Below are 72,089 nucleotides of genomic sequence, written 5' to 3' on the forward strand. Positions count from 1 at the left end.
ATTTCTTGGAGTCTCAGCCTTGACATATTCTCAAATAAAAAAAAGGAAACAACTTTACTTTCACCCACAGGGCTCACAAGTAGGGCCCAGATAGTCTATATGCCATCCATGTCAAACTCAACTGCCCCAAGTCCAAACCATGACTTTCTTAGTCACAGTAGACCAGGTTGTTATCAAAGAATTAAGAAGTATCATTACTTCTTAAATAGTGTCCATGAGCTGTGGAAGAGAATGAAGACTAATACCTCCACAGTATCTGAGCCATAAGGCATATATCACTGATAAGCCACCATGACCATATGACTATTGAGGCCAAGATTTGACTAAGACTAGGCTTCCTGTATTGAGAGACTAAGAAGACTGAATGCATAGAAGAAGAGGTTCTATAGTGGGAGGGATGAGTGAGCAGCTAAAGAGTCTGCCAATTCTTGGAATCAAGGAGAGCATACCAGGAAAAATAGCAACAAGGAACACCAGTCATGATTCTCGCAGAGCCAGGTTGTAAAACAGGGTATTGGTGATTGGAAGAGAGACAAAGAGAAGAGGCTGGGTTTGATAACAATCTTCTCCTTTTCCCATTTCTCCTTTCTTAAAATACTGGGTGTCTGCTCCCAAAACTTATTTGTTATTTTAAAAAATAGTCTTTATTTAATTTTCTTCTTTACCTTGTCTTTAATAGCAGTTTAAAAAAAAAATAAATCTAGTCAATCATTAGACAGAGAGACAGACAGAGGCAGGACAGAGATGGAGACACAGAGAGAGGCAGATAGACAGAGACAGACAGACACACAGAGAGTATGAAGGAGAGAATGAGAGAGACAGAGATTTTACTCCTTCAATATATCTTTTCCAGAGCAGTTTTTTCTGATTGAGGGCTTAGAGCTGTAGACAAGAAAATTATTTATCTATCTTCTCATAATAACAACAAAACTCCAACCAACTAAGCAAATAAACAAAACTAATCCAAACCAAGCTCCCCCCCAACCCCTGAAACTTAGATTTCTTTAACTCTGGGCAAATAAATGAATCAACAGCTTTAGTTGGTTAGTACTCATATAAGAAATGGACTATGGACACTTTCTCTTCCTATTCATGATCAATTTGAAAGAAAAGTCATTTTTTCCCCCAAAGGTACAAGGAAAAGGAAATGGTTAGAAAGGTCACCTCAGAAGTGAGGACTTCAAAGACTTCAAGGAAAGATGGGAAGGACAGCCTAACCCACACAATGGTAGGGATGAACAAAAGGAAATAAACCCCCTTATTTCCAGTCCAATATAACATCATATCACATCCAGCACTAATAGACTTATTTCTGGTATGTATTCTATTTGTTCAGAACACAAGCTTGTTGTTAATTGTGAGTGTTTAAATGAATTGCTTGGAAACATAAATATGAAATAAGAAACTATGTGTACTTGATGGAGTGCAATGAATAGAGTACTGGGTCAGGAGTCAGCCAATCCTGGGTTCAAATCAAGCTCTACACAATCAAATTATGCAAACCTGGACAAATCACTTAAGTCTTTGCATCAGTTTCCTCACATGTAGAATGAGGATCCTAATAATACCTACCTCCCAGGATTGTCAATATCAAATGAAAAAATTATAAATTGCTTAGCAACACTACATAAATATCATCATTATTGTTGTTTTTTAAAATATTGCATTAAATATAGAACTCTGTACTAGCTACTATAAGTCATTTTCCTTTTCTTTTGACTTGAGTTAGGAGCAGTATGTACAGTATTATAACATTTTGGACATAGTCCCAAATTGCTCTCCAGCATGGTTGGACAAATTCACAGCTCTACCAACCGTGCATGAAAATGCTTCTCCTTTCATAACCACTTTAGCATATCTTTAGCATTTGTCATTTTCCTTTTTTGTCAACTTGGTCAGTCTAACATGTGAGTGGTACCTTGAAGAAAGAAGATGAGGTAGGAAAGTTTTCCATCCAAGTATAGGAGACAGTCAGTGAAAAGCTATAAGGAGATGGAGTATTAGGAAAGCAGGTAGGTCAGTGTCATTGACTTATAAAAGGAGAGCAAATGACAGATGATGGGAAAGGTAGGAAGGGGCATGTTTAAAGCTTTCTTAATGCTAAATAGACAATAAGAGAAGCAAAAAAGGCTTAACCATGAGAAAACAATGTATTCATAATGGGAATTGATGAAAAGCTAACAAAAAATAATTTTAATAGCCCTTTAGAGGAACAATGCGCCAATAGGAAGGTTAGGTATTAACATAGAGTGTGGGACTCTGAAGTCAGAACAACTAAGACTGATTTCTGCCTTTGGCACTGGCTATTGACCCTGGGGAAATAATTTAACCTGTCTGTCTCATTTTCTTTTTTTCTTATCTTACTATATGGCATAGTAGTGGTGATAATGGAATTCTTTCTTTAGTCCTGATCCCCTTATCTTACTAGTAGAAAGACTTTAAAAATTTCTCCAGTACATATTATACATTTACACATATGAACAAATATATGTATATATGTACATCTGCTTTTCTGTTGATTCTTTTTATTTTGAGAAAAATTCATTTATTGCTTTGCTTTTTTAAAAAGCATTTTTGCAAACATAAATGGGTATTGTTTTACTTTTCTCCATTTATAGATGTGATTACTTTATTGTTAATAATAAAATTTATTTACATTTAAAGTTTTGCTTTCATTTCTCTTTTGATAATTTCTAGAACTCTTGTACACATTCTAAAAGTCTAATCAGATCCTTAAAGTCTTCCTTGTTTAATCTCTATTAGATATGTCTGTATCCGAAAGGAGAATATAGAGGTCCTTAATTATGATCACTTTGCTGCCAAATTTTCTGTCCAGGCAGCTAGTTAGTACATCTTAAAATGTTATTTTATATTTAAATGATTTTAAATACTTAAAAGTTTGTAGGGATAAATGATCATCATTGCCATCATTGTCAGCTTCATCATTAATAATAATAATAATAATAATAATAACATTCTCTAATATTGAATAATGCTTTAACACTTGCTAATCACTTTGGTCCTCACAAAAATCCCTGGAGGCTAGTGTTATAATTAAGCCCATTTTACAGATGAGACATATGAGACAGAAGTGAAGTATGTTGTCCAGGGTCATATAGCTATTGTGTACCTTAGACTAGAGTGGAGCTCAGATCTCCCTGACTTCAGTTCCAACAATGTAGCAGCTTTACGCACAATGTTTCTTTATAATGAACCATTTCTTTGTTTTCTATTTACTCATGCATTCTGTCCCAGATCTTGGTTTGAGACTGTTCTAGGACCAGGGTCTACCCTGTCGTGGATAGAATTGAAAAGCCCTACTTGATCCTGAACTTGATTTCTTGAGCTCCTGTTGCTGGTTTCCACATTCCCTAGCCTGTTTTTTTTTTTTTTTTGCAAGAGTTTTGGCAGGTTTCAAGTCCCTTTGAAAGGTTTGGAATCAGGATAATGCAGCCTTCAGATCTCTCTGTAGCATCTTAGGTCTTAGTGCTTTGTATTTCCAGACAGGCTCAGTCAGAAACTTGCTGCTTTTGATTCTGTAAGTATGGGCAGATTACTCAAATCACTGTTAATTTTTTCATCCTTATGAAGCTTCTCTACTGGCATGCTTTGTTTCCTATGTCCATCCATAGATCTGTTCATCATTTAAGCACCTCTAGATCCTTGGTACGATTACTGGCAGGCTTATGGCTCATTTTCCTTGTGTTCTCTAGCTTCCTGGTAGCTTATGCAGCATTTCCCTTTCTTAGCATCCATAGATTTCTGTCTGCTTTAAGAAAAAAAAAAACTACTTCTGTCAGGATAGAAGTACTTTTTGTTGATTCTCTTTGGTTTTTTAAAAAACCTCCTTGGTTTACTTCAGACTTATTTTGTGTATTTCAAATATAGATGGTTTTTGTTATTCATTGTAATCCTAGCCCTTTCATAGACTTCCTTCAAATATTTCTGATAGAATAATTGAAATACAATGGTCATTTAAATTTCATTATTGAGTACACCAGTGCATTCCATATTTTCAGTCTTCGCCATCACTTCTTTTTTAATATAAATATTTTGTTTTTGCAATTATATAGAATATAGTACTTTCTACTATCATTTTTGTAATCTTTTGAATTTTGCAATTATTCCCCAAACCTCCCTTCCATCCCTCCAGCCCTAAAGAAGGCAGTCTGATAATATGTACATTATTTCCATGCTATACATTGATCAAAATTGAATGTGTTAAGAGAAAAATCATATCCTTGAGGAAAAAAATAAAATATAAGAGACAGCAAAATTGTGTAGTTCATAAGACAAGTTTTAAAAAAATAATTGAACGTAATTGTATTTGGTCTTTGTTTAAACTCCACAGTTCTTTCTTTGGATATAGATGGTTATCACAGATACCCTAAAATTGTCCCTGATTTTTGCACTGATGAAATGAGCAAGTCCATTAAGGTTGATCATTAACCCCATGTTGCTGTTATGGTGTACAGTATTCTTCTGGTTCTGCTCATCTCGCTCAGCATCAGGTCATGCAAGTCTTTCCAAGCTTTCCTGAAACCCTCCTGGTTTCTAATGGAACAATAGTTTTCCATAACATACATATACCACAACTGGTTCAGCCATTCCCCTATTGATGGACATTCATTTGATTTCCAATTCTTTGCTACCACAAACAGGGCTGCTATGAGTATTTTTGTACAAGTGATGTTTTTATCCTTATTCATGATCTCTTCAGGATATAGACCCAGTAGCAGTATTACTGAATCAAAGGGTACACACATTTTTATTACCCTTTGAGCAAAATTCCAAATTGTTCTCCAGAAAGGTTTGGATGAGTTCACAGCTGCACTAGCAATGCGTTAGTGTCCCAGATTTCCCATATCCCTTCCAACATTGCTCATTGTCCTTTCTGGTCATATTGGGCAATCTGAGAGGTGTGAGGTAGTACCTCAGAGATTCTTTAATTTGCGTTTCTCTAATCAGTAATGATTTAGAGAAATTTTTCATATGACTATGGGTAGCTTCGATTTCCTCATTTGTAAATTTGCCTTTGAATACATTTTGACCATTTATCAATAAGGCAATGGCTTGTTTTTTTTTTATAAATTTGACTTAGTTTGTTGTATATTTTAGAAATGAGTCCTTTGTTAGAAATACTTTGTGTGAAAATTGTTTCCTAATTTACTACATTTCTTTTGAGTTTGGTTACAGTGGTTTTGTTTGTGCAAAAAGCTTTGCAATTTAATGTAATCCAAATTATCTAGTTTGTTTTTAATAATGTTCTCCATCTCATCCTTGGTCATAGGCTACTTCCCTTTCCATAGATCTGACAGGTAAACTATTCTTTGATCTCCTAGTTTGCTTATAATAATTGTCTTTATTTCTAAATCCTGTACCCATTTTGATCTTATTTTGGTATATGTTGGTCTAATCCAAGTTTCTGCCATACTAACTTCTAATTTTCCCAACAGTTTTTATTGAAGAGAGAGTTCTTATTCCAGAAGTTGGACACTTTCAGTTTATCAATAGCAGATGACTATAATTTGTTTCCTGCTATCTCTTTTGCACCTAGTCTATTCCACTGATCCACTACTGGAGTCAGGAGGACCTGAGTTCAAATACATCCTCAGACACTTAATAATTACCTAGTTGTGTGGCCTTGGGCAAGTCACTTAACCCTATTGCCTTGCAGAAAAACAAAAACAAAAAGAGTACATGTAGCTAAGGAAAGGAAACACTTGGAATCAGAAAGATGACCCAGCTCAATATTTAGTTTGTCTGAGTTACTGTTGCCAGGGAAATGATGATGAAACAAAGGTGGATCAACTCAGCTGAACAATTCAAACATCTGTTCAGCACATAAACTAAGTTCACCAACGTTTTAGAAGAGTTCCCAAGGCAGAAGAAAGAACATGAAACTTACAACTCCAGAGCTGAGTTAATCTGAGCACATGAATTTTCCTCAGTCTTATCTCTTTAACAAGATTCTCTAGGGGTATACATACTCTATCCCATCCATACTAAATTGATTGGTGGGAGAGTGAAAACCAAGTCATATGTAGATTGAAACATGTTCAATAATTTTTTTACTTTTGATTTCACATAGGACCACTGTATGTCTTATTATTTTTGTTTCATTATTAAGTAACTTGTTATGTTTAAGGTTTAAAAGCATCATTTTGAATGATTGTGCAAATTGAAACACATTGGGAAGAGATGAAATGATGAGTAGGGATATTATTTTCCTCTAAAACCTGCCAGTGTGAGGACTGACTGGATTGAGCAATGAGTTAGCTATATGTCCTATTTGAAAAGTGTGAGGTAAGTCTATATAAGGATTCTACAGTACATATATCAGTTGCTATAGTAGCTATAGACACCACATGGAATTATTATATATGTTTTGTTTCACAAAACTTATTTAGATTTTTGATCTCCGGTTCATTAAAATTATTAAGTTTAATTTAAGAAATCAATGATTCCATGTTAAATAAATTAGATCAAATATTCTTGAGCTCCTGACAAATCAAAATAGTGAAATAGATAAGCAAATAAGTGCTACTGTACTAATAATAATTGAGATGTTTACAAAACAATAAATTTTTCATTCTGAGATTCAGTGAGTCAATCATGAGAAAGCAATTCAATCAAGAGCAGCAAAAAAAAAGAGGAAGAAAAAAATACCAAAAAGCTAAAATGGGAAAAATCAATTTCATTTCAAAGTTTGAATCTGTAAAATATAAAAACCCCCTAAAATTCTGTTTAAAAATTCAGAATCATTAAAACAATCTATCCAGTTTGAATGTCTTTGATTGTGACTCCTGTGTCTTGCTAAGACAGATAATGCAAAAGAAATCAAACAAAAGTGAAAGAAGGAAGGGAAATAGAGAAAGAAAGGGAGATAGAGAAATTAAGAATCAAAATATTTGTGTAGCAATATTTTAATGTTATATAATTGAGTTTGCTTCTTTTTCAGTATCTCCACTATTCTTTAGTTCATATACTTTATGGCTAGAAGAGTCTTTAGAGGTCATCTACCTTATCAAAATTAGAGGGGGAAAAACAGGACAATTCCAATTAAGAATATTGAAATAAAATGTTTTTGAAGTTGCTATAATTATACATCACTAATTATTTAGCATGTTAGATACAGAAAAGGATCGTCTTTGCTGAGTAGAATTATTCTCCTTTTTCCAGGTATTTCCATTGCCAATGAAACCACATATATAATCTTTAATTTTATCAATGTAGCTCATCTTAGAAGGACATGGATTTAAAGAGAAAATTAAAAAGATTTAAAAATGATATAAAGTCTAGTCTCCAAAACCTCATGAATTCATTTAAATCCATTGATAGTCAAATATAACAACATTTGTACAAAATGCAAATTATCAATAATCATCTTGAGTATCCAAAATCACTAGTAATAGACAAATCTAAATTAAAATAGCCCCTACTTATTATTTCACACCTTCATGAAAAAGCTGGGGAAAGATATGAGCATCAATTTGCAACCAGTTAATCCCTGAGTAGCCTGCTGGAAAGCAATTTGGAGTTATATAAGAAAAGTCATGCACTGTTCATTCTCTTTGCTATTGAAATTCCACTAAAGAGACGATACCCCAAGGAATTTATTAGAATCAAGAAAAACTACACATACAAAAATTGTTCAGGTCAGCTTTATTTCTGATAACAAAAAGTTGGTAACACTTGTTCAGTTATGTATACCTGTTCACAACTCTATTAAGGATTTCCTTGGCAAAGATACTAGAGCAGTTGCTATTTTTTTCCTCTGTGTCATTCTACAGAGAGGAAGCAAATAGTTAAGTGACTTGAACAAGGTCACAAAGGTAGTAAGTTCTGATGATGAATTTGAAATTAGGTTTGGGAATTCAAGGGAAACAATTCAATGGTAGTTGAATGCAATAAAATATTATTGCACAATAAAGGAAGACACAAATGAATAATTCAAAGAAAGATTAATGTGAAGTGGTACAGAGTAAAGAAAAAATATACAAAGAACAAGCTACATGAAGCTTAGAATAGTGTAAATAAGACTGGCATGGGGAAGCATAAATCACACAGTTGTCAATGTCAATATTTAGCTTAAGAATGGTAAATTATATTCCAATTTGGATTATTAAGGCACTGTGAATCATGGATCTCTATGTTTTGTTTTTGTGAGGTACATGATAAAAAACTGGTTTTAAAGTAAAAAAGATCTGAATTTGATTTTCATTTCTGATACATACTATCTATGGTGCTAGATAAGTAAATAATTTCTCAGTTCTCTAGCTAAATCTCCAAGATTATAGAGAAGGTAGAGAGACTTTCTTCATTTTGAAGCTTCTTTATCAATATAATCTCAGACAATAATGAATCTCCTACCATTTTAGAATATAAGAAAGTAAGGGTTTTCCCCCTTATTTATTCCTTTTTTTAATCCACTCCATATAATAGGTAAATCTATAGCATTTACAATCATAGTTGAGAGTGTTAAAATTTGCTTTAACTCTATCAGATTCTTTCATAATCTTCTCTATACCATAAGCTTTTTAAAAAATAGAAAACTGTAAGGTACTATTTTATGTGGGAATACTCTGAAATTTCATCACAGATACCCTAAAAGGTATCCTCTAGCAACAGAGTATTATTTTCTGGTTGATTGTAGAATGCCATGGGAGTAGAAAGGGACCAGGGACTGGGAAGGATATTTAAGCACTTGTATTTGGTTTAATAAACAGAGATCTTGGAGAATATTATCCCTTGTCTCCCTACTCTTCAACTGTTGCCTAGTTAAGGATAAGCTAGCCAGCAGGAATCTAGCACTTCCTGAGCAGATAGTCTAACAGGAACATAGTAAATGGTGCCCAAACAGGGACACAAAGGCAGAGCTATCTGAGTGGAGTCCAGGATAAGGACCAACAGATACAAGCAATAGAAATTCCAGGCCACATCCGGGAGCAGAGAACTTTGGAGAGGTAACAGATTGATCGTTACCAGGGGACTGATTTTAAGGAAATTGGAACAAGGATGTGTGAAGGAAAGTGAAAGTAAGAAGAAAATAAGTATTCAGCTTTGAGGAGCCAGTGAAAGTAAGAAGAAACAAGTATTCAGCATTGAGGAGCCAGCTGAAGTGGAGTCTCTGAGGCAGTGCCATAGGGGGATGGACCTTCTTATTCAGCCCCAGTTCACTGCCAGAGCACCAGCACTATGAACAGGATGCAGGGGACCTGCTTGCTGTTCCTTTTGGCCTCTGGCCATGCTAAGTGCCACCCAAACCCCTAAACGTACAGTCAACTTTAGAGACTTCTTGTCTTTGCTGCAGACCCTGATGCCAATGATGACTTCCACTCCCCAAGCCACAGTGAATTTCACTCTCCAGTCTACACCCAAGCACGCCACAACCATTGCTCCCGGCACCAGAAAGTCGTGAAGTACACACTAACTGCGCTTCCTGTGCTGAGAACAAAAATGTCACATGCCAATGCACAGTTTGTAATGGTGTTGATTACTGTTCACAAAATGCAACAACTCCTGATTGTACTGTCAACATCTCAAGTAATTTCAAATGCTCTCTATCATTCTCTGTGGCTCCCACTGCAGAGGGAGGAGGGAGGGAGAAAGGAAATCTTCCTTTTTGGAACTTTGAAACTCAAGCCTATGTCTCAGAAGGAATGCACACTTCACTACAGAAAGGGCAAGACCCCTCCCAAAACTTATTTTAAAAATCAAGGGCCCCCATGCCTTCTTCCTGGTTTGGGGAGGAGGGGGATTGGGCAATGACTATGTCTTTCTTAGGTTATTGATTGGGAGACTTCATGGTCAATTAGTTAAGAAAAAAATGGGAAGAAGACTTTTTTCCGGGACTGGGAAATTCAGATTTCATCTTTTGAATGAAGCTTATGCTTATGGCTAAAATTTTGGTGTGTTATGTGTGTATATATGTATTTAATCATCAATAGGACGTTTTCACATCTCTCTACTGAACTGGAGGGGTGGGAAAATGTTTCTATGTTCTGAAATCTGGTACTGGTCAGGGTAGCAATCTCAGCTCGATAAATGTGTTAGGAGAGTTGTTTCTGTAAGTGTCTAAACTCGTGTGTGTGTGTGTGTGTGTGTGTGTGTGTGTGTGTGTAATTCAGATCTGAAATAGGTAAAGTTCAATATTACTCCTTTTAGTTTGAGTTTTCAATTTAATTGCTTAAAAAGGTTAAATTTTAAGTAATTAATGTAGTTAGGATCTGAGCCTATCTGCTAATACCATTTGAAAGTTTGTAAGGTGCAAAGTTTGTGAAATGCTCTTAGCTGTGAGCTAAGCTTTTGCTAACCTGGCATTGATTGATAGCTGTATTCAACTTAAGTTAATTGAGACTTTAAGGTTTAGTAAATGTTGACTTCCTGACCCCTCCACACCTTCCCAAAATGGGCATTGGGCAGGGCAGGGCTGAGGTGCTGCAGTGACCACCCCCACCCCCAGGCACCACCAGGTGCATTTCCACTGATTGATTGGACTCTGGTTGCTTGGGAATGTAGCCCAAAGTGGAGGAGATTTCCTGCCCTCAGGAGGCTTTGAAAAGAGGGCGGGGGAAGGCCTCTACCTTGTGTTTAAAGAAAAAAGAAGCTATCTGAGAGTAATTTAGTCATCTAAGTTTTTGTAACAAGTTTTGAGAATTTGTGTGTGTTAAGAAGAAAAAATATAATTGGGATAAATTGCATTTCAAGGAATTTGGGAATATTGAATCATATATAATTTAATGATTTCGTTTGGGAAAGAAATATTTGTACTATCTGATTTGTTTTGATGTTAAATTGATAAAATTGCTAAACAGTCACTTATGTTATATATTCTTTGTCTCATCTATCATCACACATTTATGGTAAGAGAAATATCACAAATTGTGACCCCCTTCTGGGATAAATCTGTGGATTCATGCATTCATTATGTAATGGAATGACTGTTGTGTGTGGGAGTTCTGTAAAATTTCATCACCTGTTGTCCTCCAGCACCAGAGCATTATTTACTGGTTGATTGTAGAGTGCCACTGGAGTGGGAGTGGACCAGGGACTGGGGAGGGTATTTAAGCACTTGTATTTGGTTTAATAAATGGAAAACTTGGAGAACTTTCTCCCTTGTCTCCAGCCCCTTCAATATTCACCTGGTAAGGATAAACTAGCCTGCAGGAACCTAGCACTTCTTGAGCAGCTAGTCTAACAGGAACATAACAGAATGCAATTTCCTTTTCCCTGTCTACTCAGTAATGAATTTAAATAAATCTCTACTCCTCCCCTACATTTTTCACTTTTATTTATGAATGAGAATCACTTATAATCCTTCAATTAAAGGAAATACTAATTTTTCCCCTCTATCTCTTATTTAGCCTATTATTTTTACTTCTAAAGTTCATATCTTTTGTTCTTTCCTTTTCTCTTGTTTTTCCCCAGATTATAATTTTTAAAATTTTGTTCTCTTTTGTTCTCTTATTGATCATTAAAAGTGCAAATTATTAGATAAATTAGAACAAAATAATGATTTTTTTTTATCTTGTATTTGATACTATTTAACCTAGCTTAATTTCCTCAAGAGTCTCCCCCCCCACCCCCACTAAGTTTGTATTCTGATATTCTTCCTGGGTGTGGCTTTCTCAGAAAGATACACTCATCCTTCAGGGTAAAGCTCAAATTTGCAAGACAAGTTCTTTTTTTGATGTAAGTCATTTTTCTTGGGGCAGCTAGGTGGCTTAGTGGTGTGGAATCAGGAAGACTCATTTTCATGAGTTCAAATCTGGCCTCAGACAGTTACTAACTGTGGGACCCTAGGCAAGTCACTTAACTGTCTCAGTTCCTCTTCTTTTGAATGATTTGGAAAAGGAAATGACAAGCTGCTTCAGTATCTGGCAAGAACCCCCCCCCCCAAAGTGTCAAAAAGAGTTGGATACGATTGAAAAAATTAAATAAAAATATTTTCCTTTGCTTTTTGGTAGAGCATACTCCATTTTCTTTATTTTAATTATTAATTGTGAATATAATTCTTACTGAAATGCTTTAGTTGGTCTTTTGTAACTTTCTTTCTATTCACAATTTTTTTTGGAGGAACTCTTAATCTTATTAAGTTCATGGATGAATTAAACCTATAGTTCTCTATATCATGTGGGTCAGATAATTTTATATAAAGTTGTGGCATCTGAACTGAAAGTTCAAGGAAGGAAATGATTATTAGAGGTTGAACTGAGAAGAGAGTGCATATGGGAAAGAGGAAACAGTCTATGAAAATGAACAGAAGCAGAATAAACAATGTTATTAAACTGATGATTCATTTGGAATATATAGTTCATCAAAAGGAGGCTACACATGTGTGTGTGTGTGTATATATATAACTTTGTGGAATATCTTAAATTTAAGATGAAAAGTTTATATTTTATCCATTAAGATTTTTGAGCAGGACAGTGACATTATCATATCCGTCTCTACATTAGGGAGATTGTTTTGTTAGCACTATGGAAGATATGTTGAAGAGGCAAGGGACTGAAAACAGAGACATGAATTAGGAGGCTATTATAGTCATCTAGATCTGACTTACAGGAATGGATCTGAAGATAGAGAAAAAAAGGGATGAATGTGAGAGGTGTTTTTTGTCATAGAATTGGAAGACAAATGGATATGAGGGTGGAGATAGAGAAAAGAGGAGAGCACCATGACAAAATTGTGAATTTGGTTTTCCATAAGGATAATGGGATACTCTACAGAAATTGAGAAAACTAAAGTAGGGGCTAGTTTAGATGGAAAAGACAGTTCAATTTTGAAAATGTCAAATTTGAGATTCTAATGGAATATAGAACATGAGATATCTAATAAGAAGCTCATAATGCAAGTCTTTAGCTTAAAAAATTCCAAGAGTAGCTATATAGATTTAGATATTATCTTGAAATTGTTCCTAAAATCTCTCTCTTGGGATTCTCCTGGTGAAGATTAATTCTGCCTTGGGCATGTTCTATTGTCTTACTGTTTACCTAAAATTAAAACCTTACATACAGATCACTAGTGAATCCTCTGAATATTCCTGGCTTTGAAATCAGAGAGGGAAAAAACAATTAGACATACCCAAAAGCATTTACCCCTCCTCAAAGCAAAAACTCTCCACCCAGGCCTCCACTCAGTGGTATGCCTTTTAAAAGCTTTCTGAACTTGTAGTTTAATTTTTATTATTGACATTTCCCCTTCCCTTTAGTAGAGAATAAACCAATAAATCAAGATCTGATTTATAGTGTTTGCATATCTCTGGATTGTAAATGCTTTTTCTGAGAATTTAATGATCAGTTCTTGTGAGCCAGTTTTGAACTGGTTCCTGCGCATCCTTGTTCCCACCCATGTCATTACAGAGTATTAGTGAAGAAAAGATTGTGTGCACAGTGTATGTGTGAAGAAAAGATCTACCACACTGTCTAGAGAAACTTTTCAAAGATCTGGCCAAGTTGGGTGTGTGACAGAGCTAGAAAAGCTGAGAGCTTTAAGTTTGGAGATGACCTCTCTGCAGGACCAAATTCACTGCTTTTCCTTTGTCATTACTTGATAACCCATGCACCTGAAGTTGGGGGAGCCACCCTGAGTGTATAACATGCATAACAGGTATCTTTTTGTTGTTGTTGTCTGTACTCCATGTTTTTACCACCAGGAATTTCCCAAGCTTTGCATTCTGTAAATTAGAAACATACCATAATGGCTTCTACTACATACTGGCATGTCTAAATTTTTCATGAAATCTCATTTAAGTCTCCAAATTGCTGTAATTGAGAGGCACAGGAATCATCTGAAATGCCATTTCTTTTACAAAAGCTCTATCCAGATAAAACTTTTCCTTTCTACAGCATGTTTTTCTGCCCTAGCATTTTATAAAAGTCTGGGGTGGGGAGGGATGATGGGACCAGCAAAGAACCTTTCTTTTCTTTTCTTTTTTTAAGATTTTATTTATTTAAGGCAATGGGGATAAGTGACATGCCCAAGGTCACACAGCTAGGTAATTATTAAATGTCTGAGGTCGAATTTGAACTCAGGTACTCCTAACTCCAGGGCTGGTGCTCTATCCACTGAGCTACATAGCTGACCCTAGAGCCTTAATTTTCATGGTAAGATGGACATGCCTCGAGGTCAAAGAGTAAGTCTGTCAATAAATAATTTATTAATTGTCTACAATGTTTCAGGCACCATGTTAAACAACTGACTAAGGAAGGATACATAGGTTATAGGGAAACTGATAATTGCTTTAGATTAGTTCCAATTGATCTTCATGATCCAGGAATCCTTTAAAGACTCAATTCTTTTTTCCTTTCCCTCTTGCTTCTTATCTCTGCTCTCTGTATCTCTTTCCTTTTCTTCTTCCTTTTTCATTCCCCTCTTTTCTCCTCCTCTTCCTCTTCTTTCTCCTCCTTATCATTGTTGTCCTCCTTTCTCCTTTCTCTCTTCCCTTCTCTGAATCCAGTATTATGTCAGAGTCCTCTACTAGACTATTAAAATCTATTAACCCCTCCTATAAAGTAATCATGAAATTCCTTTTTATTATTTTTACTGGAGGTGGTTGGACAGAGATGAAAGAATTAATAGTAGGCCCTCTGGAAAATAAAAAACAAAGGAAGCCTTGAGGGGAAGGGGCACTAAAATGCTTTGTATTTGATAACAATTTTCATACTATAGCATTAATAGCTCCCCTTTTATGTCTAGTTGCTTGAAGCATAAGGCAAAATTAGGGAGAAATGTTTTGACTGAACTGCATTTCAAATACCAACCTTAATTTATTTATTCATTCATTCATTTATTTATTTAGTTAGTTATTTGGTTTTTGCAAGGCAAATGGGGTTAAGTGGCTTGCCCAAGGCCACACAGCTAGGTAATTATTAAATGTCTAAGGCTAGATTTGAACTCAGGTACTCAGGGCCAGTGCTCTATCAACCTTAATTTAAAAGAAATGCTTTGCAAACCAGAATAAAAAAAAAACAATAACTTTTCCTTCAAAACTTGATAAAGAATTATGTACAAATAGTGGATAACCTCTTTCCCCCTCCCACAATACGTGCACACACACACACACACACACAGACATGCATTTGGACTTTATCTAGAAGTAATTTTTCTAGCATTAACTACAGCTGAATAGCCGAAAGAGAGCTGAAAAAGAATGAGGAAATTCAAGTGATACTCAGATCAATTAAAGTTCCGGACAAGCTTAAGCAGGAAGAAATTTTGATTACACATGGAAAATAATTTGAGTAAAGAGAAAATATGCTTTAAGTGGGATGACTATTTCATAGCTGATATCTGAACATCAAGTTTACACAGGAAGTGTCTTTATCACATCCTCAAAATTTCCTACCATTGTCAGGTCTTTACTGTTTTTGCATTTCCTGATGTGAACTTATTGCTGTTAAGTAGTAAGTATAGAGTTAGCCCAATGCATATCTATCAAACTGATTTTAAATGTTTTACTTTAATTGGAAATAGTGGAAGTTATCATGTGGGATGGAACCCATTGGGGAAAATGTATTCTTTTCATTTCTTTAGGATTCTGACTTGATTTTATAAGTAATGAGTTTGAACTGGTCTCTTCCAGGGAGACACATGTTAAAATCACTTTCTAAAAGATGGAGCTGATTAGAGAAATACAAGTTAAAACAACTCTAATATACTACTTTACAGCTTTCAGTTTGGCTACTATGACAGATGTGGAAAATGATAGACTTTGGAGGGAACATTAGGAAATTGAGGCACTAATACAGTTGGTATAACTATGAACTGATCCAAACATTCTGCAGGACAATAAAACATCATTTTCTTTGATCCAGCAATACCACTACTAGTTTTGTATCCAATGGGGTTTTAGTAAATGCACAAAAAATATTTATAGCACCTCTTTTTGTGGTAGCAAAGAATGTTCGTCAATTGGGAAATTGTCTGAACAGGATATTCAACAACAGAGGAATGTCTGAACAAGTTGTAGTACATGTTTGTAATGAAGATTATTGTGTAAAAAATGACAAGGAAGATGATTTCAGAAAAAAACATGGAAAGACTTATTTGAACATATTTAAAGTGAAGTAAGTAGAACCAGGAGAGCATTCTACATAGTAGCAGCAATATTGTAAGATGATTAATAGTGACAGATTTAAACTTTTCTCTCTAATGTAATAATCCAAGACACTTCTAAAAGATTCAAGATGAAATACACACCAAAGTTTATTAATTTTTTACTTTCTTTACTTTGGGGATGTATTTTTGTTTGTGTTTTCTTTCACAACATGACTAATATGGAAAGATATTTTACATGTTTGCACAAGTAGAGCCTAAATCAAACTGCTTATGGTCTTGAAGAGGAAAGGAGAACATTTGGGATCCAAAATTTATAAATGAATTTAAATGATTATAAGTAATTAGAAAAATAAAATATTACTTATTTAAAAAAGGATCTGTGTGACCAGTACATATTGTTGGTCCCTTGGTCCTTATGACTAGATGATTACATCAGAGATGATTGATTGGCAGTAGAGCAACTCCAATAGCCTGGATAATTATAATAAGTGGTCCAAAACCGAAGAGTGGTAGAGATAACTGATGAGCAAAGACCAGATTCTATTTTATACAGGAATGGGATTCCAACTTTCAGGAAAACTAGTTTCACTGGTATGATCTCATCACTCTCTTATTTTCAGCCTCTTGTTGGAATGAACTTTTAGAGTTAAGTTTACTTCTTCTCTCCTCCTCATTCCTATTTCCTGCTTCTTATTGCTCACTCTTTATAAGGAAATTTAGAAAATATTCTTATTTTACTGTTCCTATAAATAACAGGGCAGTAATATCATGCTGATTCCTTGTTTAAATTATTACACTACAATTAAAGACTGGAGGAGTCTTTGGTCCATCAGCTACAATAGTAATGTAGCTTCCCTTTCCCTAAATGCTGCTCACAGTGGGAACAGAGACTATACACTAAGAATGTCCTCTTCAAGTAGCTATTCTCATCATGCTCTTGAGACGGACCTGACTTAAAGAATGAATGATCATCAAATGCCAAATAGGCAAGAGATCTTCAGAAGAGTGATTCAAGGATTTTCCTACTGATTAAGTTTAATCAATAGTAATATAAAGATTTAAATGGAACTGGATAAAAGAATCAGGAACCACAAAGATCTTGGCAGCTTAGTATATTGGTTTGGAGGTAGCCTCTTCCTTTTATCCTTCTTCCTTTTGTCATGACTTGAAATCCATTGTACCCAAGGTCTTTTGGGCTTTTCTTATGTCCCCGAGTATGAACAGGATCTAAGTTTAAAAAGGTCTCTAAACTCCAAGTAGCTCCTTATCAATTCCAGGATCAAATATCAAATCCTCTTTGATACTGAAAACTCTTTATAACCTCCCCCCTCTTACCTTTCTAGTCTTTGATAGACTTTGTACCCACCATTGATACTAGTCTTGATGCTATTTTTCCATCAAGACACATGCTTTCCCTACCCTAGGCATCTTCACTGACTGTCCTTATGTCTGGAATTCTCTTCCCTCTTTTTTTGGCCTCCTGACTGCTTTCAAGTCACACCAGAATCCCTCCTTCTGTTAGCAGCCTTTTCCCTCTTAATTCTAGTGCCTTCCCTCTGTTCATGATTTGCAATTTATCCTTTATATAATTTGTTAACACTTAGTTTTTTTTGCATATCATCACCCCCCCCCTTAGATTGTGAGCTCCTTAAAGAGTTTTTTTTTTATTTTCTTTTTAATGTCAGCACTTAGCATAGTGTTTGACATTGGAGGAAATTTTATTGACTGACCAATAAATTGTCTCCTGCTTTTAATAGTTGTGAACTTGTCTGAATTTGATATTCAGAATTTGGGTAACAATGCTAGAAAAGGTTTGCAGCAGGGAAATGAGATTACACTTTTTTCCATTTTAATTCAAATCATTATTTCTAAATTTGTCCTTTAGTTTCTATAGAAGATAGAGAGATTTTTTTTTTATTTTAGAAAGGTTTTATTTGAGTTTTACAATTTTCCCCCCAGTCTTGCTTCCCTCCCTCCAACCCCCCCCACCAGAAGGCACGTTGTTAGTCTTTACATCATTCCCATAGTATACACTGTTCTAAGTTGAATGTGAGGAGAGAGAAATCATATCTTTATGGAATAAACATATAGTGTGATTTACAGCAGAATTACATAATAGGACATTTTTTAAAAAAAATTAAAGGTACATAGAATGTCTTTGGTCTTTATTCAAACTCCACAATTCTTTCTCAGGATACAGATGGCAATCTCTATCACAGATATCCCGAAATTGTGCCTGATTGTTGCCCTGTTGTTATGAGCAAATCCATTAAGGATGATCGTCACTCCCATGTTGCTGTTATGGTGTACAATGTTCTTCTGGTTCTCATCTTGCTCAGCATCAGTTCATGCAAATCCTTCCAGTCTTCCCTGAATTCCCATCCCACTTCATTTCTAATGAACAATAGTGTTCCATCATATACATAGACCATAGTTTGTTAAGCCATTTCCCAATTGATGGACATTATCTCAGTTTCCATTTCTTTGCCACCACAAGCAGAACTGGATGGACATTTTTGTCCAGGTGATGGTTTTACCCTTTTTCATAATCTCTTCAGGGTATAGACCCAGTAGTGGTATTGCTGGATCAAAGGTTATGCACATTTTTCTTGTCTTTTGGGCATATTCCAAATTGCTTTCTAGAAAGGTTGGATGAGCTCACAGCTCCACCAACAATGTATTAGTGTCCCAGATTTCCCATATCCCTTCCAACGTTGATCATTGCTCTTTCTGGTCATATTGGCCAGTCTGAGAGATGTGCGGTGGTACTTCAATTTTTCATGTGACTATGGATTGCTTTGATGTCCTCATCTGTAAATTGCCTCTGCATATCCTTCGATCATTTGTCAATTGGGGAATGTTTTTTTTTTCAAAAAGTTTGACTCAGTTCTCTGTATATTTTAGAGTTGAAACCTTTATCAGAAACACTAGTGGTACTTCCCTTTCCATAGATCTGACAGGTAAACTATTCCTTGTTCTTCTAGTTTGCTTATTATTGTTTTTTGTGTCTAGATCCTGTATCCATTTTGATCTTATCTTGGTATAGGGTGTGAGGTGTTCGAATCTTAGTTCCTTCCATACTAACTTCCAATATTCAAAACAGTTTTTATCCAAGAGAGAGATTTTATCCCAATAGCTGGACTCTTTGGGACTCTTTGGGTTTATCAAATAGCAGATTACTATAACATTTTCTGCTATTGCACCTAGTCTATTCCACTGATCCACTACTCTATTTCTTAGCCAATACCAGACAGTTTTGATGACTGATGCCCTATAATATAATTTTAGATCTGGTAGGGTTAAGCCCCCTTCTTTTGCACTTTTTTTTTCATTAAATCTCTGGAGATTCTCAACATTTTATTTCTCCATATGAATTTACTTACAATTTTTTTAACTCATTAAAGTAATTTTTTGGAATTTTGATTGGCAGGACACTAAACAAGTAGTTTAGTTTTGGTAGAATTGACATTTATGTTATATTTTCTGGGCCTATCCATGAGCAGTTGATATTTGCTCAGTTATTTAAGTCTGATTTTATTTGTCAGAGAAGTGTTTTGTAATTGTTTTCAAAAAGTTTGAGTCTGCCTTGACAGGTAGACTCCCAGGTATTTTATTTTGTCTGAGGTTACCTTGAATAGGATTTCTCTCTCTAGCTCTTTCTGCTGCATCTTGCTAATCATCTATAGAAATGTTGATGGTTTCTGAGAGTTTATTTTATATTCTATGATTTTGCTAAAGTTGATAATTATTTCTAGTAGTTTTTTAGATGATTTTTTTGGAAATCTCTAGGTATACCATCATGTCATCTACAAAGAATGAGAGTTTTGTCTCTTCCTTCCCTATTTTATTTCCTTTGATTTCTTTTTCTTCTCTTATTGCTGAAGCTAACATCTCTAAAATGATATTGAATAATAGTGGTGATAACAGACATCCTTGTTTCACCCCTGATCTTATTGGGAATGCCTCTAGCCTATCCCTGTTGAATATAATGTTTTTTTATAGTTTCAGATAGATGCTGCTTATTATTCTAAGGAAAAGTCCATTTATTCTTACACTCTCTAGTGTTTTTAGTAGGAATGGGTGCTGTATTTTATCAAAAGCTTTTTCAGCATCTATTGATATAATCATATGATTTCTGATAGGTTTGCTATTGATGTATTTAGTTATACTGATAGTTTTCCTAATATTGAACCAACCCTGCATTCCTGCAATAAATCCAAATCCTACTTGGTCATAATATATTATCCAAATGATAACTTCTTGTAGTTATGCTAAGATTTTATTTAAGGTTTTTGCATCTATATTCATTAGGGAGATAGGTTTATAATATTCTTTCTCTTTTTTAAACACTTGTTGATTTAGGTATCAGCACCATATTGGTGTCATGGAAAGTTCTGTCCTCACTTGTTTTTCCAAATAGTTTATAGAGAATTGGAACCAGTTGTTCCTTAAATGTGTGATAGAATTCACTTATGATTCCATCTGGCCCTGGGGATGTTTTTCTTAGGGAGTTCAATAATAACTTGTTGAATTTCTTTTTCTGAGATAGGGTTATTTAGGTATTTAATTTCCTCTTCATTTAACCTGGGCAACTTATAATTTTGTAAATATTCATCCATTTAATTAAGATTATCAAATTTATTGGCATAATAATTCTGAATTATTACTTTAATTTCCTCCTCACTGGTGGTGAGTTCACCTTTTTTCATTTATGATGCTAGCAATTTGGTTTTCGCCTTTTTTAAATCAAATTGACTAGAGATTTATCAATTTTATTTTTTTTCATAAAACCAGTTTTTAGTTTTATTTATTCAGTAGTTTTCTTGCTTTTGATTTTCTTATTTTCTCCTTTAATTTTTAGAATTTCTAATTTGGTATTTAACTGGGGGTTTTTAATTTGTTCTATCTCTAATTTTTTTTAGTTGAATATATAGTTCATTGATTTCTTCTTTCTCTAATTTATTCATATAAGCCCTTAGAAATATACTATATCCCCTGATAGCTGACCTGGAGTGTATGCCATAGATTTTGGTATGTTGTTTCATTATTGTCATTATCTAGGATAAAATAATTAATTCTTTCTATAATTTGTTGTTTAATCCACTCTTTCTTTAAAATGAGGTTATTCAGTTTTCAATTAGTTTTGGGTCTATACCTCCCTGGCCCAATATTGCATATGATTTTCATTGCATTATTATCTGAGAATTATATATTCATTATTTATGTCTTTCTGAAAAAGATTATTAGGCTTTAATACCCTAGTTCATGGTCAATTTTTATGTCAGTGCTATGTACTGCAGAAAAGAAAGTATATGTCTTTCTATCCCCAATCAGTTTCCTCCATATGTCTATTATGTCTAGGTTTTCTAACAGTCTATTTACCTCCTTAACTTCCTTTTTGCTTATTTTATAGTAAGATTTATCTAAATCTGATAGTGGGAGGTTGAGGTCTCCCACTAGTGGAGTTTTGCTGTCTATGTCTTCCTGTAACTCCTTCAACTTCTCCCCTAGGAATTTGGATGCTATACCATTGGGTGTGTACAAATTTAGTATTGAAATTACTTTATTGTCTATGGTACCTTTTAGGAGGATATAGTTTCCTTCATTATCTCTTCTAACACTATCTATTTTTGCAACTGCTTTGTCTGAGATAAGGAATGCTACCCCCTTCTTTTTTCACTTCAGCTGAAGCAAAATATATTTTGCTTGAACCTTTTACCTTTACTCTATATGTATCTTTCTGCTTCAGATGAGTTTCTTGTAAGCAGCATATTATTGGATTCTGGTTTCTAATCTACTCTGCTATTCACTGAAGTTTTAAGGGAGAGTTCATCCCATTCACCTTCAAAGTTATAATTACTAACTCTTTATTGACTTCCATGTTATCTTCCCTCTGTTTGTATTTTCCTCCTTTTCCCCCTTTATTCATATTCCCCAGTGTTTTGTTTCTGAATTCCACCACCTTCAGTGTCTTTGCATGCCTTTACCAACCCCTCCCCCCTTTCCCTTTGCCCCTTTTTCCTTCCCTTCCTTCTGTTGATTCCTCCACTCCTCCCCCTCTCCTTTTCCTCTTTTAACACTTTAAAGGTAAGATGTTTCATAAACTGCGTGTGTGTATGTTAACTTTAAGCCAATCTGATGAGAGTAAGACTCAGGCAGTTCTTACCTCTTCCCTTCTACTGCTCTATTGCAATAAGTCCTTTGTACCTCTTAATGTAATGAGATTTACCTCATATTGTCCCCTCCATTCTCCCATCTCTTTATTGTCCTCCTTTTTAAGGAGGAATTGTTTTTAAATCATTCTATCTGAATTACAGAAAGGTCTGGAGTGTCCATCACTTCTAGCTGTTCTCTCTACTTAGAATTACAGTTATTGACAGTTATTAGAGTCTTTCTCCCAGGTAAGGATATATCCAGTTCCATCTTATTGGATAATAGTTTCTTAAATAAGTCATGCATATCCATCTCTTCTGGCTAATTAAATTCTCTCTCTAATAATTGCAATTCTTGAGAGGTGTTAAAGTCTTTCAGGTAGGGATATTGCCAGTTTCATCTTATTTGATAACAGTTTTTCCCCTCCCCCCACCTTTTAAAAAAATTTTACCTCTTCATGTGACTCTTGAGTCTCCTGTTTTTGAAGTCCAAATTTTCTATTAAGCACTGGTCATTTCATCAGGAAATTTGGAAGTCTCCTGTTTCATTAATTTCCCATCGTTTACCCTGGAAGAGAAGGCTCAATTTTGCCAGATATTTGATTCTTGCCTGCATTCCAAGCTCCCTTGATTTTTTGGAATATTGCATTCTAGGCCCTTCAATCCCTTAATGTTGATGCTGCAAGGTCCTGTGTAATTCTTACTGTGGCTCCTTGGAGTTTAAATTCTTTCTTTCTGGCTGCTTGCAGGATTTTCTCTTTTATCTGATTGTTCTTGAATTTGGTTACAATATTCCTTGGTGTGTTCATTGTGGGTTCCATTTCTGGAAGGGGTTGATGTATTTTTTTCCAATAACTATTTTGTCCTCTGGTGCCATGATATCATGGCAATTTTCCATCACTAAATCCTGTAATATTAAGTCCAGCCTTTTTTTCCTCTTCAGTGTTTTTAGGAAGACCAAGAATCTTTAAGTTATCTTTTCTTGATCTATTCTTGAGGTCAGTGGTTTTAGTGATGAGGTATTGAACATTTTCTTCTAATTTTTCAACTTTTTGATTTTGTTTAACCAATTCTTTTTGTCTTACGAAGTCATTGGTTTCCATAGACTCTGTTCTTTTTTTAAGGAAGAATTTTCTTTATTTAACTTTTGCAGCTCCTTTTCCAATTGGTCAATTCTATTTTTTAAAAGATTTGCCTTTGATCAATTGAGGTTTTGAGAGAATTATTTTCTTTTGCATTTGTCCAATTGTATTTTCCAAGGATTTGTTTTCTTGTTGCAATGTGTTAATTTTCTCTTTGGTTTCTTTTCCCAAATTTTCCAATTGATTTTTAAACTCCTTCCTGATTTCTTCAAGGCAAACTTTCTGTCCTGGAGACCAAATCATATTCTCCTCAGGGGTCCAACATCTTTCTGAATTAGGGTCTTTTCCTTCTAGGAATTTTTCTATGGTCCCCCATTTCTGCTGGCCCTTCTTCATTTTCCTAAGATCTTGTGTTGGGGGAGAGGCTGGTTCATAGAGTTTGGTGATGAGGCTTTGCTCACTGAGTATAATATCTCTAGCTGGCTAGCTGGGGGTGTTGGAGGCTTTTCTCACTGAATGTAATACCTCCTCTTGGCCAGGAGGGGGTGCCAGTGGTTGAAACATAACCTCCAGCCCTTCTTGTAAGTCCCAAACTGCCAGTCCCATGGTCCATGGTCATGCCTCCATTCTCTGGTTATTTCTCAGAGCAAATTGGTTCCCACAGCTGAGTAGTTCAGAGCTAAGTGGTTCCCACAGCAATGTGGTCCCCACAGTGAAAGCCCCCAGGTATGATCTTATATGAGTCCTGCTCTCATCCTTCCCCTCATGGCTGTTGACACTCTGCACACACCATACCCCAGATCCCTGAAGACAGACCTTGAAATAAATGTTCTTTTCTAGCTTCTCTTGCTGGGTTTTGTCAATAGGACTTCCATTAAGAGGTTTGCTTCATATTGTTTATGTGGGAAGATCAGGAGACTTGAGCCACAGGACCTGGCTACTCCTCGCCATCTTGTCCAGGAGTCCAGATAGAGTGAATTTGAGAGAGCGAGAGAAAGAGACAGACAGACAGAGACAGAAACACGGAGACAGGGAGACAGAGCAGGAAATAGAGAGACAGAGACAGAGGTAGACAGACAGACACAGAGAGGTAGACAGACAGTGAGACAGAGAGGGAGATAGAGCAGAGGGACAGAGAGAGTTCAATGAAATTAAACAACACATAGACCAACTCTGAATGTATATGAAATGTTATATAGTTAAAGTTTCCAATCTTCATAAATGAAGGAGATGGCACAGCTAGGTGCATATAAGCCCTGGAGTTAGGAGAACCTGAATTCAAATCTGACCTCAGACACATAATCATTTACCTGTGTGAACTTGGGCAAGTCACTTAACTCTATTGCCTCCCAAAAACCGAGAGAGAGAGAGAGAGAGAGAGAGAGAGAGAGAGAGAGAGAGAAAGGAAGAATGTTTATTTTTCCATCTCTTTGGTCACTTTGGTCACTAGTATTATTATGTCACAAATAACTGATCCTGTATAGCATAATTAAAGGAGTACGTGTGTGTGTGTTTGTGTGTGGGGTGCCCATCACTTTTCTACTGACTTCTCTACTTAAGGCTTCTTCCAGACTCTGAATAGCAGCATTGTCAGATCTATAACTTTCTTTATCATATTGCCAGATTTGAATCTGAGCCAGAGAGTATTTCTGGTAAAACACATCAGTGTTGGATCTTTTTTTTTTCTCTTTACTGTGAAAATTTTCCCTACACAGTTACATCCTCTGAGTTATATTCCAAAAATTATTAACTTCACTAGCAACTGGTAGTGGTTATATTGTTTATAAAGACAAAGTAAATACGTAATAATTAAGATTTATATAGTATTTAAAGATTTAAGTGATTTACAAAATATACATGTATCTATGTGTTTATAAACATATAATCACAGCACACATATAAATATATGTGTGCACACATGTGTATATTTACACACATAAGCATATATGCCTATATAAATATAGATATGTTTATATATGTAGTATGAATGTGTATATATCTATATCTATACCTATATATGTATATATTATATATATATATATATATATATATATATATATATCTTCTCATCAACTCAGGAGATTGATTCATTAGTGAATGAGATTTTCAAGACCTAATATTTTGCTGTTAGGGTTTGGTATGATGACTTTCATCCATCTTTGGTGTCTCCTTGAATTTCAGCTCACGTCTGTGGCTCCAAGAACCTGTAGCATGGGGACCAGCTAGGTGGATAAAGCATGGACCCTGGAGTCAGGAGGAACTGAGTTCAAATCTAGATTCAGACTCTTAATAATTGCCTAGGAGTCTGACCTTGGGCAAGTCATTTAACCCCATTTCCTTAAATAAATAACATTAAAAAAAAAAGAAACTGTAGCATGCATAGTGAAAATTACCTGCTAAATTGTTTCTGCTAAATAAATAAAATTAAAGGTAAATAAATGGACTTCAAACCCATTAGTGAGTTAGGATCATGTCCAACCAAGCATGTTAAGACTTCCCCCTAAGGAAATGAGTGGATCAGAGCAATTTGTTCTGATAGCCATGAAGACTGTAGAAACAGTTGCTGTGGACTGCTTAGAGCTTGGTCATCAAAGATGAAGGTCATCCATAACATCCCAAGTTGTCGCCAGTCATCTTGACTTTGGTATTGCTGTTACACTTCCATGGTTCTGGGAGAGAGTGAGGTCGAAGACTTTTAGCTACTGTGTCTCACTTAAATCCAATTCATCTCTGAGTTAAGACATCACTCTGTGATATCACTGGTCCTCTTTGAAAGTCAAGACCAACGAAGAGCCCCATCTTTTAGATGAGAAAACTAAAACAAAGAGTGCTTCAAGTGATTTGCCCAGCGTCACCAAGCTCATAAGTGACCAAGGTGGAATTGAACTCAAGAGTTTTTAATGTCTCCAGATCCAGTACCCTATTCAGGGTACTATGAGGCAACCCTGACTTCCCACTCCCATGATGAGATAAAAAAAGGTTTTGGGATTTGTAAAGTAAGGATTCAGTAGCATGGTTGTTCTCTTGACACTTTGCTCTGACTAGCCCAAGAACCTCCCCTTCTAGAGTACTCATCCTTTCATTGAGGCAGATGCTTCTTTTTCCTCAGCATTAAGGGACTGCTTTTCTACAACTCCAAGTGAGTTCCTGTAGATTTCTGTGGATTCCCTTTCTCTATCACTATACTTCTTCTCTTCCTATCAGGATCTAGGTGCTTCTTTAAGTCCAAATGTCACCCCCAATCCACGGTCTATCAATAATTCTTTATCCTATCAGTGAATTTGTACCTTCCAAAATAATAATCTCAGGGGTTGTATTTTATAGTTAGTGTAACACCTCATTGTTTGATTGCTTTTCTCTGATTAGGTCAGTGAAAGATTATTTGTATTTATACATTGTTTAAAGATTTGCATATTACTTTGCATATATTTTCCCTTAACAACCCTATGAATTAAAAAAATACAGATGTAATCTCATTTTATAGATGAGATTGAGGCAGAAAGGTTAGTTTACACATGCTCACACAGCTAGGAAATGGGATTTGAACTCTAACCTTCCTTATCCCACACCCAGCACTCTTTTCATAATACCATCGAGCCTCTCTCTAGGTTAGATATAGTGAACAGGAAGTATAAAAAGCAGTTCTGATACTTAGCAGAGAGGTCAGTAATAGAGATAGTTAATTAGGAATCATTTATAGTTGAACTATATCTGGATTATAGATGATACCTGGATTTACATGCAGCTGATATCTGAACAATATAATCAGTCTTATGAACATATGAGATCTTTGAGGGAAAGATAGAGAACTACAGAGGACCAAGCCTTAGAGGTGATCATTTAATTTAGTCTGTTTATATTAAAGGTCTCCCTGGCTGGAGAGTGCAATAAAAATTTAAATCAAGATCCTAAAAATTTTTTTTGAAAAGATTTGTTAAGATTTATTGCTAAATACTTGGAGGAATATCAAGGTGGCTGTGGAAACATGGGGAATGTTAGACTATGCTTCTGAATCTCAGTTGGATAATAGATTGACCATGATTTCAACAATGCTTACCTGATAATGATTTTGAATACACAGGTGACTGGAAGGGAAGGTGCCTATCTAGGGCAGGAAATTCTTTTATGAATTTAATTTATCAGCCACAGGTAAATGCTCTATGTGCACTAATTATTCCTAAGAGCCCTGAGGCACTGCAATTCAAGGGGGTATTCATGACCCTGATTTTCATTCATCTCTTTCAGTTACTACCATGGGGATCTGAATGGTTCCAGAGAATGTCTTGACCTGAATTACTGGTCCATATCCAGTTCAGATCAGTGGCATCCCACCAAAATCATTGGGAAGTGAAGCCAATTCTGGAATGAATGTAAAACAAATGAGTAATAAAGAGTCCTCATTTCTCAAGTGGCATCTCATTAGATATTAATTGGAATGCTGATTTCAGTGAAGTATCTGGTTTTTTGTTTGGACATATATTTTGATATTCATGTCTGTCAATCAACTATGATTCAGAGGAATCGAGTTCATGGGAGAAAGACTGGAAGTTAATACTGATTAACTAAGTGGCTTACCTGTTTTGGTAACATTCTAGTTTGGACAATTAGTTGAAGAAAGGATATGTCTGTAGAAATGCAAAAAAAAGAAGATCAAGGCATTGGTGAGATAGGGAGGGAGCAAGAGGACAAGTTTCTGAAAAATGAGGTTTATTTGAGAATTTTCCACTATAGATTTCAGTATTCATTTGGAAAACAGATGACAAGCTTTTGCAGCTTTAGACAGAACCAGTAGATGGTGGTCTTAAGTTGCAAGCTGCACAGACTTCAACACCTGCTATTGTAGCAACCAAATATAGCTTTGAACAAAACTGAAAATTTCACTTTGATGTTGTAAGAGTCAGGAGGTGGCATGAAAGTCTTCCAAGAGGTCGCTACTGTCTTTATACTCTAAACTGACATTTCTTTTCTTTTTCCAAGTAAAATAAATTCAGAACATTCTGGGAATGTATAAATGTGTTCAAATTATGCTTTACTTTTGTTTTGTTATAAATGATTCACTGGCTGCTTAGGCAGAAAGAGAAGAAATTCATAATTTCATGTTGAAGACGATATCTGATGTCATTCAGAAAAAGAAATACCAACTCCCAATCCTGTTGTTAACTGAGATACCACTTTATAGACCCCTATCATTAAAAGGACTTGGGAGACATTCAATTGCAATAGGTGTTACAATACCTTATAATTATGCAGACTGACTAGAATTAAAGACTTTGAAAATTAATTTTGAGTTGAAATATTAAAAAATTAAATAGAATGTTTTATCATAATGTCATAATTAAAACTAACTAAAATAGCATTGATAATAATCCTGTTAACTCTCCTTTCATTAAAATAAGAGGTTTAGCACTAAATTATTAAATGATCAAATTTATGGGGCCCAAGTTAGTAAAGATTTTGCATGAAGTGTAAATCATGTTACATGATTTCTGTCCAGTGACTCTCACAAATTAGTCACTATAGTAAATTTAGAGGATGTTAATAACACAAACACTTTGGCACTGGATGTCCTTGCAGAACAGGGCTATATGTATTCCAGGACATTAAAAATAAACTCATTTCCATACCACAGAGGATTGCAGAATGGCCACAGACTATGGGGATGGGGGGGGAAGATATATCTGAGTAACAATTAAATGCAGAAAAAAGAAGAACAAAAGATGGACCTTTTTTTTAGGTCCACGATTTGTGAGAATTATTTCCTGTCCCTGAGAATTAAGGGTGTTATTCTATTCATTGGTCATCTAATTTGATTCTAAAATTATATCATCATTATCCAAATTCTCTACATTAAAGTATAGGATTTAAATCCACATTTGGGTCTTCAAGGAGTTGCCCAAATTTAAGAAAGAGCATGGAACTTAGTTTTCCAAATGTCTGCTAATCATTTTATCAGATGAGGTGGTTTAGGTGAAACTGAATTGAAGGAACTTCTATTCTTCAGAGGGAGGGAAAAGCATTTATTAAATTCCTATCCCACTATGCCTATTCCACACAAATATTGTCTCATTTGATGCTACAGAATGAAGTCATTAGTCTCTAAAAAATTGAATTTAATCAGCATAGAAAGGTACAAAATCAGTGGAATGTTTTCCTGTCCCTATTCTTGATGTCCATCTTAGAAAATCAATCAATATTTATTAAGCTCCTATCAACTAGCAATATTTAAGCTAGTCTCTGAGAATACAAAGGAAAAAGAATATAAAAGAAAGACATTCCTCAACAAATTCACATTTATGGATGGAAACTATGTCTATACACATATAATTAAATGCAAAATATACAGTAAGTGAATAAAAAGTAATTTGGGGAATTCAGAGAAACAATAATAGTCCTGGTAATGAAGAAAAGTTTCAGTAGGGAAAGAAGTTTGAATTTTGTGGGAAGGCATGGTTCTAAGGTCACAGGGAGTTACTATCTCTTTACAGAGGGGGTACCTTTACACCTCTGTAAAGACTCAGAAACAGATATGGAATATGATGTGGGAAGAACAGTAAGAAGATCATTTTTGTCTGCACTGAAGGGGAGTAATGCATAAGTAAGTCTGAAAAGATCCTGGAGTCCAATTGTGAGGTGGGGAGTTTTAAATACCAAAAATAGGAGTTGGAATTTTATCCTAGAGGTATCAGGGTCATTGTCACTTTGGACATATCAAGTTCTGATCTGTCTCAGAATTGTTGACAACTGGGTGGAGAATGGATTGGACAGAGAAGAGTCTTGAGGCAGGAATATCAATTAGAGGGTTACTGAGATAATTCAGGCAAAGGTTTGAATGTGGGCTGAATACAGGGAGAACAGAAAGGAATGGATGTTTTTATGATAGAATCCATAAAACTTGTCAAATAATTGGGTGCATAGGGTGATGATGAGTAAAGAATTGCATATGATTGTGAGTTTGTGAATGGATGAAGAGTTTTGTGGAGTATTTGGGGTCTTGTAGGACTTAGTTTGCTTTTTTTGACTGACTCAAAATGGAGTTTCAGTCCATAAATCCCCTAGGTCTTCTACACACAAACTGCTGTCTAACCACGTCTGTTCCATTTTTCATTAAGAAATTGAATTTTATATTCTAGTGGAAGACTTTCCATTTTGACTAGGATTGGACATATAGGATCCCAGATTGTCTAATTCAATCTTCTTATTTTACAGATGATGAAATTTACCCAAGTCAAGCAACTCATTTAAAGTTATTTTGAAAATTATGTACATTGAGATGATAAATGAACCCATGAGTACTAAATGAGATCACCCAAAGGTGATCAATCACTCCAAAGGGAGTGTAAATGAGATCACTCCAAAGGCAGAAGAAAGAGAAAGAGAGAGGAAAGATGAAAGTCTATTTAGGACAGAGGGAATGTTGGCATTCAAGATTTGCTTCTAACTTAGCATACTTTATCACATCATTGTTGAAGCCTTTCCAAATTGCCCCCAAATTATTTTGCAAATATTTTTCAAATATTTATCTATGTCCACACAGATATGTATGTTGGGTTAGTGGGTGTATGGGGGTGTATACGTGTACATATGTCCTCACAGATATTAGACATTCTTTGCTGAGATAGAATGACTTACCTTGAGCCACACAGGTAATAAGTGTTTTGAAGTTGGATGTGAACTTATCTTCCTGTCACCAGGAACAGTATAGAGATACACTGATCACCTAGAAAGGAGTGTTCCTATTAGTCAAGCAGTCTGCTGCTTCCTTTAAAACTGGAAACAGGTTTACAATGATAGGGGACTTACATGGAAGCAATATTTTGGTTGCTGGCTTTCAATATGACAGCAGATGAAACTTGTTTGTTACTATCCCGTTTTTCTCTTTTGGCACTTCCGGGCTACATTATAGGATTCCATAGGTTCATGAAACAAAGATTACATTATAGGAATTGATGTCAATTGAGGAAGCCAGGAACAATTTTTCTTTGTGGAAGAAATATTGACAAGTACCATGGAGTCTCCTAGTTTTGGATTTAATAATTTTAGAAATTCCAAGCCAGTTCTTGGTTTTCTAATGAGTACATAGAAATTCAATGTCATAGCCAAAATACCTCCTTGAAATGATTGTTTTCATACTCAGAAATCTGTTTTTTGAACTATCAAAAAATAATTGACTATACCTGTACTTCACAGAATGTCAGTACCAGACTATTATATTTGTTTCAATCAGTTTCATCTGAATAAAATAATGCCGTGAAGTGGGAAGTACATTTGTGATGGAGTTAGGAGACATGGTGTCAATCCTTGCCTCTGCCAATAATGTATGTGACCTTGGTTGAGTCATTTAGTCTCTCTGGGTTAACTTTCTTGATCTATAAAACAATCTAAGAATTTAAGAAATGAACAAATGCTTCAGTAATTATTGACTTTTTTGGATGAAGAAATGTTCCACTTATGCCAACAGAGAAATGCCTAGGGGTAAAATTCAAAAGAGTATTAAAAGTACGTGTCTTTCCAAGTTTACGGTTATGATTTTAATGGAAGTTTAAAAAAAGTCAAATGTGGAATTCCCTCACCAAACTGGTACTCTTGGATTGTCATTAGAGAATATAAAAGATGGTTAGGGCACACATGTCTGTGTGAGACAGACCTGACAACCATTATGTGATTCCTCTGAGATGTGAGCAATGATCCTAGTTATAAGATGGCATTTTAACTACAAGAATGTTTTCTACCCCACCCCGTAAAAATAGTGAATTATTGAGGAAAATCTGTGCCTCTTACTTTTTTTAAACCTGTCACTATTGTTAGTTCTCACTTAAACTTTCTGATCTTCAGAAATTTTTCTTCTTGGTCCAGTGGGATCATTAAACCCTTCTTTCCAGGGTAATGATGAGGAAAGCACTTTGTAAACTTTAAAAAGGAGAGAACATACCTTTGGATCCCCTTTTTCTTTGAGAACACAAATTGTAGAACTCTTCTTTGTCTAACTTGACTCCATAGTAGTGTTCCATGGAATATAGACAGTGCTTTCTATTATGGTGACCAACATTTTTGAACAAAGATCTTGGTTGTACCATTTTGTGTTTAACATTTCAAGAGGTAAATCATGAGAAAGAGATAGCCTTGACCACAAAATCAGTTTCATTTACAGTGATCAAATTGATTTTTGTTCTCCCTGAATATATAAAAAGATGAGAGCTGTAATCTTTAGTATGGAGTTACTGGCTGTTCATATATATATATATATATATATATATATACATATATATAATATAAATATATGTACCGAGTTATTCAGCTGAACCTCACAAACAGAACTTTTGCAACATCCATCAACTCATTAGTTTTGTTTTAATAACTTATTTGCATTTTATATATCTCTAGTAATAGGAAACCATAACATCATAAATAGTACTAAATGGAACCTATTGATTTTGAGCCAATCATTTCTCATTAGGCTCAAGCTAGTAAAGTTTCTTATTTTTATTCAGATAAGCTTATTTTCCCCCCAGCTATTCAGTGACCAATGAGGTGTAATAAGTTTTTAACAAATTAGGGCTGAGGTCTCTTAGGTTAGCTTTATCCTTTGCTGTAAATTACAGCAGTTTTATAATGGTTTAACAGAGCTCTTGAATCAAAAAGGATTGCACCTGAATTTCTCTGTTCAGGATGAATGACTGGCATTTTGAAAGAGAGAGAAAGGGAGAGATGGGGGGGGAAAGACAATGAATGAAGAATTTAGGACTAAAGTATGTCCTTTCAGATTATCAAATTGATTTATATGCTTCTAGTTGTTTCCCTGAGCCAGAGAAACCACAAGTAAACCTTTTAACCTTTTTAGGGTTGTAATTAATAATGAAGTCTGTCTATCGTCTGGGATTGAAACAATAATTTTCCCCCTGAAGGGGAGATACTCAAATCCATGACAAGGGGACACTTCCCCCCCACCCCGATCTCCTGGCCTTATATGTTTTATTATTACTATAAACGAACAGAGAAATAAGTGCAATACTCTTTTGTAAGGATGTTCCTATTGGTCAAGCAGGCTGCTGCTTGCTTTGAAACCTGGAAACAGGTTTCCAATGAGAGGAGACTGAAATGGAAGCAATACTTTGGTTGCTGGCTTTCAATACGACAGCAGATAAAACTTAGTTTGTTACTATCCCGTTTTTCTCTTTTGGCACTTCTGGGATTCATTGTAGGATTCCATGGGTTCATTTTTTCCCCTCCTCAGAAAGGATTAGCAAAAATAGAAAAGTAATTAATACATAAAATACAAAATGTGAAATATTACTCTGCACAGAGGCATTTCATGCTTCATTGGTTTCATGAGTAGACCAGAGGTGCCAGAACAATAATTAATATGTTGTAAGAAAAAAATTATTATGCAAGGTCAGTAACATTCATAAGATTTGTGAAGGATGGCATTGAAAAATGTCCTGAGACCAATTTTTAAATGGACTAGAAGCTGGGTTTAAATGAATTGGTAAACAATTCTCCATTTGGATAGGGCAAAATCAATTGTAGGTTGCACATTTTTTCCTGAAAGGTGTGGGAAGTCTGCTTGTCCATACAGAGGCGACTGTTATGAATTGAGAAGCTGCTTTTGAATCATCTGACCCAGGAATTGTACAAATTAAAGTGGCACATCACTACATATTGATGCATTGTGTAGTTTGTTTGAGTGATCATCATTACATGAAGGAATATTTCTGAATCCTCAGCAATGTGGCATGATTAACAAGTTAGACAAAATCTCTCTGGTATTGATAAACTTTCCTCTTGCATGTAAAGTGTCACATAAGACTTTCTCATAGATTTTCAAAACAGAGGTAGGGGGAGTTTGGACAAAAAAATCCTAGGATGCCCTAAAGATAAAATACTTACATTGTGTCTGTGGAGGGGAGAGGGTTTTTAGTCTCCTCCTTTCTATTAAGGGGCCTCTCTTATCCTAACCTGAGGCATGTGGAAGGGGTTCAGTCCTGGGGAACTCTGACCCAGAAACAGAGGGATCAGGCTTTTTATTATTCAAACTCTGTGTTCCTATGCTGGATCTCCAGGGAGAACCATTTACAGTTTTTATTCTTCAAGTCTAGGGTCTCTTCCTAAAGTTGAGAATAGAAAGGTACTCAATAAACCATGAGTACTAGATATAGGGTGGCTATTCCTTTGGGGTAGCTAGGTGGCACAGTGAATAGAACAACTGCCTGAAATCAGGAAGACAGAGTTCAAATGTGATCTCAGGTACTTACTAGTTGTGTGACCCTAGACAACTCATTTAACTTTATCCACCAGTTTCCTCACCTATAAAATAAGCTAGAGAAGGGAATGGCAAACCTTTCCAAAAATCTTTGCCAAAGAACTCCAAGTAGGATATGATTTGGATATATTTGAAAGATTGAAAAAATTCTACTATGCAAGAGAAATGTTTAACATAAAGCACAATCACTCATTAAAAAATATTTGATTGAGTATCAGTAATTTAAACATTAAAACATGAAATAGTTTGTGGGACTGCTCATCTCACAGCTATACTGTCCAAAAATTTCCTCCAGGTCCACATCTTCTAGAAAACCTGTTCAGGGTTCAAGTTTTTCCTTAATCTTTTCCTAAAGGTCATCTTCTCAAAGAAGGGAATAATTGAAGAGCACCAGTCCTGTTGCCAGTTAGCTCTGACCAAGAAAGCCAGGAGCTTGAAAAATTCTCTACCTTTCAAGATTGCCTCTAAGACTGGAATTCTCCATCTCAGTATTGGTTTTTTAATTTTTTTTTACAAGCCAATGGGGTGAAGTGGCTTGCCCAAGGCCACACAGCTAGGTAATTACTAAGTGTCTGAGGCGGAATTTGAACTCATGTACTCCTGACTCCAGAGCTGGTGCTCTGTCCACTGTGCCACCTAGTTGCCCCCTCTCAGTAGTGTTTTTAATCACTTCTACTCAGGAAAGAAAAAAAAAAGAAAGGGGCAGTCCAAAAGCCCAAAACCAAGACTCAAGCTCAAATAGGGAGGATATATGCTTTCTGATTCATTCTCATACTTGCCTCATACTGTCCTTCTACTACCTGTTGAGACACAGACTTAAGGAATTCTTATTTATTGGGTAGAAAGAAAGAATAAAATTCATAGTGTAGATTCCTTTTCTTTAAGGTCTGCTTACTAGACCATTGCTCCTGGCTTTGTGGTCAGTCAAATCTGACATAGCCTTCTCTCCTTTCCCCAAATCCCTCCAACTGTCACTGGTTGGGGAATTTGGGATACACCAGAATTTGCTGCAACATTGAAAAGCCCTTTGAAATCGAGCTACTGTGTCTACAGAAGTTACCTTGTTTAATAGGATAGTCCCTGTAGACTTATCCCTACATATACTTCATCAGATGTCCTCCAATTAGATGATCCCCAGTAAGCAAAAGAAGTTCATAATAAAGGCAAAAGCAGAGGAGAAATAATGGGGCAATGGAAAGAATACAGGATTTGGAGTCAGAAGACACACTTGAAATCTTACTCTATGACTTACCATCTCTATGTCTTCTATTCTCAAAGTTTCAGTTTCCTTAGCCATGAAATGGCTCCCATGGTTAATGTGAAGAATAAACGCTATAATGTCGATAATAGCCTTCATAAATTTTAAAACATGTGAGAAGATTGTACTTGATAACTCTCATGAAAATCACAGTATTTCTTTTTTTATATATATTTTTATTTATTTAAGGCAATGGGATTAAGTGACTTGCCCAAGGTCACACAGCTTCTTAAGTGTGTGGGGCTGAATTTGAACTCAGATCCTCCTGACTCTAGGGTAGGTGCTCTATCCACTGTGCCACCTAGATGTCCCAATCACAGCATATCTGAATTTAGATTTGTTTATATGTAAAACTTCGAAATTCTTTGCCTCATGAAGTTGTTGTGAGAAACATAAAATAATGGGGGTGAAATTATTGATTTCTAATGAAAAAGCTGTGTAAACATATACAATGGTGCGATTTTAATCCAAAATTGAGGAATTTAATTTTGCTTTAGTTTAGAACACTGGTAAGATCTGAACTTCATAAAACTCTTCTATCTCAAATTAGGTCAAATATTCCTTGGACAGATTGACAAGTCATACCTTACCATGTTTTGTCAAACATACCATACCTATCCATATTATACCCATATTTAAAAATCACCAATGTGACCCCAATTACCTGATAATTTGGCACTGGTAATGAAAAGAAAGTTTCCACTGTAATATATTGCAGTTTTTTTCCCACTTGGTCCTAGATATTATACAGTAAGTTTCTTCTGTCAAAGTTGATAAGGTAACCTTGTCACACACTGTCCCTTCCCCCTTTTCGGTATAAATACCCCTTGGGGTTTCACCTTTCACTTTTTTTATTTTGGTCCCACATTGGTCTTCTTTGTGAATGGTTAAATTTTTGTTTTTCCTCTAATGTGACTCAACCAGTATTAGGATAGAGATTGAGTTGGAAGACCACCAAGACACTGAGAGTGGATAGGACAAAGTTGAAATATATTGTCCTCCTGGAACATTGGCATCAAGACTTTGTGTGCCCAAATTGAACCAACACTGGGAGCTGGTCACTCTCAGAATTTGTCAGAGTAATCCAGAGTAAGGTTAGGGAAGGCAGAATGAATGAATGAAAAAGAATTATTTCAATGCTAACTTTGTGTAAAACATTAGTCTCTAGAGATAAAATAGAAAAGCAAGACAGTCTCTGAGGCTTCTGAAAAGGAGCTCACATCCTCATAGAAGAAAGTAACATCTATGGGAACTTTCAGCTGCAAGTCAAAAGGTCCTTAGGGTGTAGCAGCAAAGCAGATGGTAATGCATCTTCTTTAGTGTTGTTGTCATTGATTAAACTGTATTTGCTGAACCGTTTGATGATGCCAAGATTGTGGGTGGTGAGAACTTTTTTTTGTTGGGTCTTCACTATCTAAGGTTGTAGAAAAATGTAGGGGGATTTTCCTAGTTTGTATTTTCACAAGAATTGCTCCCTTGGATGATTAACATCACATCAGAGTTCAGGAGAAAACAGAGGAAAGGGGAAGTAAATAGACCTACTAGGATATTATCTCAATTGATCTTCACAACAATTCTGAAAAGTAGATTATATTAGTATTCTCATTTTATAATTTTATTTTTTCCAATTAAATGTAAAATTGATTTTCAGCATTCATTTTTGTAAAGTATTCTCCCTGCCACCTCCCCCCACCACTCTAGGATAGAAAGTAATCTATGAATTAAACATGTACAATCATATTGCACTTCTTTCTGTATACGGCCCAATGGGAAAGAAGAATAACAACAAAAAGGGAAAAATCAGAAGAAGAAAAAAGCAAAAAACACATTTAAAAAAGTAAAAATAATACTTTTATAACTGAGGAAATTGAAACAGAGATTATTTGACTTCCCCAGGGTCACATTGCTAGTGAATGTACAAGAATGATTTGAACTCAAGTCTTCCTAGCTCCAGGTCCAGCTCTCTAGCCACTGTGTGCTATCTGCTGCCTCTATAAGCCAGTGGTCTAGGACCACTGGGACTCTGGAGCTCATTTGCCTGATGCCATATCAACCAGAGTATAGAAGGAGGAGGTGATTGACATGGTAGTGGTTCTATCTACCAGGTACATGCCTGCCTTATTGCACAATCTTTTCTTCAGTCAAATTTGATGAAGAAGAGACAGGTATTCTCTTCAAATACTGTAAGGAATTATCACCAAGGGGATATTAGAGGGGAGGAAATGGGCTAGTTTATTTCTAGATAGAAAATACATTTAAAGGACATAGTTTTTTGATTTTAGAAATGTCAGAGAAATTATTATGCTATACCAAACTTTTGACTTCCTCATACTATTATTTTGTCTTTGTCTCTTCCTTCCAGCTTCTTCATGCTGGGGGGAGGGGGTGACAGGCAGAGATCTCTAAACTTACTCTTATGGTTATTTGGCAGGTAGCTTCATTGTCTCAGTTTCCTCTTGGCAGATCCAAATTGTTAGAGAAATGAAAATGGTTTGAACACAGTAGGTCCTGGCAGGCACTCTCCCAGGCATTGCCCAGGACTCTAGGAACATTTGTCTCCTTCCTGCATGATGTTTTGTCCAGGTTGGGTTTTATCTTTGTCACAGACCCCATATGGTAAGAAATAATTTAGTTTTTAGACTCAGATTTTGTGCACGGTGTGGGTGTGGGGAGTGGGGGTAGACCAGAGAGATCTTGCATATTGAGTGTTAGTGGTAACCAAGCAATTCTGGGGAAAAAAAGATAGAAAGAAATTAATACATCTTTAATGAAGATTGATTCTGGGAATTAAATATTAATCTGAAATGCAGGTAAAAGGCAACAACATTGCCGAATTCATATCTTCTTTTCTCTGGGGAGACAGCATGATGCCATAGAAAGACCAATGGATTAGGACATATGGTTCTGTAGCTACTAGGTGGACTGCTGTGTCTGTATTTAATCTTTCAGATCTTCAATTTCCTCATCTGTTCATCAAGGCATCTAGGAGGTACAGTAACTAAGAGTTCCAGGCTAGAGTCAGGAGCATTCATTTTTGTAAGTTAAAATTTGGTGTCAGGTTGACTGCTTATAGGACCCTAGGAAAGTCACTCAACCCTGTTGACCCCCATATCCTCATTTGTAAAATGAGCTAGGAAATGTCAGACCACTCCTGTAGCTCTTCCAAGAAAGCCCCGAAGGGTCATGAAGAGTCCTGTCCATGACTGAACAACAAGAGGTTTGGAGAATACTTTGCACAGTCTTTTCTAACTCTAACCACCATTTAAATTATTCTCTGTCTCCTTCATGGTTAGATAGGTATTGCTTCTGTTCCTGACTAAATATGAACTCAGGTTTTCCAGAGCCAGTCCTCTATCCCAGCATAACTTTTGACAAGTGAACAAACTTTTATAAGTCACAGATTCTATATCTATGAAATCATTATAAAACACAAATGGTACTTCATAGATTTGATGTTAAGATCAAACCTTGTGTTTGTCATTTATTTTCAAAGAAGATCATGATATCAGGGATGCAGTTGAATTGAATTTGAATGAGGGAGTTCTGTGCTAAGTCACCAGCCTCACTTTCTCATCCAGAGTCACCTTGGTCCAGTGGCCAGATATGGATCAGGCCAGTTGGAAATGACCCTTAAATAAAACCAGTCAATTAATTAAAAAGTATTAATTCCCTACTTTGTGCCAGGTACGCTTCTAAGAACTGTGAATACAAAGAGAAAAAATGAAATAGGTTATGCCTTCAGGAAGATTCTATTCTCTTGTGGCAGACATCATGTACAAATATAAATGATAAAATATATGCATGAATAACTACAGTAAGGGTGGGGCACTGTGCAGGATCCATTAAAGTTTCATGGAGATGTCTTTGAATTGAGTTTAGAAAGAAAGAAGTGTAAGAGGAGAGAGAATTCTAAGACTTAGGTGACAGTCTATGCAAAGGGACATGGATAGAAGATTTAGTATATGACGAAGAATAAAAAGGTCAATCTGATTGGGCTAGAGAGTACAGGAAAGGGAGAAATACATCAAGTTTGAAGAGGTAGATTGGATCCTGATTATAATGGATTTAAATGCAAAACAGACCAGTGTGTATTTTATCACAGAGTAATGGGGAACCTGTGAAACTTATAGAAGATATACTTCAAAGCTGTGCATATTAAACATCTCTGTAAACATGAAATGTCAAATAAAGTGAAGATATTATCATGGTTGGTGCTGTCATCATCATCATCATCATCATCACATCATTGAAATAAATAATTTTAATTGACAGCTTCTCTGTCTCTTTTATGTGGTTTCCCTTAATGATAATTAGTGAGAGAAAATACAACAAAATTAGGAGAAATATGTAAAAAGATTATAAAAAGGAATTTATAGAAATTTTGTGCTTCAGGGTCCTAGAAATAATTATAAAGCTTGCAAAATTATGTACAAACTTAAAATCATTGAAAAGAGAAGAGATTGAGGGGGAAGCTGGGTGGTGCAGTGGATAGAGCACCTTCCCTAGAGTCAGGAGTACCTGAGTCCAAATCTGGCCTCAGACACTTAATAATTACCTAGCTGTGTGGTCTTGGGCAAGCCACTTAACCACATTGCCTAGCAAAAACTAAAAAAAAAAAAACTAAAAAAAAAGAGAGAAGAGTTTGCTAATATCTCCCCCCCCCTTTTTTACAAAGTCATTTGCATCCAAAAGAGATTGTTAATCCACATTCCAACCAGCAAGTTTTACTTTGTTCTTCTTTGCAAATAAAGAGATTATTTTATATTTCTCTATACTAATTATTTATGCTTGCTGATTCTTTTCAGAGAGAAATTTGCATCTCAGAGGAACATTGCATCAATTGGATAATAACAAAGGTAGAAAAAATGGGAAATAACACATTATATGTGAACTGGGAATCTGTTCTTGACCTTGAGCTATTTGATATTTTTATCAATGAATTTTATAAGAAGGCAAATTGATGTGATCATCAGATTTGTAGATGACACTGGGCTAGGAGGGATAACTAACACACTGGGTGATAACTTCAGAATTGACAAAGCTCTGTAAAGACTAGAATGGGAAAAATGTAAATTCTTGCACTGGGATTCACAAACTTGACTTTGTGAGAATGAAATGGGGAAGAATATATAGACAAGACAAATGGGAGGTTGAATATGAAGGGATAATATATTAAAATATGGAAATAATGGGTGAGAGAGGATTGTACTGGGAGAAAGAAAAAAGAGGAGTTAGAATGGGGTAAATTATTTCATATAAAAGAGGCAAGAAAAAAAGTTTTTTCAGTGTAGTGGAAGAAGGGAAGAATTGGGAGGTGTGAATGAGTCTTACTCTCTCATTGGAATTATCTCAGAGAGGGAATAACATATCTCAATAAGGTATAGAAATCTATCTTATCCTATAAGAATCTAGGAGGGAAAGGGGATGGAAAAAGATGGGGTGATAAAAGAGGGAACAAGTTGGGAGATGGGGTAGTCAGAAGCAACACTTTTGAGGAGTGACAGGTTGAAAGGAGAGAGAGAATAGAATTAATGGGAGCTGGGGAAAATAGGATGGATGGAAATACAGTTACTAATAGTAACTGTGGGGAAAATATTAAAATAAGTTTTTCTGAGAAAGGCTTTATTTTTCAACATAGGGAACTGAGTCACACCATTCCACAATTGATAAATTATCAAAAATATGAAGTTTTCTGATAAGGTTATCAATACTATCTATGGCCATATTCAAAAACACATCATATATCACTTTTATTTAGAGAAATGAAAACTTTTTGAGGTACTACATTACACATTTTAGATTGTCTAATAGGGAAGAAAAGAAAAATGACAAATGTTGGAGAGCATGTGAGCAAAATGAGACACTAATGCACTGTGTGGAGAAGTTGTGAAATGATCCAACCATTCTGTAGAGCAATTTGGGACTATGTCCAAAAGATTATGAAATCATGCCTAACCTTTGATCTAGCAATGCCACTACTAGGTCTATATTACAGAGGAAAAATAGGAAGTAAAAGGACTTATATAAATAAGGATATTTATGGCAGCTCTTTTTTGGTGACAAGAAATTGGAAATTGAGGGGATAGCAATCAACTAGCAACGGCTGAACAAATCATGATGTGCAACTATGATGGAATGCTATTTTGTTATAGGAAACAATGAGCAGGATGTTCTCAGTAAAACTAAAGACTTACATGAGCAGATGCGATGTGAAATGCACTGATTTCAAAGTAACAGCAATATTGTAGGATGATCAGCTATGAATAGTTTAGTTTTTCTCACCAGTTGTGTGACCCTAGACAACTCTGAAGGATTTATGACATAGAATTCTATGCATTCCTTGAAGGGGAGAGAAAGAGGCAAACAAAGACAGACAGACAGACACACACACACAGAACTGATGGTATCTGAATATAGCATATTTTTAAGCTTTATTTCTTGAGGTTTCTGTTTTTTAGGGGCCTGTTTTATTTTACAACATGATTATTATGGAAATGTTTTTCATGACTATACATTTTTTTTAGTTTTTTATTTTTGCAAGGCAATGGGGTTAAGTGGCTTGCCCAAGGCCACACAGCTAGGTCATTATTAAGTGTCTGAGGTCGGATTTGAACTCAGGTACTACTGACTCCAGGGCCAGTGCTCTATCCACTGTGCCATCTAGCTGCCCCCATAATGTATATCAATTTACCTGCTTTCACAATGCGGGGTAAGGGTGGAAAAAATGAATGTTCAAGCTTGTTTGTCCATGTAGCTGGGGGAAAATAAAATAAAAACAATTTAAGAAAACATAGTTTCCATGAATAAGAAGGTGATCAATTTTTTGACAGAACCCTGTACTTGAAATCAGGAAGACCTAGATCTGAATTCTGACTCAGGCATTTGAAAATTAATTTATTGTTTTTTTCAAACCTCTCTTCACATTTTTCTCACGCATAAATGGAGGATAAAAATAGGATCTACTTCATTGGGTTGCTATGAAGAATGAGATATTTAAATTGTTTTGTAAATTTCAAATTATTATACACATTAGCTGCTATCATCATCCTCTTCATCATCATCATTATTGTTACAACCAATCTCACAAGGTTATTGTGAAGATCAAATGAGATAATAGTAAAACCCTTAGCATGGTTTCTGGTAAACATTTAATAAATGCTTATTTCTTTCCTACAATGACAGCTCTGACTTATGGTGATTCAGTACCCAGGAACAATGAAAAACAGATTATATTATCTTCACTTGATACTCCATTGATACAAGATAAAAAAAGTATTAATGCTTCAGCTAAGTGATACAGTAGACAGAGCACCAGGTCTGGAGTCAGGAAGACCCAAATTTACACCTCTGTGTGACCCTGGACACGGCTCTTAATGTGTATGTTCCTCATCTATAAAGTGGGGACATACTGGAGAAAGAAATGGAAAGCCCCCCTATTGTATCTTTGCCAAGAAGACCTCATAGACTTGACCATGAGGTCAAAAAGAGTCAGATTTGATTGGACAATAACACAGTCTTAGGATACCAGCTTAGAGGAGTGGCTAGGTGGCACAGTGGATAGAGCACGGGCCCTGGAGTCAGGAGTACCTTGAGTTCAAATCCGGCCTCAGACACTTAATGATTACCTGGATGTATGGGCTTGGGAAAGCCACTTAACCCCATTGCCATGCAAAAACTAAAAAAAAAAAAAAGGATACCAGCTGAGGATCACAGTGACCATAGTACCAGAGTTACATGGTAGGGGCTAAATCAATCAATCCATAAGCATTGATTGTGCTTATTTTGACTGACTGAAAGAATTTGCAAAGGTTGGATTCAGGAGCTGGGACATTTCTGAATTCTCACATTCTGTTTAGTTTTTTTCCCCTTTGACACTTTATAATTTACTTTGTGTTTATGTACATAGACGTATTGAGGAGGAAGAAGAAGAGAGAGGGGATTTGTTGAGCTCCAGGTATCTCCAAATCTGAAACTATTACCCAACAACCCAATATGATTAAAGAATTATTTATAAACCTACCTCAATGATATAATGAAATTCAACTCTGTAATTAAGAATTTTCATTCTCTTTTCTCATCTCTCCATACTATAGAAGAATTTTTACATTTTAAGAACTAGGAAGTCTGGGACTTGTTTGATTACAAAGATGCATTTTTTAAGTCACCAAGGTTTTGGTCCATAATCCATATTCATCCTACTTTTCTTCCTTCTATACATCATACATAGAGAACCCTCTTAATACTCTGGAGCTTTCTTGTTTTTTTAATGACTGATTAGCTTTTCCATCTCTGGTACTTATGGACTTCATGAAAAAATTCACCTTATTTTCTAAACATACATGTCTTAAAATGTGTGTTTTACATCATTAGAAACAAGTTGAAGACTGTTTATGCCCACAATATGTCTTTCCATTGTCATTTGGACCACCTTTTTAGTTCTTCCAAAATCATGGTCTTTTGTAATTCTAGCCTTACAATTTTTGTGTAAGAAGATGTGTTAAAGATAAGGACTTTTGGGGCGGCTAGGTGGTGTAGTGGATAAAGCACCAGCTTTGGAGTCAGGAGTACCTGGGTTCAAATCCGACTTCAGACACTTAATAATTATCTAGCTGTGTGGCCTTGGGCAAGCCACTTAAACCCATTTGCCTTGCAAAAACCTAAAAAAAAAGATAAGGACTTTTGAATCACTGGTTTTGTATTATTAAATTCGTTATCCAAATTTTCCAATGCAATATGGCTCAATGTTCATCTGTATTCATCTGTACTTCCTGTAAAACTTATGGATAGTGATGGACTAACTCAATGGGCTTTTCAACTAACTGCATGTCATGATCTGTCCAATAAGTGTTTTCCTCTAGCATATTTTTTTTTTCTGGCATAGATGGAGCAAATCTTTATCTTTTGAACACTTTTAAAAAATTCCCTAAGAAAATTATTTCCTACACTAGACACAATGGAAACAATGATTTCTGGACAACCTCACTATGCTGAGAGAATAGTTATTATTTGAATTCTGAAATGACGTCCTTCAAAGCAGTTCCTTGATGTCTATAGTCAGTGGACCATGGAACAAGTTGTATCTTCATGAATCTTATTTAATTCCAATATATACTTTGTACCAAGGTACCTTGCTTCAGAAATGCCATGAAAACTGTGTTTCTTCTACTAAATCTAACACTATAAAAAGCCAACAAACACTAGACAGAGTAATATCTTTCTTTTACTTTCCCTCTCTGTCAGTTCTGTAACTGTGAAGATATGGTCTGCTATTAGACAATTAATGGTAAGAGTCTTTTGGTATTTTCTATAGATATATCTTTGATATCTGCACAATCATTCTGAAAAATTTTTGTTAAGATTATTAGGGAGTCATTTACCTGTTTTTGTTGTTTCTATTTGGACCCAGCGGTCTATATCTCAGTTGCATTTATTGGATCAAAACATCAGCCTTGATCTTTTTTCCATTTGGGGTAATATTTCCCCATTTTGAGATCTGGAAAATAAATCCCTAAAAATGCTGTTATAGTTGAAAGATAATAATTTCCCCTACAGATAAAACACTAATATAGACTGAAATGTAGCATGATACCCATGAAAATACTATTAGAAATGATTCTCTTTGAAGGTTCATGGAATTGAGCTGGGTTATCATTTTACATCACCTGCCCCAGTTTATGACCTAGATTGATGTCAATCCATATTGACTGTCTACCTGAATATAACTCAGAATTGAGCAAAGGATAGAATACAGTGAGGCTAAACCAATGGGAGCCTCCCTCTCTCTTTTAATCTAACCATTGTACAAACAAATCTAACCATTTGTACATCTGTAATATTTGGCTTTCATCAGCTGTTCTGATTGTATGCAAAGCACCTGGTGTTGGATGAGGGATTAAGCCTTTTCCAATTGGTGCTTTTTACTTTACAAATGTCATAAAAAAGCATACTTTCAAACCTGTTCATTTCCACAGTAAGACTATTCCAGATGGGAATTAGAGCGCAAGATTTGACAAAATCTGTTTATTACTTAACACAAAAGAATAGTATAGTAACCTGTCCTTGTATGTTAATCCATTCACTTCAAGTTTGATTTACCTGTTCTGTCCATCTAAAATCGTGGTGGCTTTATAGGATTATAGTTGGATGTTCAGATTTTAAATAAATCAAAGGATATACTTTTAAATTTTATTACTGTGATTCAAAAGCCAGGATTAACCTGTTGTTCTTGATGAAAGATGTTATTTTTAGGTAGTAGGAGTGTGTAAATTAATTCTAGTTTCTAGAAGATGCTTTCGAGCTATATTCTTGGAGAAAGAAAGGCAATATGAGGAATTAAAAGAAACAATTTAAAATATACTTGATAAAAACTAGATTTTTCTGAATAAGAATATGAGAGATTTGGGAGGTGTATTATAGTTTCTATTTGGAATTTGTAATTATGACTCCACAAAAGACTGAATAATATTTCACATTTTTATAGCACCTTTAAGGTTTACAAAATGTTTTCTTTATTGTGAGGGAGGTAATAAAGATATTATTCTTGCCATTCTACAGAGAAGAAAACAGGGCCTCCAAGAAATTAAATAACCTTCTCAGGATCATCTAGTAAAAGGCAGAGTTGGAAATCCCAGTCAGGTCTCCTGATTCCAAGGCCAAAAGTCTTTGCCACCACATTAACTGACTTTCTATACCATAATAAATGGATTATATTGGTTTTGAGTCAAGCTCTCTCAAGGAGGACTTGACATAATTAAATTAACTTGGTGATTAAAAACCAAAAGATTTCTTCCACTCCTGCTATTTTCCATTTTAATTATTTTTACATCTTCTAGTTTGAGATACCAGAGCAAAGAGGAAATTATAGTAGGGAACAGGGAAATAATAGTAATTTTTTAAAGTTTGAAAGTTTCTAAGGATTTTAAATATTTTTATATCATCAAAATTAAATGTAGATCTAACTAACAGCCATAATAGGCCAATATAATGCTGATCAATCAATCAATAAAAATTTATTAAGTGCCTTATGTGTCCCACACTGTGGTAAATACTGAGAATACAACATCAGATAGTTCAATCCATTACAATTAAAAATTATTAAAAGCTCTTGATATGGGGTAGCTAGGTGGCACAGCGGATAGAGAACTGGCCTTGAATCGGGAACTCCTGAGTTCAAATCTGGTACAGATAATTAATAATTACCTAGCTGTGTGGCCTTGGGCAAGTCACTTAACCCCTTGCCTTGCAAAAATAAACAAAAAAACCCTCTTGAAATGAAAAACACTACAATGGTATTTCAGAGGGATTTTAGGAGCAGGGAACCTCTGGTCTGCCCCCTCTATTGGTCTGGCATTGCCAAAGCTACAGCAGACAGGTCTCAAAATTCAATAAATCCAAATTCAGTAACTTTTTAGGGGTGAATTAATTAATGTTTGACTAAATATATAGCCCATGAGTAAAGTTATAAATATCCAAATGACCTTTTACAGTAACAAAATGTTTCTCACCTCTGGCACTAAATGGAATCTAAACATGTTCTGCCATTCAATTCTCTCCTCCTGTGAATAGTTTCTGTGTGAAACCTAGATATGAGTTCTCCAGGAGCTGCATTTGTATCTTAGCCACAGAGAGTACCCAAAACTTTTGTGAATTACCTCAGTCATTGTCCCTGTCCCATTATGATGTTTGTCCTGGTCATTAAATATTCTTCCATTTGCTATTGGCTTATTTTTAATGAAAAAACTAGTGAGATGGGAATTATTTCTAATATAGTTGTAATGAATTTTTGCGTGATTTTTTTTGTGAGAATTTCCCTCAGTCACTATGCCTGCCCCCTTGACATTGTTCTGTCTGCTCCCTAAATATCCTCCCTTTGCATTTGCTATTGGCCTATTTTCCCTGAAAAATTTTAGTGAGATGGGAACTTAAAAATTATACCTAATATATTTGTAAGGAAATGAAAAATCTAGTAATAAAATTCTGAGTAAAAATTCACAGTAAAATTCTGAGCAGTTTAATGTCATGGCAGAAGGACATCTTTGGAAGTCAAAGAACCTGAGTTTGAATCTGGAATTTGCTGTTTATGAACTATCAGACCTGGACCAAATCACTTCCTCTGTCAGGGAGAGTGGCAATTTCCTTATATGTCAAATGTAGACATTAAATTAAATAATTTTCAATCCTCCCCACCAAATATAGGTTTAATGACAAATAATTGTGAGGTAATGTAAAATTCATTGTACTGGAACCAAACTTTTAAGTTCTTCAGCTAGAAATAAAAGGAGTGGTGTCTAAGCTGTATGGGAACAGGCATGACCTTTCCAGATACCTCTTGATCTCTGATAAATAACTACAGTAAGGAAACAAACAAAAAAAAGAACATCTTTTTCTATTATTGCATTAGTAAAAATTTCTACACAGAGCCTGGACTAAAGTTGACTAAAAAGGGTTAGAAGGATCTAATTTTTACTAAATATGGGCAGTGATGATTCAGCTATTATGTACCCAATCCCTGTCCACTTTTTTAAAGAAAAGCTGTTCTTATGAAGGCTTTTAAAAGTCAACTGCTCTCTAAAGACATAAGATCACAGATTTTTTTATGATGCAATGGGATTAAATGACTTGCCCAAGGTCACACAGCTAAATAATTATTAAGTGTCTGAAGCTGGATTTGTCAGGTTCTCCTGACTCTGGTGCTCTATCAACTATACTACCTAGCTGCCCCAAGACCATAGATTTAAAATTGAAACTAATGTGACAATTTAGTTTAACTCTCATTTTAGAGAAAACTAAGCTCAGAAAGACTCAGTGATTTTCCAACATAGTCTAGGTAGAATAGCATGTAGGGGGTAGGGAGGGGAGCCCCAGGAAGTTGTTAGCTGAGATTTGAGTTTTAGATGAAATGAAGCACTTGAGTCAGAGAAACTGGGGCCAGTTCAGATTCATATGAAGAGGTAATCTGGAAAATAGAAGAACTGAGGCATGGAGAGTTAAGACAATATTGGTCCTGGAACCCATGGGACCTCTGGCAATTTTCAGCTTCTTTACCTTTCTTTTTATTTCTGGTTATTCACAGGATTTTCCAATTAGAAGACATCCTAGAACTCATCTAGTCCATGTCCCTCAATTTACTGAGCTCCAGAAATATCATGTAACTTGCCCTGGATCATCCAATGACTAAGTGTCTTAGGGAATTTGAAAGGTCTTCTCAACTTGCCCTGTCTTGACTTGCTCACCCAAGTAGTAAAGGGCAGAATTAGGAATGCTGACGTGTGGACAGATCTGCAGTCATCATTTCTGGTGTAAAAGAACATTCAATGAAGTATAGACATGGGCTCAGGGTGAGAGAGTAACTCCGCTATTCCCAATAGTGATAAGTATTCTTATTTCCAGAACCACAGTCCGCACCACCATGGGACATTTTTCTGAACTAACATCCACTCTGGCTCTATTCCCATGCTGCCCCTAAATCCAGGCTTACAGGCCAAAGCTGTCTGCTTGCCTAACAAGATTCCACGATCCTAGTTATTTATCAAAGTATTTAAGTACATTTAATCATAATTCTTAGAATTAATCCCACATGGTTGTTATACTTTAAAAGAAAGCATTTCTCTCCATGGAATAAACATAATTGATTTTTTAAGCCCATTCATTTAATAAATATTGAGGACTCCTATATGCAAATAGAATGAAGCTTGTGGAGAAGTATGCAATTAATTACAGATAATGTACCACAGGGAGGCACAATAAAATATAGTTTCAGAATTCTTTGTATGAATATATATATATATATATATATATATATATATATATATATATATACACACACATATTGAATGTGAGAAAAATGTGTTCCCTTTCGATTCCATAGATTTAGGCTGAAAGCAACATTAAATTATATAGAAAATTTGGCTATTTTAAATACCCAAATCAGCTACAAAGGACATATGAGAGAGAAAGAATTGATAAATAGAAGTGTGTGTAGGATGATTTTACATATATGTATATGTATACCTATCCATATTTGTGCTTAATTCTAGAATGGGGAGTAGGTAGTGGAAAAGGAAGAAAAAAGAAAAAGAAATTTACATGACAATTTTTGTATATTTAAAAGGATTAGCAAGTTCTACATAATGGATTTTCAGTTTTATGTGCAATTTTTTTTATTATTTTATTCTAGAAATTGAGAAAGTAGAAATGTAAAAGTCTTCAAATTCCCTCATCTAATAAGAAAAATAAGAAAACTAATGAGAAAACAAAAGCTCAGTGACTTGTCCAGGATCCCAAAGTAGTAGTTACACTAAAGAGTGTTACTTTGAACTCAGGTCTTGTGATTCTACTTGCAACTCTTTTTTTTTTTTCTATGTGATGCCACTTCTCAATGACTTGCTGACATTTGTTTTAAGTTAGATGTTTTACAGCAAAGCCTTCTTATGAATAGCAACATAAATGAAATATCCTCTTCAGATAGGAAAGACTGATGCTCCAACCTTGCCTAGGGCACACAAATGCCATCTTATTGTGCTATTCATCTACGTCACAATTGGCTTCAGATGGTTTTGCCCTCTCTTTACAGGGTGATAAGGGCTTCTTTGCTTCTAATTCTGTATTTTCCACAGTCCCTCATCCAGAACTGTTGAAACAATCCATGGTCCATGAGTGAGTGGCTGGAATGGTTAGGTAGATTTGTTGTTGATGCCATCTGTAAAAGAAGAGATTCTGATGGAATGCAGTAAAGAAAGCTTGTAACAGGGTTTGAATGACAAGCAAGCATCTGCCTCCAGGCTCCTGACCATGATGGCAGGCAACTCTTCTTGCTGGAAGGGTTTGTGAATTGTAGGGAAAAGGAAAGGTGAGGGTGGCATTGGTTTCCTTGTGGCATGCTTTGCCTTTAAGCTCTGACTGAGCTGCAACATAAGGTGTGAAATTAGGACAAATGTTCCAAGTCCCAGAATATACATCTTTTTATTTAACTCTCTCCTGTCAGGAAATCTGTTAGTTAATTACACAAATTCCAAGGAGATTAGTGGCTAATAGGTCTTCAGGTTGATAAATGGGAAAATAAGACATTTAATAGGAGGACTACTTTGCATTTTTCAACCTTTTTCAGGAAGAACAAAAATAAAGACTGGTTTTTGGGAAACTAGAGCATTAGAATACAATTAAAAATAACAATTTCTCATTGTATCTTGTAGAATACAATGGATGGGCAAAAGAAATTTTGAAACTCACAATGATAATCCTGTAAGTAAATTCATACACTGAAGAATAATTTGATCCACTATCAGAAATTTAATTATTCCATAGCACTAGAAATAAATATTTCTCTCCAGATGAACTGTATTAGATCCAGGTCTTATTAAAAACTTAGGATCTATAGACACAAAGACTGTCTCTTGATCTCTGTATATATGTTTTCATTTTTGGCTCTATATTTCTATTTCCAACTTTCTACTGTCTTTTTTCTTTCTCTATTTCCTTGCTTTTTCTCTCTCTCCATCACTATTTCCCTGCTCACCTAGTTTCTCTTTTTTAGCCAAGAGGAATATTGCCAATTTCCTCAAGAACTGGCAAAGAGACAGTGACATCTGTGGGGAGTGGGACAAGCTAAAAGATACCAATTTAGTTCATTCATTGCCCATAGAACCATTTGGTTCAATCACTATAAATGGCTTTGAAAAACTTGGGACTAAAAGATAACTATTTCAATTATCATAATTTTTATATCTTATCAATTTTATTGATAAGAAAATGTTGAATAGCTTATAATTCCCTGGAGCTTTTCCTCATAAGAAACCCTCATTACGTCTTGACTTCTGTATTAGCTGCTCTATTGAAAGCAAAAATAGTTTTATATAATGGAGGGCTAGAACCAAAGGATTGAATATCTACTTCTTTCCTTGAAACTTGTATTCTGGTTGATTAGTAAACCTTTTTGCTTTTTTTGTGAAAATAACAGACATCCATGTCATTTTCTTGAGTCTCTTTGCCCCATTCATTGAGATTTCCACTGTCTCATATTCTTTTTAAATTTTATTTGAGTCAATGGAGTTAAGTGACTTGCCAAAGGTCACACAGCTAGGTAATTATTAAGTGTCTGAGGTCAGACTTGAACTTATATCCTCCTGACTTCAGGGCCAGTGCTCTATCCATTGTGCCACCTAGCTGCCCCTCTCTCATCTTTTTGTGAGTACCTTTCAATGCTGACTTTATCCAAAGGTTCTTTTCCATACTGAATATCTTTCTATACTTAAAAATATTTTACTCTTTTGTTTTTATATCACTTTATTACCCAGTATATCTTTCCCTATTCTTGTATCCAATGAGACATTATTTGTAACAAAATTAAAAAAAGAAAAAAATAGTTCAGCAAAACTCATCAGCCAATGTATATATTTTTCTACACTTATAATCCCTTTCTTTTTTGCAAAGTAGGGAGTGATATATTTTTTCAGCAGAAAGAGTTCACCAAAAGATACTGGCTTTTAAGTTTAGATACTGCTGGGGTGAAGCCAAGATGGTGGTATGAAGCTAGGAAGCTCCTGAGCTTTTCCAGGAATAATTTTAAATGAAGACTATAAATGGATTCTAAAACTACAGACCCCACACAAACAAGAGTAAAACAAGTTCTCTACTCAAGATATTGTGGAGGAGCTTCATCAAATATCTGTCTCACACAGGAGAATATAGACCAGTGTAGGTGGGAGAGGTAGAAAGTCTGCAGAAGGTTCTTAGCCACAGTATACCTCATATCAAGGCTCAGCAAATCTGCATTGCAGCAGGCAAGCAATGAGGGCTCCAAATCCAGCTCATAAGACAAGGGTCAATCCCTGGAAATGCTGGTGCAGCAAATGGGACTAAGTTGGGCTACCTTAAAACAGTTATCATACTATTTCATAGACTATGCCATAGATAAGTGGTAAGCCAGGGACCAGACAGCTTAGGACTATAGTTTCTATGCCCCAGAAGCAGAGTTCAATACCAAAAATGAACAAAAAAATAAAAAAATTTCTAACTATAGATAGCTACCATTCTGATAGGGATGATGAAATCACCATCTTCTAAGAAGAAAGCAGTGACAAAATGCCTACATGTGAAGCCACAAAAGAACTTATAAATTGATCTCAAATCCAAAAATATCTCTTGGAAGAGTTCAAAAAAGATTTTAAAAACCAAAGAACAGAAGAAAAAGAAAAATGGAGAAAAGAAATGAGAGCCATACAGAAGAACTATGAAAAATTGATTGCAGAAATCAACTCCTTTAAAAATAAAATTGAAAAGTGGAAAAGGAAAACTACTTCTTTAAAAGTAAATGTTGGGGGGCGGCTACGTGGCATAGTGGATAAAGCACTGGCCCTGGAGTCAAGAGTACCTGAGTTCAAACCCGAGTTCAGACACTTAATAATTACCTAGCTGTGTGGCCTTGGGCAAGCCACTTAACCCCATTTGCCTTGAAAAATCCTAAAAAGCTTTTGCGGGTTGGCAGGGAGTGAGGCGGCAGCACTATGAAGGTCTCGGGCACCCTGAGAGAGTACAAGTTAGTTGGAAGATGCCTGCCTACTCCCAAGAGTCCAGTGCCGCCTCTTTATTGCATGCGGATCTTTGCTCCTAACCATGTAGTAGCAAAGTCCCGATTCTGGTACTTTGTGTCCCAGCTGAAAAAAGATGAAGAAGTGTTCTGGAGAGATCGTATACTGAGGACAGGCCTTTGAAAAGTCCCCTCTTAGGGTGAAAAATTTTGGCATCTGGCTGTGTTACGATTCCAGGAGCGGAACCCACAACATGTACAGGGAATACAGAGATCTGACCACTGCTGGTGCCGTCACTCAGTGCTACCGAGATGTGGGGGGCCCGTCACTGTGCCCGAGCCCACTCCATCAGATCATGAAAGTGGAAGAAATTCCTGCCAGCAAGTGCCGCCAACCAGCAATCAAGCAGTTTCACGACTCCAAAATCAAGTTCCCGCTGCCCCACAGAGTTCTGCGTCACCAGCACAAACCACGCTTTACTACCAAGAGGCCCAACACATTCTTCTAAGAGCAGAGGCAAGGAGGCACAAGTTTTATTTGATCTGTTTAAATAAATTTCCTATTTGGAACCCCCCCCCCCAAAAAAAGAAAAATCCAAAAAAAAAAAAAAAAAGGAAATGCTACCAGCTGGAAAAGGAATATAATTCATCAAAACCTAAACTTAACTGGAAAGGTAAACACAAAAGTTCAATGAAGAAAATAAAACCATTAAAATTAGATTTCGACAAATGGAAACTAACAACTCTATGAGACACCAAAATTCCATGAAATAAAACCAAAAGATTGAAAAAATAGAAGAAAATGTTATGTACCTCTTAGGAATATCAACCAATTAGGTCCAGGAGAGATTATTTATGAATTATTTATCTAATTGAAAGTCTCTTACAAAAATGGAGTCTGGAAAATATCTTTCAGGAAATTATCAAGGAAAATTATACTAAAATTTAGAAACAGAAGACAAAATTGTCCCTGAAAAAAATCCACTGAGTACTTCCAGAAAGAGGTCACCAAATAAAACCTCCAAGGAATATTTGAGTCAAATTTCAAAATTCTCAGTTAAAGGAGAAAATAGTGCAACCAACCAAAAAGAAGGAATTTAAATACCAAGAAAGCATAATCAGGATACATAGGACTTACCAGTTTCAACATTAAAGAATCAGAGGGCCTAGAACATTATATTTCCAAGGCAAAGGACATTGGATTATAAACAAGAATCAAGTTCACTACAAAATTTAACATATTCTTTCAGGGGAAAAATGGATTTTCAACAAAATAAAAACCTAATTAAAAAAGACCACAAATGAATGGAAAATTTTATTTTCAAATACAAGACTCGAGATGTACAAAAAGTAAATGGAAAGGGAAAAATAATGTTAGTCAATAACATGAAACCGTATATGTCCTATGTGGGAAGACAAAACTTGTAAATCTTGAAATTTGTATTTCTCTTAGGATAATTAAAAGATGCATACTTGGAGAGAGAGTATGGGTATTGGTTATAGACTGATCATGAAAGTCATGATACTTTAACTGATACTTCACCTCATGAGGATTGTATTCCTGTTGGAACAGTTGGAAGAATTTACTTAGAGCAAGTAGATATAAATGATCATGAAATGATTTTGATTTATTTCATACTTTAGCTCATGAGGGTTGTATTTAAATAGAGGGTACTTCGAAAGAGAGTTTGGTATAAATTGATTATAATTTGATGATGCTTATAGCTTTTGAGAACTGTGTTTCTAATGGGATAGTTTGGGGGTGGCATTGGTCAGAGGCTATGGGTATGAAGTGATTATTAGGTAAAGATGCTAATAAATTGATCAATGAAGCAATCAGTCAATCAGCCCTTGAGAACTGTGCTTCTATCAGTAAAGATAAAAGGAGTATATTTCTTCAGTCTTTGAGTAAAAGACAGGTATTAAACAAGGTATGAAAAGAAGGATTATATTGGGAGAAGAAGATATATGCATTAGAGGACAATTAATATGGCATGAAGAGGCACAACAATGTATTTAAGTAGAGGGGAAAAGGGGATCTGAGCACTAAGAAATTCTTACTCTCAACAAATTTGGGTCAAAGAGGGAAATAATATACATTCCAATTGGTTTTAAAAATTTAGGCTACCATACAGGTAAGTGGGGACAGAGGAGGAGAGAAAAAGAAAGGGGAGAAGGGACTGGTAAAAGGGAGGACAAAAATAACAGGAAAGTTAAAGTAAAATTTTTAAAAAGGAAAAGGGAGAAAGAAAGGGGGAAATGCTGACAAAGGGGAGGACTGATAGAAGGAAATAAAGCCATAAAAATCAGATTTGTACAAATGGAAACTAATGACTCTATGAGAGACCAAGATTCCATCAAATAAAACCAAAAGATTGAAAAAATAGAAGACAATGTAAAGTACTCAAGACTCAAAGATTCAAATATTCCTTGGCAGTTTTATTTGGTGACCTTCTGGAAGTACTCAGTGGATTTTTAGGGACAATTTTGTCTTCTTTTTCTAGAATTTTAGTATAATTTTCCTTCAAAAGGCAGCAGTCAGAAGCAAAACATTGGTGAGGTCGAATTTGACTCCTATCCTCTTAAATCTAAGGCCAGTGCTCTATCCACTATCCCATCTAGCTGCCCCAGAGAGAGAAGATAGAATGTAGGAAAATACAGAAAAGTAATTATAACTTTAAATGTGACTGGAATGAACTCTCCCATAAAACAGAAATAGATAACAGAGTGGATTAAAAACCATAACACTATAATATGTTGTTTACAAGAAACACATTTGAAACAGAGAGATACATAGAGGGTATAAAGAGAGAACTGAATTGGACATGTAACTTAAAAAACTAGGAAAATAAATTAAAATCCCCAATTAAATTAAATTCTAAAAAAAAATCAAAGGAGAAGTTAATAAAATTGAAAGAAACATTTAAACTAATATTCAAAATTAGGAATTGATTTTATGAAAAACCAATAAAATAGATAAACTTTTGGTTAATTTGATTTTAAAAAATTACCAATTACCAATATCAAAAATGATAAGGGATTACCCATCACAAATGAGAAAGAAATTAAATGAATAATTCAGTGCTATTTTGCCCAAGTATATACCAACAAATCTGACAATATATTTGAAATGGATGAATATTTGCAAAAATATAAACCACCCAGATTAACAGAAGAAGAAGAAGAAATAAAATACTAAAATAACCATATTTCAGAAAAAAATATATTGAAGACACCATTAATAAACTCCCCAAGGAAAAAATCTCCAGGGCCAGATGGATTCACAAGTGAATTCTAGCAAACATTTAAGGAACAATTAATTCCAATTTTACATAAACTATTTTAAAAATAGGAGAACTTCTGCCAAATTCCTTTCATAACACCAATGTGATGCTGATACCTAAACTAGAAAGAAACAAAACAAAGAAAATTATAGACCAATTTCCCTAATAAACATTGAGGCAAAAATCTTAAATAAAATTTTAGCAAAGTGATTACATTAAGTTATTACTAGGATAATAAATCTTGATCAGATAGAATTTACACCTGATAGGCAGGGATGGTTCAATATTAGGAAAACACTCAACAAAATTGAACATATCAATAACAAAACTAAAAATAATCATGTGATTATCTCAATAGATGCTGAAAGAGCCTTTGACAAAATATAGTACCCTAATAAAAACACTAGAGAGCATAAAAAGAAATGTTTTCCTTAAAATACTAGACAGTATCTATTGAAACTATCAGTAGGCATTACATGCAATGGGGATTATAAACTATCAGCATTTCCATTAATTTCAGGGGTGAAACAAATATGCCCATTATCACCACTATTATTCAATATAGTGTTAGAAATGTTAGCTTTAGCAGTGAGAGAAGAAAAAAGTAAGTAAAGGGATTAGAATAGGCAATGAGAAAACAAAACTTTCACTCTTTCGCAGGTGGCATACTTAGAGAATCCCAGAAAACCAACTAAAAAACTATATGAAACAATTAACAACTTTAGGAAATAATAGGATATAAAATAAACCCCCTTAAATTGTTTGCATTGTTTTATGTGATAAAGATAGCCCAAGAGCAATAGACAGAAAGAGAAATTCAATTTAAAGTAACTATAGATATAGAGCCTATATTTGATTATTTTACATTAGAGAGTGAAGAAGAGAAGGGAGGAAGGGAGATAAATTTAAAACTCAAAATCTTGTTAAAAAATGATTGCTGAGGGACGGCTAGGTGGCAGAGTGGATAGAGCACTGGCCCTGGAGACAGGAGTACCTGAGTTTAAATCTGGCCTCAGACACTTAATAATTACCTAGCTGTGTGGCCCTGGGTAAGCCACTTAACCCCATTGCCTTGCAAAAACTAAAAAAAAGAAAATAAATGATTCCTGAAAATTACCACAGAATGTAGTGGGAAAATAATTTTTAAATGAAAAAAAATAAAGTAATTGTAGATAAAATAAAGGACTTGGGCACCTACTTCTCAAGACAAATTGAGAAACTATATGAACACTATTACAAAATACTTTTCACACAAAGTTAGATCTAAACAATTGGAAAAAATGTCAATTGTCCATGCTTAGACTGGGTTAATATAATAAAAATGATGATTCTACATAAATCAAATTGCTTATTCAGTGTCATACCAATCAAACAACCAAAACAATTTATTGCACTAGAGAAAATAGTAATATGGTGCTAAAACAAAAGGTCAAGAATGTAAAGGGAATTGATGAAAAAAATGCAAAGGAAGGTGGCCTAACTAACTATACCAGTTCTAAAATTGTAATATAAAATGACAGTCATCAATACTATCTAGTATTGACTAAGAAATAGAGACTTGGATCAGTGGAATATTAGGAACAAAAGAAACAGCAGGAAATTACTATGGTAATTTATCATTTGATAGCCTCAAAGACACTAAGAACTCACTGACAAAAACTTCTGGGAATTAAGTATGGCAAAAACTAGGCATAGACCTATGTCTTAACCCTATTCCAAAACAAGGTTGAAATGGGTACACAATTTAAACATAAAGGGTGTTACCATAGGCCAATTATGAGAACAAGAAAGAGTCTATCTGACATATGGAAAGGGGAGAAATTTATGAGCAAAAAAGAGATAGAGAGCATTATAGATTGCAAAAATGGATCATTTCTAATATATTTAATTGAAAAGATTATGCAGCCAACATTAGAAGGAATGCATAACCTTTAGAAATAATTTTCCACAGCTAGTATTTCTGATAAAGGGCTTATTTCTAAATTATATAGAGAAAGGTATCAACTTTATAAAAATGAATGTATTCTTCAATTGATAAATGAACAAAAATATCAATAAGCAGTTTTCTAATGATGATACTGATGGTTTTTTTAATCATATGAAAAAAATACTCCAAATCATCATTGATTAGAGAAAGGCAAATTAGTCACCAAATTGACTAAGATGATAAAAAAGAAAATGATTCATGTTGGACAGAATGTGGGAAAATTTGGGCACTAATGCATAGTTTTGAATTGATTCAATCATTCTGGAAAGCAATTTGGGGCTATGCCCAAAAGACAATAAAATTGTTCATACCCTATGCTAAATCTACATTTGAAAGAGATAAAAAATGGGAAAAGGCCTCATATACAAAAAAAAATATTTATTGTAGTTCTTTTCATAGGAGTTAAAAAATGGAAATTGAGGGATTGCCCATCAATTGGGTAATAGAAGAACAACTTACGGTATATGAATGCCATGGACTATTATTGCTCCATAAGATATCCTTTCCAGGCTTCTCTGAAGCCTGGAAAGACTTTACATGAACTGATGATGAGTGAAGTGAGCAGAACCAAGAGGACATTGTTCACATTAGCAACAACATTGTGAGATGATCAACTATAATGGAAGCAGCAATTCTCAGCAGTTGAGCAATCAAGGACAATCCTTAGAAACATTATGGAAAATATTATATCAAAAGATAAAGCTATAGAGTCTGAATACAGAGCAAAGTATACTACTTTCTCTTTTTAAAACTTCTTTTATTTTTTTTTTCTTTCTTTCTCATGGATGTTTTCCCATGAATTCTAATTCCTCTTTTACAACATGACTAATACGAAAATATGCTTAAACATGACTGTAAAACTTTTACCAGATTGTTCATTGCCATGGGGAGGGGATAGGGAAGGGAGGGTAATACCAATATGTGAAATTCATAAACTTGCAGACTGACGAATGTTGAATTACCTTTTGTGCCTTAAGAAAAACATTGCAACAGGAGAAACTTCTTGGTATCACCAGCATACAACAGGGTAAGAGGGCATATAACCTTACAAATGGAAATTCATGCCCCAAAATATTAATTCACAAAAATGTACCATGGTGTAATGGAAGAAAATGTGACTCTAAAGTGAAGCAAAATCTATATCCTTTCCCTAACCATTTAGACTCCCCTGGAATACATATCCTCAGTGGATATCATGTCCCTCATTAGCATTCTAGGAATTTAGATAAAATATTTTCCAAGGTCATGCTCTTATAAATTCCTTTTACCTTGCTATTTCTTTTGAATTTCCTTAGATAATTCTTGTTCTCCTTTCATAGTCTCTGATCTTTTCCTGTTAATGGCCTCCAGAAAAAACAAGGGATTTTAAATGCAAGAGTTTTATCTTTTTTTGTATTGACAGATAAATTTAAGAATTCTTCCAAATTCTTAGTTTTTTAAAAATTATCTCTTATATTTTTTGCATTACAAATATCAAATACTGCCACCAATACTCCCAAGTGCCACTGGAACCAGATTTAAAAATTTAGCAAAATAAAAATATAACAGAATATCATAGTTAATGTTAATATGGTTTTCTAAGTCAATATTTATCTCATAAAAATGTGTAAGTACAGTTTAGTGAGTCCCATTTCTATTTCAGTTTGATACCACTACACTAAATCAACTTTCCTTTTTTTTAATCAACATCTTTCTCCCCTAAACATTGTGAGTTTCACTAGCTTATAAAAGAAACAATGAGAAGAGAAATCATTAAGTCAGCTTATTATTTTGCTAACATAAGAAGGATGTTAGAAATACCTTATTAGGTATTTCCAGTAGATTCAGCTCCCTATTTTCCTTGGTCATGCCATCATCTTCTTGATGTTTTAACTATCGAGGGGGTGTCTTTTAAAATAGCCTGTCCCTCACTTTCCTAATTCACAATTACAGGAGTGTTCTCATACACTCATGGGATTAAGGGGCAAGACTTTTACATTTTCCAATTGAGTAGAATTTTCTTGATTCATTTATTCCATCCCAAGGAGTCAAATTTTCTAAAAGCCTGGGGAAAATGTTCATAGACAATCTCTGAGATAGAATGAGATTGGGTTGGAATATTGGTATGACACAGGAAATGAGTTGGTTGATTTAGAAAAACTTCAAAAGACTTAGACTTTTAAAGGAATATGTAATTTACCTTCAAAGAAAGAAATATCAAGCAGAAATAATATATATTACATATTATATTACATTAAATTTTTATATGTATGTATGAGTTTATAACTTCCTATTCTTATAATAGCACCCGTTCCCTTCATTCCTAACTCTTTCTACTACACACTACATTAGAAGGTCTTGTGTCCCTTTGGGAGTGGACCTGAAGCATAACTTTGATTCTAAGTGATATACCATGTGATCTGAATGGACCAGGATGCCTAGGTAGGGATTCCACAGTTTGGCATCTGATCTTACTCCACTCTTGCTATAGGAGCAATTCAGCAGACATTTATAAAGTGTCCAAAATGAGCTAGGAATGAACTTATACATTGAGGATACAAAACTAAAGTCAAAACAGTATATTCCTTCAAGGAACTTATACTCTCCTAGAAGATATTCCATATAGACAAAGGTAAAAAAGTTTTCCATGCCCTAAAGTAACTCACAGTCTAATGCAGGACACAACATGCATGTTATATACAGGATAAATGAACAAAAGAAAGAAGGCACTAGCGTTAAGGGGGATCATAAAAGGCAGGTCAAACTATAGGTGAAACTTTAGTTAGGATTTGGAGGAAGCTAGAAATGCCAAGGGGTAAAGATGAGAAGGGAGGACATTTCCAGGCATGTGGTATAGCCTATGAAAATGCTTATAGTCAGGTATCTTCTCTCTTTCATTTTAGTCCACTTTACTCCTTGGGACTAGATCTTTGAATCAAGATGATCCTACTCAATTGTATATGAGAAAGTGTTGACCTCTAAATCACATGATTTGCTTAGATAACATTCTTGTAATTGTGAGCTTAGAGCTTTTTTTGCCCTATTTTGATTGAGCAGTAAGGTGGTGTCAGGAGCTAACAATGACATGAACAAAATAGAATGAATTGCTTTGAGTAACAATAAGGAAGTCATTGGACCATAGAATCTGATAGATGATGGATCAAGATATCGGAAGACTGGAAATATATATAAGGAGAGAGATTATGAAGGGCTTTGGATGCCAAAGGATTTTATATTTGATTCTAAGCATGAATTGCATAATAATAGAGTTTATTGAGTGAGTTTGTGTGTGTGTGTGTGTGTGTGTGTGTGTGTGTGTTGTGGGAGGTGCCATGGTCTACCATTTGCATTTGGAAGATCACTTTGATAGCTGAATGGAGGATGACCTGGAGTGGAGAGAAATTCAAGAGAAGGACACCAAACAGGAGTCTATTACAATAAATTCAGGTAGATAAGTAAGGTTGGTAGGAAGTCTAATGTAGATGGCTTAAAATACAAAGGTAAGAAGTTTGCAAGCCAACATAAAGGCAGTTAGGGATCATTAAAGATTTTTAGTTGGGGAGAGAGTGTGAAAAGGACATACTTCTGTTTTAGTACCAACGATCTGGAAACTAAATGGAGGCTAGATTGAAAACAGGAGAGAAAAGAAACTTTGAGCCTGATGAAAGGTGATGAGGGACTAACTTAGGTTACAGAATGAATGGATGTGAGAACTATTTTGCTGGAAGAATTTTGAAACTCATTGATTATAGGGATTAAAGGAAAAGTGAGAGAAATATACTGTTTCAAGATCACAATATTAGAAAAATAAAATTCAAATAATTGTACATTTTGCATATTTAAGTAGTGCTGAAGATTGCATTTTTATTGTCTAAGAGAATCTTGTTCTTTGGTATTTTTGATAATTTCTCCTATAATACATGTGTTTGATAATACATGTCACAATCATTGTATATTTAGGGATTTCAACACAGTTAGTGGACTTCCTAGTCCCTACTCATTATCTCACTCTCTGGAGGTCAATTGTGTAATTTTGGTCAGGTTTCAAATAGACATTAGATTGAAGCCTAAAAATAGTCAAGGTCCTATGTCACAATGAACTTGACTGTAATTACACTCTATGACAAAGTAATGGCCAGAAGTTTGTTATTTCAAAGAAACTTGATGTGTTAGGAAGAGCCATTGATTTGGAGTCAGAAGATCTATCTTCAATTCTTTCCACTGCTAGTTCCCTTATCTTTTTCTGAATTTCTTCCTTTGAAAAAAAGACATTTCAGTCATGGTGAAGATATGCTACTGTGGGAAAATCTTTTCAAGAAACACATGAAAAGTTAGTTGAATCTTGTATATTTCAATCAATATCAAAATATCCATAAATATCTATTAGATACTATTTGCTCAGCACTATGCTGAACCCTGGTGATACAAAATGAAGCAAAAAGACAATTTCTACTCTCAAGGAGCTCAAACATGTAAATAATCTCTTTGTCTCCTTCTATTTTCATTTTGGTTCTAAATGTTGAAAATAATGTATTATCTATAACCTTTATATTTCAATAAACGTACCCTTCAAAGATTGGGTCTTTCCCCCCTACATTAACAATAATCTAAAGTGTTTTAGAGATGCAGACCTTGGAACATCTGCATAGGTATGTGTAAATCTTGTTGGCATTTTAATTTTCTCTCCGGAAATCTTGTTTTCATGTGTGAGTATTAGAAGTTTCTGGGAGATTTTTTTCATTATTGCATTCCTTATGAAAGCAGCTGTTCAATGAACGGGCATATTTTGTTCCCTCATCAAGCAGCCGAGAGAGATTATGCCATGATCAGTCTGTGTATGGCTGTAGTCACCGCATGTCTGATTGTCTGAGGCTCGGTGATTGATTTAATGGCTTCTCTTCAGTGCAGTTACTCATCTCTGAGAGTTGTCCAACTCAGAGCTCGATGTTATTTATGTAAACGATGCTTTATACTCCTTCTCCCATGAAGATAAATCTAGGTTGACAGAATTGTTTAAAAGATGAGTGTGCTTCCCTATGAGGATTATGGAAGTAGTATTGGTCTATATCAAGTCTTATGTCACTTCACTGATAGATCTGGGGGAGCAGGGAGCAAAATAATAAGGTAAGGTTGAGAGAATCTATGTTCTGCTTTTAAGAGATGCTTCTGATATTTTAAGAGGTTGTTGCTCTAAGAAAATTGCAGAATAAAAACAAAGAATAAAGTCACATTACAATTGATTTGATTGTGAAAGACTGAGTAAAGGGGTGGGTGGAAGGGAAGACAAATCAAATCTTGAACCAGGGTGTTTTTTTAACATCAGTACAAAATGGACATCCTCATTCGTTTACTTGCATCCTGAGTCTTTAGGCTTTGAATGGAATTTGAATAGAGTTTAAAACACAGACCTTTTCTCTTTTATGGTGACTTTTGTTTCATTATAGATCATGGGGTCAATCACAGACTTAGGGCTAGAAAAGGTCCTAGAGATCATCTAGCTGAGTTGTCTCATTTTGCAGATGTGGAAACTGATGCTCAGAGAGATTGAGTCCTACATGATAAATTATAGATATTAATTAAGTAGCAGAGGTGAGATTTGAATCCAGGTCCTTTAAGCAGAAAGAAAAGCAGCATGGCAGTGTGGTTAGAAACCTCGATTCATATACTTCTTCCCAGGGTTGTTATGAGGATCAAATGGAATATCTGTAGAGTGCTTAGTACAATATCAAACACATAGTAGGTACTTAATACCTGTCTTATCCTTCCTCCCCTCTCTGTTTGCCTTCTCAACATTCCAGTCAACTCTTTCAGACTAAGTTACAGAGTTGGTGTCAACTGATTTATTAAAGGAAAAGTTAAGTTTAATAATTAAATTATTGGTCAATCCCTATCCTTTGATTCCAAATCCAGATATTTTCTCACCTTATCACATGATTACTTTACATTTATTTGTAAATATTTTATATATGTATATATGTCTCTTCTTGTTCATGTATTTATTCGGTACTTCACTTTGTAACAATTCATGAACCAGTTATCCATGGCTATTAGAACAAAAGGTCCATGAAAACGGGAACTATTTTTTGCTTATTTTATATCTACGTTTAGCACAGGGGTTCAGCAAATTTTGCTTACCAACTGCTTTTGTAAGGTCTGAAGACTAAGAATAGTTTTTAACTGTCTTAGCACATAGGAAAGACAAAGGATAGGGCATTAATTAATTGCTAGACTTTTGAAGCATCATCTCTATATAATGGGTGTAGCAAATCTTATGTCTTCTGAAGCTATAAGCAAACATCCCCCAGTAATATCTTATAAAAACTCTCATATAAATTTAATATACATACACATATTTGTATATTTTTTGTTCAATGAATGTAGTGCCTCTTTTGTCATTCAATACCTTCTCTAACTCTACTCTTTTTCCAATGCTGAGACATACTAACTAGGCAGGACCAAAAGAGAATTATTTGCTAGCCAACAAATTCTGTCACTTTGAAATGAAATATTTCTGTCTATGAAGAATGAGAAGCTGTTCACTTAAAATAAATCAACCATAATCTGGAAGACAGATTGGGAAATTTGAAAATAATAATAATAATGATTATCCCAAAATCATAATTTTAAATTGATAACTCTTAAAATTTCTTAAGTATAGGGAGAAAGTATAAATTTATCAAGAGAGAAAGGGGAGGAATTTAAAAGGCATATACCCTTATATAAGAAAATATGAATTATCATTATTATTGAATGTCTGAATATATGGGAATTTGAAATAAATTATCATGCTCTCTACATCCTTTGATATTCATTTGGATACTTTTTCATTTAGTGTAATTGATATAATTTATTTGTTAGCACTCTTCTGAAATATTTTGTAATCAAACACAGTTAAACATGCAGGCTAAATTCTGGCAGATGATAGAATGGGCTGATTCTGAAGACTGATTGCACCATCACAAACTAAGAGGTATGAACTTGTGACAGAGGCAATATAATAAAGACATGAAAAATAATTGATTATATAGTTGATGCAGGTTCACTTCAAATCTGGAAGTTTATTTGGAGGAAGGGGAAAAACTAAAAAAATAGTATTGAAAAATGAGATGAATTTGGAAAAATGGAAGGAGGGGAGATGCAGATTGATGCAAAAAAGGAAATTTTTTCACATTCGTGAGAGAGAATGGAGTGAAATTCCCTAACACACCTGAAATTTGATTTTCTGATATTTTGAAGAACATGTATATTCTACAAATAGATTTGTAATAGCCAGTTTTTATCAAATGTATATAATGTATATCAGTTACAAAATCCTGTCCAACACCTTTCCCCACACACAATCCCATGTAGTGTGCTCTTGAAAGAGAGGGAAAATCAAGACAACAGCATTGTGAAAGTATCTGTGTGATCCTTTATGATCTGGAACTTCAAGAAATAGCAAATAAACTTTGTGTATTACTGAGAAACAATTTCCATTATTTTAGTGGCAGAAACTTAAATTATTGTCCATTGTGGTGTGCAGTTCTCTGATAAGTAGATTACTATAGATCATTCAAAGAGGAGGTGGAGAGCAGATTGTACTAACATTAGCTCCTCTGGTACTTGCTGGCTATAAATTTCTTTAAATGATGGATATAAAGATGGAAGACAGATGGATAGACAAAAAGACAGAATCAGAGAGTAGATGAGTTACTACTGTATCCTGTGTTCATAGGCTGTCATTACTACAGTGCTAGCAGTCATCAAAGCTCTTCACATCCCCCACTCCCTCCTCCTGAACTGTGCCGATTTATATGAAAATTAAGATTACAAATTAAAGCCAGGCTATCCTGGAGTTTTCCAGTTCATCAGCCATCCAATAAAAATGATGTCGAGCCTGTATGCATAATTCCCAGAAGATTACTTTGTCCTTACAGCTAAGCCCTGTCCCTGATATAAAAGATCTCTATCCACTTTTATTGAAATAAAGAACTAACATCATAATCCCAATATTGAGGTATAATCTTCATTATCTCCTGACCCTCTTGAGGTTTTCACCCCAAATCTATATTACTTCAGATTTAGTTCATTTATAATCCTTATGTGTTTACCTTTATTGAGATAGGATTATGGATTTTTTAAAAGACTCCCCCAAACCTTATGATCTCATGATTGAGCTTCAATTCACTCACAATCAACTAATGTGTTAGCCTGAATTTTTTTTTAAGTGGTTCCTTTAGTAATGTAGTCTGAGCTTGAAAAGGCTGGAATTGGTCCCTTGAGTTCCACATTCCTTTAGATAAATCATTTCCAATGCAACCTGGTCTGTTATAAAATTTAAATACTTTGATTTTATTTAAATTTTTTCATATATCACATAAAGGTATAAAAATAAGCAGAATCATCGAAATTACTCTTTGTCTTTTTCCCCAGGACTTCTTAATTCAGTCACCTATACTTAATTAATAGTCCCCCAACCCCACCCTCATTTTTCAGAGCTTTAATGGCCTTGGGCAATGCTTCAGGCTGTTAACTACCAAACTAGTCATTAAATGCTGGTCAAGATGATTTCTTCCAGATTATTGCTCATTTATTTTTTCCTTTGAATAGACAAAATGAACTTTGTTCTATAAGAAGAATGAAAAGAGATGCTTTCAACAATCTCTTCTTTTGTCAAATACAGGAGAGACATATTCCCAAAAGCCATTGCAAAAATGTTTTCCAAAATGTCTCAAACATTGTTATGATAGAAAAATTCTAACTTAACAACAGAAATTCTGAGGGTAATATTTTGGTTTGTTTTTAATGAAAGGTTCAACAATCTTATTTTTATTTAAAACAAAATTGTGTTTAAGTCAGAAAGCTCAATTTTAATCCAAAGAATTTCCTCAGAACAAAACAAGGGACCTTTAATATTTTTCGTATAACTTTCTCCACTCTCTCCTTTTATCTAGTTAATTCAAAATAATGTTTGGGATAAAAGATGTGTTTTTTACCTGTGATGGTAAGAAATAGGGAGAAGACTGATGATTTACTTTAAGAATTTTAGCCTCACTATTATTGTGAAATGGACACACTGGAATTCATTCATCAACATACATTCAATTCATTCACAAACATTCCTTATGCACCTTCATGTGTAAGGTAAAAGGTAATGGATAGAGAGTAAGAGATAGCTCTCTAGGTGATAACAATGAAAACAGGCTATGCCAGAGTAAAGAGAACTTAAACTTAAATACTACCTCAGAAACTTATTATTTGTTTGCCTTTCAGTCTCACCTTATCTCTAAAAGAAGGGATAACAAAAGCACCTATTTCATAGGATTGTGGTGACAAAGGAATCAACATGGTAAATGCTTTGCAAATCTTAAAAATCTATGGGCAGTTATATGGTGTAATGGATAGACCACTGACCCTGGGATCTGGAGGACCTGAGACACTTACTAGTTGTGTGTTACCAGGCAAGAGACTGAAACCTTAGTGCTTTCCTCCTCCCAAAACCCTGTAGAAGTTATAGCTATTTTAAAAGACCTACATGTAAGTCCTGCTTCTCACACATAGTGGTTGACAGTTCAAGTAACTTTCTTTTACACTAAACTACTGAGAAAATATAAGCCTGCATTGGTAGAGTTTTCTTAGTTCCCTGTACCAAACAAGGACTGTTCATGACTACTGGAGATATGATTAAGTTTTGATTTTAATTGTCAAAACAAAGTATTCCTATAGGTCATTTAATTTTTTTTTGTAGGGCAAATTTAGCAGCATGGACTTCACATGTATTGTTCATCTTTCATTTAAAAGGTAAAAGGAAAATTGTTCGGGGTGGCTAGGTGGCACAGTGGATAAAGCACCAGCCCTGGAATCAGGAGTACCTGGGTTCAAATCTGGTCTCAGACACTTAATAATTACCTAGCTGTGTGGCCTTGGGCAAGCCACTTAACCCCATTTGCCTTGCAAAAACCTAAAAAAAAAAAATTGTGCTCAGCCTTCATTCTTAAAGAGAATGACCAATGATATAATGAGGGTGATATTTTGACTTGTAGGTAAATTGAATTTAAGTGAGACCGAGCTGATTGGTTTACAAGTAATGAGAAGATATTACAATGAAAGGTGAGCTTTTTCTAATAAGGTTTCTGGGACTTGGGACTTGGATCACTCAGTCTTGAGTGATAAATAAAAAAGAAATAATTATTTCTTTCAAATGGATGAAATGTGGCAATATTTCCTAGTATGTATTTTTAATTTATCAAATTTTCCTGTTTTTTTATACTTTAAGTTTCATTATTCAAAAATTAGAATTATTTGCTATGAGAGATCTTTCTTCATACTTTTTTGTTGTTTAGTCATTTTAGTTATATCCAATTCTTTGTGACCCCTTGGGGTTTTCTTGGCAACAGACACTAGGTATCCCTTTATGGGAATATAAGTTTAGGAGAAATTAAATAGAACCAAAGATCACAAATCGAAGTTTATTTATATTAAATAAGGTTTTTTTTGCAAGTTTGATTCATATAGCTTTGTAGATCAGAAGGGTGCTATGACTTTTTTTTTTTTAGGTTTTTTCAAGGCAATGGGGTTAAGTGGCTTGCCCAAGGCCATACAGCTAGGTAATTATTGTCTGAAGTCGGATTTGAACGCAGATACTCCTGACTCCAAGGCCAGTGCTCTATTCACTGCGCCACCTAGCAGCCCCATGCTGTGACTTTCTACATGGAATTAGACAAAGATCTTCATCTGAGGAAATTATCAATGAAAAGGTTGAATTTAAAAACCAAGTTTGAGTTAAATTGTAGTATCAACAAGATTCTAAAAATAATTAGTTCTTGTCATAGGAGGCTAATATTAAATAGGAATGTCCTCAGGTAGACACAAGAAATTGTGCAATGACCTTAGACTGTATAGTATGCTCTGCTTGGACCAATGTGGACCTACCTGGCATTTCCTAAGTATACAATTTTCTCAGGGTAAGAACTTCTGGATTATCTTGGATGTGAGGAAATCAGCATTCAGAAGGTTGGGGTTCACATATAATCTTCTGAAGAATTGGAGAATTGTGGTTCATGTGGAAAGTTGTCTTCCTTCTATTGATAAAATCCCTGACCTGGACAGAAAATAAGAAAATGTAAATAGAAAAATGTAAACAACTCAAATACTCAAAAGAAGATTGACTTTTCTGTTAAGGCCAACAAGAGTTCAAGAAATGAGCTTATTGGGGCAGCTAGGAGGCATAATGGCTAGAGCACCAGTCATCGAGTTCAAATCCAGCCTCAGACACTTAATTGCCTAGCTGTGTTACCTTGGGCTAGTCACTTAACCCCATTGCCTTAAATAAATAAAATGTAATTTTTTTTAAATGAGCTCATCCTTGGGAAGAGAATATTAATAGATAAAGTTAGAATTAAAAAAAATAAAAGCTAGATGTGTTTTTTTGAATGGGCAAGGTTTTTCTTTTAAAATAAGTCATTGAGTGACAAAAATTAAATCACAAAATTTGCAAAAAATAAATGCTTATAGTACTTGAAAGAAATCATTTAAGTAAATTGAGGCTGCTTCTGGTTCTCCATTAGCTAAATTGCTAACAGGGAATAAAGTTGAGAGGGATTCAATTTAAACTCAAAGTTTCCTCAGTAAGACTTTGCCACCCCCATCCCCACTACCATCCCTGTCCACAGGTAAATGTAGTAAAGCATAACGTGATAGTTTATTGTTACTAATTTGCATTTTTATTCAATAACAATGACTAAGTTCTTGCTGTGCTTAGGGTAGGATGCTAGAGACTGGGCGGGGAAGTGATACAAAGTTTTGATAAAATAGCATGCCTGATGTACAATAAAAAAATATTATTGTTGAAAGTAGAAAGGATCTTTCTCCTATCCTTTCCTCTCTTCTCCTCCCCTCTCTTTCCTATTTTCCATTTCTCTCTCTCTCTCTCTCTCTCTCTCTCTCTCTCTCTCCCCCCCTCCTTCCCTCCCTCCCCCTCTGTCTCTCTATGTCTCTGTCTCTGTCTCCCTCCTTCTCCCCCCCCCATAGTTAATGGTCTTTGTTTATATATTCCATTCATTTCCACTTATTTCCTTGCCTACCTCTTTTATTATGTATACCTTCTCTTGTAACAAGAATTATTTAAAAAAAGAGAAAAACAAAAATTTCAACAAAACTAAATAAATCAATGGCACTGGCAATATATTATATGCAATATTCCTCACCAATTACTTTTCAGTGACAAGAGGTTCTTTATGATAAATCTTTAACATCAAACATAGTCTAACAAAAATAGAAAGAAGCTGGTAAACAATCTTCACAACCAAGAATTCTGATAAAGGTCTCATTTCTAAAATATATAGAGAATTGCATCAAATTTATAAGGTCATAAGTCATTCCCCCATTGATAAATTGTCAAAGGGCATGAAAGACAGTTTTCAAATGAAGAAATTAAACCTATATGCAAGCATATGAAAAAATTCTCTAAATCACTATTGATTAGAGAAATGCAAATTAAAACAACAATAAGGTATCATCTCCCACCTATTAGATTAGCATGATGAGAAAAAGGGAAGATGATCAATGTTGGAGAGGATGTGGGAGGATTGGGACATTGATACATTGCTGGGGAGGCAGTGAATAGATCCAACCTTTCTGGAGAGTAATATGGAACTATGCCCAAAAAGCAATAAAACTGTCCATACCCTTTGACCCAACAATTCCAATTCTAGGACTATATCCAGAAGAAATTGTAAAAAATGGGAAAAGTCCTACATGTTCCAAAATATTCATAGCAGCCCTTTTTGTAGTGGCAAAGAATCTGAAATTGAAGGGATGTCCATCAATTGGGGAATGGCTAAACAAGTTATGGTACATGAATAATATGGAATATTATTATTCTGTAAGAAACATTAAATGGTTGGACTCTAGAGAAGCATGGAATGACTTACTGGATCTGATGCTGAGTGAAGGGAGTAGAGCCAAGAGAACAATTTACACATCAACATTATGAGATAAACAACCTTGATGGAAGCAACCTCTCTCAGCAGTCCAGAGAGCTAGGAAACCATATTTGAAAGATTATGGACTGTATTATCTCCAACCAGAGGAAGGAAAACAAAACAAAACAAAACACACAGGGAAAAAAAAACCCAACCCTACTGAATCTGATGAACACTATAAAATTATCTCTTATGTATCTCTTTCCCTTAATCCTAATTCCTTCTGCCAAAAATTACTGATTTGTAAATATGTTTCACAAAATATGTATGTAAAATGGGTGGAGAAGTGGCGCAGTGGATAGAGCACCAGCCCTGGAGTCAGGAGTACCTGAGTTCAAATCTGGCCTCAGACACTTAATAATTACCTAGCTGTGTGGCCTTGGGCAAGCCACTTAACCCCACTGCCTTGCAAAAAACTAAAAAAAAAATATGTGTGTAAAATTCTAACCTGACCATTCCCAACTGAGGGAAGGGGAATGGGAAGGGAGGGGGGAAGGATACTTTTGACTTGGAATTATACATGTACAAATGGATGAAAATAA

The 72,089-nt window shown here is 35.0% G+C and overlaps 1 long non-coding RNA gene and 1 pseudogene across 1 annotated transcript; both read left to right on the forward strand.

Annotated features, from left to right (window-relative positions):
* The first annotated feature begins 5,885 nt into the window (after positions 1 to 5,885).
* On the forward strand, positions 5,886 to 51,052 carry LOC141516059 (uncharacterized). The gene is made up of 3 exons (XR_012476600.1): positions 5,886 to 6,306; positions 40,617 to 40,667; positions 51,003 to 51,052. It is a non-coding gene; the product is annotated as an uncharacterized LOC141516059 (long non-coding RNA).
* A 2,244-nt stretch (positions 51,053 to 53,296) lies between these two features.
* LOC141516060 (large ribosomal subunit protein eL20 pseudogene) lies at positions 53,297 to 53,844 on the forward strand (annotated as a pseudogene).
* Positions 53,845 to 72,089: the final 18,245 nt, after the last annotated feature.

The sequence above is a fragment of the Macrotis lagotis genome, chromosome 3, assembly GCF_037893015.1.
Source record: "Macrotis lagotis isolate mMagLag1 chromosome 3, bilby.v1.9.chrom.fasta, whole genome shotgun sequence".
Taxonomy (NCBI): Eukaryota; Metazoa; Chordata; class Mammalia; order Peramelemorphia; family Peramelidae; genus Macrotis; species Macrotis lagotis.